This window comes from Oryzias melastigma, linkage group LG13 (genome assembly GCF_002922805.2).
Source record: "Oryzias melastigma strain HK-1 linkage group LG13, ASM292280v2, whole genome shotgun sequence".
Taxonomy (NCBI): Eukaryota; Metazoa; Chordata; class Actinopteri; order Beloniformes; family Adrianichthyidae; genus Oryzias; species Oryzias melastigma.
Genome location: NC_050524.1, coordinates 10,628,642 through 10,699,463, shown reverse-complemented (window position 1 = coordinate 10,699,463; position 70,822 = coordinate 10,628,642). Strand labels below are relative to the sequence as shown.

At 37.7% G+C, this 70,822-nt stretch overlaps 4 protein-coding genes across 6 annotated transcripts; 3 read left to right on the top strand and 1 right to left on the bottom strand.

Moving 5' to 3' along the window:
• The first annotated feature begins 20,280 nt into the window (after positions 1-20,280).
• si:ch211-149e23.4 lies at positions 20,281-38,007 on the top strand. The gene is made up of 14 exons (XM_024277172.2): positions 20,281-20,673; positions 25,655-25,969; positions 26,505-26,813; positions 30,407-30,682; positions 30,760-30,892; positions 33,221-33,390; positions 33,481-33,762; positions 33,833-34,129; positions 34,209-34,487; positions 35,449-35,611; positions 36,259-36,401; positions 36,479-36,554; positions 37,536-37,563; positions 37,658-38,007. The coding sequence occupies exons 1-14, from the start codon at positions 20,607-20,609 to the stop codon at positions 37,802-37,804; spliced, it is 2,685 nt and encodes an 894-aa protein (XP_024132940.1). The 5' UTR covers positions 20,281-20,606; the 3' UTR covers positions 37,805-38,007.
• Positions 38,008-40,168: 2,161 nt separating this feature from the next.
• On the bottom strand, positions 40,169-44,269 carry rrp8 (ribosomal RNA processing 8). Its single transcript, XM_024277173.1, has 8 exons — positions 44,151-44,269; positions 43,861-43,978; positions 43,498-43,756; positions 42,258-43,128; positions 41,232-41,361; positions 41,059-41,165; positions 40,886-40,982; positions 40,169-40,769 (listed from the first exon to the last, which is right to left on the bottom strand). The coding sequence occupies exons 2-8, from the start codon at positions 43,963-43,965 to the stop codon at positions 40,656-40,658; spliced, it is 1,683 nt and encodes a 560-aa protein (XP_024132941.1). The 5' UTR covers positions 43,966-43,978; positions 44,151-44,269; the 3' UTR covers positions 40,169-40,655.
• Positions 44,270-44,614: 345 nt separating this feature from the next.
• Positions 44,615-58,255, top strand: LOC112149471 (integrin-linked protein kinase). 2 transcript variants are annotated; one of them, XM_024277175.2, is made up of 13 exons: positions 44,615-44,781; positions 45,455-45,702; positions 51,977-52,142; positions 52,775-52,870; positions 52,948-53,044; positions 53,119-53,202; positions 53,303-53,388; positions 54,437-54,546; positions 54,709-54,836; positions 54,962-55,083; positions 55,220-55,319; positions 56,766-56,896; positions 56,969-58,255. In XM_024277175.2, exons 2-13 carry the CDS (start codon positions 45,614-45,616, stop codon positions 57,116-57,118), a joined length of 1,359 nt encoding a protein of 452 aa, XP_024132943.1. In that variant the 5' UTR covers positions 44,615-44,781; positions 45,455-45,613; the 3' UTR covers positions 57,119-58,255. The 2 variants fall into 2 exon arrangements, with proteins under 2 accessions (XP_024132943.1, XP_024132942.1); XM_024277174.1 differs by lacking the exon at positions 44,615-44,781 and having other exon boundaries at positions 45,451-45,702; positions 56,969-57,163.
• Positions 58,256-59,890: 1,635 nt separating this feature from the next.
• apbb1 (amyloid beta (A4) precursor protein-binding, family B, member 1 (Fe65)) lies at positions 59,891-70,039 on the top strand. 2 transcript variants are annotated; one of them, XM_024277133.1, is made up of 15 exons: positions 59,891-60,050; positions 61,881-62,536; positions 62,959-63,164; positions 63,256-63,315; positions 63,532-63,611; positions 63,694-63,760; positions 64,249-64,395; positions 64,543-64,670; positions 65,184-65,189; positions 65,343-65,457; positions 65,544-65,628; positions 65,704-65,784; positions 65,869-65,984; positions 66,149-66,325; positions 67,992-70,039. In XM_024277133.1, exons 2-15 carry the CDS (start codon positions 61,903-61,905, stop codon positions 68,145-68,147), a joined length of 2,058 nt encoding a protein of 685 aa, XP_024132901.1. In that variant the 5' UTR covers positions 59,891-60,050; positions 61,881-61,902; the 3' UTR covers positions 68,148-70,039. The 2 variants fall into 2 exon arrangements, with proteins under 2 accessions (XP_024132901.1, XP_024132902.1); XM_024277134.1 differs by lacking the exon at positions 65,184-65,189 and having other exon boundaries at positions 67,992-68,147.
• The last annotated feature ends 783 nt before the right edge of the window (positions 70,040-70,822 follow it).

Below are 70,822 nucleotides of genomic sequence, written 5' to 3'. Positions count from 1 at the left end.
AAAAAAGGGCTGAGGATTTGAAAAAAGATAAGTCCGGAACGTGTCATCAAGAAAGCAGAATTTTGAGGGTGTCGACTAAAAACCAGAGCCTTCCATCACTGTTGTGCTGCCTTTTTATATGTTGGTGGTGCCATTTGTTTTTTAGCTTTAAAGACCCACTCCCATAAAAATAGTGTTTTAAACATGTTCTTGTAGCATTTTTCACATGATGGAGGACATATATACCAATAAGATTCAAGATTTAAACTGTGTTTCTGAGTATTTCTTTATTTATATCGCTATGAATCAGGACCAGATGAAAACATTTGTAGTAAATTAGAATCGGAGGACAACAAGCTCCCTGCTCCACTCCATTCTGATCCATCCACTTGCAGACAAATAGATCCACATACGTCTTTTTTTTGTACTGCTGGGATAGTTCCAAAATTGTTTGAAATTATTGTAAGAGGCTGTTAGCTAGCAGGAGAGCGTAAACAAAGGAAGGATGGGAAATGAGCTCAGGCTTACTTCCAGCCAACGGTCCCGCCCACCTCTAAGAGGTGAATTTCTAATGTTGCTCTGCAGAAATTATTTCCTGTGTTTTTCAACCTTTTTTTAGACAAAGTACACATTTTCTTAGTGAAAAATCACAAGGCATTCCAGCAACCAAACACACAGAAAAGTGAAACTGTGAAGTCTATGTTGAGGAACAGTCCCTCCATGATCACATATGCATTTTCTGTAATAACTGAGTAACAAAACATTTGAATGAAAGCTGCTTTTCCTAACAGCTGTGATAGTTTTCAATAATATTTTTTAATTAAATTAGTTGAAAATTGTTTATAGATCAGTGAACATTAATAATTTCTCACGGCACACTGGTTGAAAAACAGTTTTAGGACATAGTTTCTGCAGAGCAACAGGAGTTGATTAGAATTGTTTTTTTTTGTTTTTACAAAAAACTGCATCATTATAATTAAAAGACCAATGGAAACACTAAAAATAAATCAAAAGATCATAGCAGTGTGATTTTAATAATTGTTAAATATAAATGTCATTTATTTATAATATTGGTGTAATTTAGGAAAGATAATACTGAGTTAAAATTAGTTATTCAAACATTCCCTGGGGGCATTTCACCCGAAAAAAAGTGTCTGTGAGATGTAGCATATGTGAGCTTATGGAAATGTAAACTAACCACATTGGACTGGACAGAGAAATGCAGCTTTTATGGACTTTAAGCAGGGTTCTTTATTTTAAAATGAAATCTAGGCCTTATTTTACTGATTCTTCCTGTCCTCCAATGCTTTAACCCTCGGAGTGGTTTAAATTTACAGCTCCTGATAAAATGATGCCTGTAAACAAAAGGGTTCACCATGAAATGCTCACTGCCATTACAGAGAACTGGGGGATTAAGGTAAAAAAGCAAGAGGGGGAGCTTGGTTTTTGTGTGAACTCATACACTCATTTATGTTGCAACATGATTTAAATCCTTTTAAAAAAAGACATTTCTGATGAGACATAGCTTCGAAAAGACGAAGAGTGTGAGAAAGTAAATCTATTCAGGTGTAAACTCTATTAAAATTAATGTTTGCGTTGTGTATCTTTGCTGCTTTGGCTAAAGAAGTTTACAAAAATTTCAATAGACTCTTTTATTGCTTTTGCCTCTGCCCTGTATGAAATATGGATCTTAACAAGAGCGCAGGAGCACTTTTGCTGGCTACGTTCAGCCATCATTAGGTCATAAATACAAGCCACCAGTGTTTGACCAGCATGTTTAAGTTGCAGCCACTGAAAGGGTTGTGGGTTCTTACTACTTGTGCATCACATTTTCCGTTCAGGAGCAGTCGGATTTCCCATTTCCTCTGCCATTAAAGACGAAAAAAAACAAACTTCTGATCTTTTTTCAGTCTTTAAACGGTTCCTAATGTTTGATTTCTTGAATGATAAGAAAACAATTTGCACATTCATTGAAATGAAACCATGTTAGTAATTTTCGATGGTGAGGTCACAACCGGCGGTCCGGCGGAAGCCAAAATAGCTGAAAATAACCAGTATAATAATATTCAACAGAGTTGTATTTTAAAAGGTTGTTGTTTGTATGACCTTAAAGCAAAATTGCACAAATTAAGAAAAAGCACCATTACATGGTAAAACTGAAAAGTCTGTATGCCCTGGAGTTTCTGTAATTTGCATCTGAACTTACTGATTACTAGTAATTTGGATGATTATTTTATGTTATTGTTTTTAGTAGTAGGTGATCTTTGTTTTAGGGTCTCGAACACCTTGCCTTGTGTGTTTTAATGTCAAGCTGCATTTAAAGTGCTTTGTAGGGGTGGGTGTATCAATCTGAGTATCGATAGTATTGATACCAAGGTGAAGTATTGATAGTTTTGATACTTCCGCTGCCGTTTTTCTTCAATACGTACAGTAAAGAGCTTGGACTTACAGAGTTCATGCAAGCGCAGCATCTGTCTGTCTGCAGTGTTGCCAGATTGGGCAAAAAACAGCCCAATTTGAGTAAAAAAAAAAGAAAAACACCCAAATTGTACGGGAAACTGACCAATCTGGTAACCTTGGCTGTCTGTAGTGCACCTTCTTCTCACCTTGCTTGTCACCTCCCAGCCTCTTTGGAGAGTCAAGAGTCATTAAAGAGCCACATATCTGGACGCAATGGCAGGATTTTTTGTTGTGTTGTATACATTTTTATTCATTATAGTGTTTTTTTTTTTACTAGTGACTAGTGCTTAAAAAAAATTGTATATCATGATATAGATTATTTTATATCACAATAATGATATTTATCACGATATATCACAATAAAGTTGATTTTTCTCGGGAAAAAAAGTGAAAATGTCATTACTTAGTTTTCTTTGACTTTATATTTTAAAATAACATGTAACTGAATAGTTACAAATGAGAAGCACTATTTTAAAGTGCACAACATTAGTAGGAAAACACATTTTCGCACAAAAGTTCATGAATATAAAAAAAACAAATAAAAACTTTAGAAGAGAAATGGCATGATAGACACGATGTGTATCGTCATATCGTCCAATACTATAGTGACTTTGATATTTTATTACAGATTTTAGGTTTGTGGTGTTGTCACTTAAATTTTTGCTACATTTTTGCTGTTTTTATTACTGTTTTCTTTTTATTCTAATGGTAAAATGCCATTATTAATATACTTGTTCTAAGTTTTTTTTAGTGTAACACTCAAAGAAAAAAATATCAGTATCGATATCGGTGATACTAGCCCTGTATTCACTTGGTATCGGATCGATACCCACATTTCCAGCATTGCCCACCTCTACTGCTTTAGCTTCCTGCCCTGCATTTTTACTGCATCACTAAAAAAATACAGATCACATACAATTTTTTTTAATAAACAACTAAAATATCATTTAATAGTTCAGGTTTTTATTTTTAACAATTAAAGGATTTTGCAGTCTCACCTAACTGTATGATAACTTCTGATTTTAACTCAATTCACTCTGTAAAGTCAGGAATCTTCTTCTTCCCAATTAGCTGAATATCTGATGGGTCTCGTCTGTGTTGATATCAGTCCAAATGTGACCAGTCTGTCTTTTTTTTTTTTTTTTCTCCAAGTATGTGTTTGTTCTTGTGTCTTCGGGCTGTTTTACCTTTAGAGGCCATGCGATCAGCAGCCGTGACGATCGGAGGTCTGCTCGCAGTGACGATACACTTTCATTTCAGCCAGCTAGTAATCCCACAATGCAATAAAACTGTCTGGCCTCTGTGTCTGGCTCCAGTCGGTCCAATTTGACTCACAAAAAATGTCCCACCCCCCCTGCCGTACTCTTAAGTGGAATGTAAATCTCCAAAAATGCGGGTTTGGATTCCATTTTTTACTTTCAGAATTTTTTAAAAGGCATTAATCAGCCCTTGCCAAGGGCACGTTTTGTAAATATATACAGAGGGAATCACACTTGTTAGAGTGATGTAGTGCATCTCCAGTGGAAAAGACACCGGTGGGGCCAGAGGTCACTGCAGTGTTGTCGGCTGTGTTTACGTTGGCTCAGCAGCTGCAGCTTCATGCAGAAAGCATCTCTCCGGGTTGAGACGTTCCCCTCACAGCTGCTTTTGTTCAACTTCGCAGGCTTCTGCACCGTCTGTTTGCACATCACCAATTATCAAGAGGAAAGTTTTTAGGAGAATTGAAAAAAATCCAACATATAAGCTCATTAGCTTCTGCATGTCTAAAATAAAAAGAAATACCACATTTCAGTGGTATTATTACCTTTGCAGGTGAAGTTTTAGAGTGGGCTGGGAACCAGACGGTCCTGAGGCCTAAACTGTTGTTTGATCCCACAGAATGCGTCTGGCCGTCCTCCTGTTCAAACAGGTTTCCAACTGGCTTTACTCGAGCTGGGCCAATCATAACTGTTTATACTGTATAATATGTGGCTTATTTGATCCGCTGAGGCTGTGAAGGGAAGGGCCGTCGACACTCAGCTTTACGTCACTAATACATATTGGCTCATTTGTCTGTCTCTCGTTGGACTGATGATTGGTTGATGGTTTGAAGTCCAAAGTAGGTTTCTGTCTCCAAGGACACTTTGGTGGAGCTCTGCATTGTTTAAACACCTTGTGCAATAATTGAAGGTTTCACTAAAACCAAAAGAGGTAACCTAAAATAGGAAAAGATTACTAATCCTAACAGGAAAATCCCTAGAAAGTAGTAAAATTATGTCCATTCAATAAGAAATCCTATATAGAAATGTCAAAATATTGTACAGCCCAATATTCAGTATTTTTTGCCACTTCTTAGCAAATACATTGTGATTTTTGAGTTTGTATGTAACCAAATGTACTTCATTTATATTGCTGTGGAAAAAAAATCTAATAAATAGAAATGACTCATTTAGGAATAAAAATGTGAACAACATGAGAATTCAGTCTTAGTGCAAGTTGGCCCATTTTAATAAATCCTCATGAAATCTAAAACTAGCGATTATTTTTAGATCATGAATCTAAATAAAGACATCATCCTTTATCTGTTGTTGTTGTTTTCCATGAGGTTGAGATCTGGAGACTGGAGATATTTTGGGGGGTCCCAGATGTAGGGAAATTATCCGTGGTTCTATAAATCTTCTATTTCTTAATAATTGCTCCTACAGTTCGTCCGGGTCAGCTCCAAAAGCCACGCCCCCTCAGAGGAGATTTTGCAGACACAGGCTTCAGATCAACATGAAAAATGGCTATTTAAGACATTTAGGTTGTGGGATTTTGGTTAAAAACTTCATTATCATAATTAAAACACTACTGAAAGTGTTTTTTTTATTAAAAAAAAATTGTTATTGGGGGACTTTAAAAAAAGAAAAAAAAGAAAAAGAAAGGGACTGATTGCTCGTAATTTTCTAAATTTATGCGGCCAGTGCAGAACTTTTTTCTTGGTTGCACAAACCAGAGCAGGATTAGGTTACAATGTGTGACCAACAACAACATTTGGCCACTTAAAATACAAGAGGGCAATGCAGCAATGTGTATCTTGGAAAACAAGAATTTCCATTGGTTTTTGGGTTGGTCGCCCTTAAATATGGGAGAATAACAAAACATCAATTTAGATTTCAGATGAAAATTACTTAAATCGACAGTTTGAGGTTTTTTTTTTTTGAGTCTTTACGTTTTTCTAATGAATTTGACTCATTTTAATATTTTTTTTCCTCATTTCTAGATCTTCAACTGTGCAGATTTTGAGAAAAGCTGAAAGAAGGTGTAAGTTAAAACAACATGAAATCAGGTAAAATATTTTTGAATGTCTAAAAACAAAGTTTTAAATCTTTGCAAATATCTAATAGTTTGCAGTATTCTGATTTTTCATAAAATGAGCAGAAAACACAAGAAAATTGTCCACAATTATTCACTTTAATCCGTTTTTGTTGGCTTGATAAGATCAATGAAGTGAAAAAAGATAAGTGACTTAAAAATATTGTATTAATTGCATTATTTGCTTTTGTTTGAAGTGCTATTAAAATTGGACAGGTTGCCTAAATTTTTGCAACTCAGTACAGAAAATGTGAAACCTACAGATGACCTCTTTGTCTTCGTTGCAGATCAATTTCATGCAGTGTCCTGAAACCCAAGCTTGTGACATTAACATTACTTCCTGTGTCTCATACCCTTGTGTACCTGTCCTCAGAATAATCCCTTCATTATACATGAAACACATTTAATTACCTTCCTCAGCTCACACTAGATCTTCAGACACAGCTTGCTCCTCACCAGCTGGATTCAGCACTTACTTACGGTCTACCCAGCCCAAGATTCAGCTCTTTTCACATCCTGATGATAGTTTTTTTTGTCATCATGCAAGACTAATTGACTGTCAAAGTCAGGGACTAATTCAGGAAAAAAGTTTAGAGGAAGAAACGTATAAAAGAAGTCCATTGTTCACTAAGTAATCAGCCAACTGATTTGTGATGTAGGTCTGCGGGAGTGAAGCCATATCTTTTCAAAAGGAACATCCTAAAGCTTTCAGCGTGGTTGGGAGGAAGCTGAAGTGATTTCTCGACAAATGCCGATCACGTCCGGCGGCAACATAATCGCTTAGCATCAAGAAGCAAGTGCTGAGTCATAGAAGGCAGGATGAAGGACGGGCTGGGTGTTACTGGAAGATTCAGAGAGAGTGGCGGACCCTGAGGGACAATCAGGCCGCCCCGTGGATGGGAGTACTTGTTTGTTTGGAACGGTGTGTACTGATGACACAGCAGTATATATAGTTTCAGAGGTTAAACGTGTGGGAACTGAGTCACTGCATTAAACGCTGTGAACGTGGAGCTGCAGGACAGAGGAATGCTGAGCGGTCACTGAGAATTCCTGTGGAACGCTGTTCTTTCACAGATACATGCAGTATATGGATAGAAAATAGACTCACCCCGATTTATATATGTGTGTGTGTGTGTGTGATTGTTGATTTGTGCGTAACTTTGGATTTGTATGTACGTAATTCTTGATTTGCAACTCATACAATACATTTCGTGCATAACTTTGTGTACTTGCAATTATGCATTCACATGTAAAAAAATTACAAAATTAAAAAAAATTCAACTTATACTTGCTAAACTTAAAATTACAACAGCTTGAAACTAACTAGACATACAAATCTTTTAAAATTAGGCTTGAATCGCCTGATACACACACAAAACCACATTTAGGCACAAATCTGATGTGAAACTCTTTTTACGTCTCCAAGATTCGTGTGTAAGTTATGGGTTTAAATGCTGCTAGAATGCTGGGTCATCAGAGTTTTCTCTTGAGCCGCTTTGAACTTAAAATTGTTAATAAAAATTGACATTTTAACACTTTCTTAAACATACGTGCCCTGATAATTAATATTAAAAAAGTCTAAATGTGCGTTTTGTTAAACACTTAACACTAAAGTTTCTCGATTCTCGTCGCTCCCTCTGGGCTGAGCTTTCCCTCCTGCACCTTCGCCACGGGGCTCCTCAGCCGGTGTGAGGTCCTCCTCAACACCCAGAGTGAACAGAGTCGATCAGTCCTACGTCCTTCTCCACACCCTCGATTGCCTGCTTGCCCCAAAGAGCCGGTGTAGATACCGTATGTATTCGGCCTGCAAGATCGGTATGGGGCTTGTGACTTGATCATGTCTAAGATTGTGATCGGTCATGACCGTTGGACCACCATCACGTGATATAGGATGTGACACACACGAGCCATTACTTTGCATTGAGTCTCCTCGAGTGAAGAACTGAGGAGGTACGAACAGGTATGCAAAGAATCACTAAAGGTGACGCAATGTTTTGCAAGATGTGTGTGTAAATGTGGTTTTGTTTGTGCGTAATAAGCAACTTCTACGTAACTTTTGAAGATTTGAGTGTATAGTTAGTTTCAAGCTGTAGTGATTTTAATTTGTCCATGTGTAATTTGTATTTTTTTTGTTTTGTTTTTGTACATCTGAATACACAATTGCAAGTACAAAAAGTTTTGCACAAAGTGTATTGTTTGAGTTACAAATCAAGCACACTCAAATCAAGGTGAGCCTATTTTCTCTCCATAAATGCATGTTTTGTTGATTTGCTCTGAGTTTGACTGATGACCTGCTCAGATCCATGATCAATGCCATGATTGAATCAGCAGGTAACACTAGTTAAAGTCCTTTTAAAAGTACTGCTTGATCATGTTTGTATCCATTCAGATATGGTTTGGCACAATGGTCATGTGTTAAGGTCACATTGAAGCTGCATCACTTTTCTGCCTATAGGTGGCAGTCATGAGTTTTGACCAGCCAGAAGCTCTTCTTCCTGGCAAAAAACTTTTCTTCTGCTGCTGCATCTTCCTTTTTTTTTAATCTTCAACCTGAAACTGCAGGGAGGTGTGGGGCTTTTATCAAGTACAAAATCTGCACTAATGTCATTAAAAAAATATGCCACATTGTCTAAACATCCTCATTTCAATCACAGGAGTGTGAATGTTGCCTCCCTGCTCTCCACAACAGTCATTAGGAGGAGATGAATGGAGGCAGCAGAGCTAAGGAGGAACTTTCAGGCGTGATTCAGGTCTATAAAACCCTATTGATTGGCTGCTTGCCTTCCTGCGCAGTCGCTGCCTGGACGGTGCCAGAGCAATTTGTCCCCCAGGTCTAAGGTTGCATGTGAATTTTCTGTTGCGTCAGCTGAGTTTAAGTGCAGCGCATGGCTGAGCGGAGGTGAACTCTCATTATCCCACGCTGCTTTAATTAAGAGCTTGCTGTCAACAAACTCAACATCTTTAACTCATTTATGACCTCCTGCAGTAGGCATCCCCTGATCTGCAATGAATAATATTTTATTTTCCACATTACAGCGTCTGTCTGTCAGGAACACATCTGAAAGGCATAAATTCAACTCAAAATCAAGGTTTTGTGAAACTAAAAGTTAGCGCTAGAAACGAACAATCAGCATTATTTAAATATAAAATATGGGATGGTATTGTAGCTGTCACTAAGCTGTAATTTGCACTGAGCCAGCAGAACTGAAGTCTTGCGGCAAATCAGAAGTACTTTTCTTCAGTAAAGTATATTTGACTTACTTTTTTACCACTCTGGGGCGGCTGAACAAGCCACAAATTCATTTATCAATTTTTAAACTCTGTTTTCATATTATCAGTGAGGCAAGAGGGGATAGAAATCTTCTGATTAAACCATTAAATTATAAAAATAAAAACAAATCTAGCACAGGTGAGCAAACTTTTTGACTTGTGGGCCACAAAGGGTTCTAGAATTTGACAGACCAGAGTAGATGCATGGCATGTTTTCTAATTAGAGAACGAAATAACATGGAATCTGGGTTAAAATATGCATGCATTTTGATTGAAAATAAATATTAAAACAGTTTTTATTTAAAAATTGTGAGTTTTGTTCTAATTCCCATGCAGATTGCTCCAATGGGGTGGTGTCACTCAGAGAAAGACTCAAAATTAGTACATATTCTGTGCCAGAATTACAGTTAAAATAAAACATTAATAAGGGTCATCAAGTAGCATCTGAGTCACAAAGGAAGGTTGTGAGAAAGCTCGTTTTTTTTTTCTTAACGGCCTCAGGCCTGCTGCCGCCACAGTGAGGAAAGACTCTTGATTCTTGCTTAATCGAGTTCCCACCTAGGAGGAAAATAAAAAAAATAACACTCACACTGAGTTTTTTTTTTTTTTTTCCAAGTTATGAGAAATATACATTGTGTGTGGACAATGTCTTGATCAAAGGGTAGAAAATAAATCCAATATGGCCGCTCCATGCCGGTATTTTTTGTCTCAAACTTCCATCCATTTTCTTAACCCGCTGGGGCCTGAAGACTGTCCCAGTTACTGTTGAACGAAGGCGGGATACACCCTGGACAGGTCGCCAACCTGTCACAGAGCCCATAGAGCTGGAGTGATGGTGCAAGCTATGCTAGCTACCTGGTGGACAGCGTAGCAAGCTAGCAAGCTCCACCAGCGCCTCTGTAGAGCTCTCCAAAACACAGAAACCTCGCTCAATGTCCTCCATGTAATATTGGGGCAACAGATGAAGTCCAGAAAAACTTGACAGGAGTAAACTTGTGTCGGTGTAAAAACAACGTAGAAGGTGCATTGGGTTTGTATTTGAGTTTCAGTCTTTTTTTGTTTTTAATTGTAAAGCTGTGATTTAAACAATTATTCATAGAATAGATTATTCATAGAACAATTTGTTTTTCAAAATATAATCTCACCAAATCCTTCTGATATTAATGGAAGTTAAGATAACCTTTCCATTCCCATTTGTTGTGATTAAGCTACCAATAAAGTCAAACAGGGAGCTCCAAAGACTGGGCCGATTTCACTGCATTTCCTTGATGCAGGCAGCTTAGTCTCCACCAATCAATGCTTTTCTGCTTTGCAAACAGCTGCTAACTTACACATCCAGTTGAGCAATATTTGCATTCATTTGTGGACGGGTTTCCAATATTCCTTCACACTCTCCTCTGTCCTGGCCCCTCCACACTCCCGAGGGAACTATCTGACTCTGTCTCCTAAATTCAGCACTATGTTAACCACCTCCTTGCTAATTGTGCCTGTCTGTGGTTTAGTACTGAGGGGGCTTGAAATTGATTTTTTTTTTTAGAATCCTATGTGCTATGATGTTGTAGATAAGAATTATGTCCAGACATGTGAAATTGTGTAAAAAAAATTAAAAATGTAAATATTGTAAAGATGTGCTTCCAAATGAGAGACCTACTCTCTTGAAAATTTCCAATTTTGGTGTTTTCTCATGATGGAGGACACAGATAATTAAGATAATTAAGCCTAAAATTGCATTTCTGGGTATCTCTTTTTTCAAATAGTTAAAAAAGTATGTTATTTAGGAGTCATCTGTTGTTAAAGGTTTAAGATGCATAAGGTTGTATTCTGGATTGGAAAGTCAGTTGGTCTGAGTCTGCTTTGGTCCAGATCGAGGCCTGAACCTCACATTAGGCGTACAATGATCCAACCAAATTTTATTGAGTTGTTGTTGCATCGCTTTTCCACATTCGTGGAAAATTCCACACTCACACTCTTTGTTTACATCACGTAATAACCAGCTACGGCGGCTATTTTGGTCCAGTTGTTCCACTCCGAGCACAGAGCATATTCAGAATGAGGAAACTCAGAGCAAATCGGAGGTCAGTCTTATTTAAAAAGAACTGAGACCAGCTCAAAAGGTGGGTTAGAGTGCTGTTCCTGGTCCTGGTGTTGTGTCAAGATATTTATCCCTTGCTAGAATTTGTGTCCCCTGTCATGGCACAACTTCTGATGTCATTGATTTGTTTTGTAACACTCATATTTTGTCACAAAATGCGTAAAAACTATGTGGATTATTATGATATCGTTTATTTGGGAGTTTAAGGTCATATTTGAATTTTTCCCCAAATATTCTAAGTAAAACAACAACTTTTTTTGTAAAATAATAATATAATAATAATAAATACATAATAAAAAAAGCAACTTTGGCTAATTTAGGTTGGTTTTGTTAACTTAGGTTTAGGTAGCTTTGTTAGGGGAGCATTTAACAATGGACAATTAATAAATAGTTGTTGCTCCTACTACAAATGACCCAGATTCTGGTGGCCTGACAGAATCTGTGCCTCCTCTAGTTTTTTTTTTCTTTTTTTTTTAATGTAGATGTGGAAAAAAATGCCAACATGACAATAAACTCCCAAAAGCCTCAGAATAACTAAACTGTAAACATCCATCTAATTTTTTACGCTTTTTGGAACAAAATAGGATTTTAGAAATTGTGCCTTGACAGGGGGTTCAGATCCTGGCAGGGGACACTAATCTTTGCAAAACACCAGACCAGGGTCCGTTTGGGTGCATCCAGACTGAAAAGTTGTTCCACATTATCACAGGAAATGAACTCTGGTTCGTTCACTTTAAGCGAACTGAACAGAACCAGGGTGTCTAGTCTGAATACAGCCTAATGTTAATTCAATGTAATAGAAATAGGTGGGATTTCACGTTAGACTTTAAGCAGCAATTTTACCAAATATTGTGGTGGAATTGAAATCAGGCCACTTGAAAACTATGACATTTTAAATAAAAATCCTAGTAATCATTTATAAAAGTTCCAGTGATTGTAGTGATAAGCATCCTGAGTGTCTCCCAGAGGCAACACTCCATTTGCTGGAATGAGAAATCTGCTCCAGTTCCTTTCTCTTTTTTTTTGCAAAGCTGTGACCGTATGGTGTCACTTTATTATCACTTTTATCAAAAACTATCAGCTGATAATTACTTAAAAAGAAGGTTATGCTGTCGTCTGTTCCCATGTCACCTTAAGTGGGAGTGAGCTCAGCTGAAGTAAAATTCCAGATTTAGAACAGGAAAACAAAGGTCAGAAGTCAATCTGGGATAAAAATTACAACAGTTTTACAACAGTTTTGAGGAACCAAAATCACAAATGGAAATCACCTTTTTGTTGACCCAGCCTTCTTTGGTTGAGTGCCCTTAACAGCTTTTTTTCACAAACCACTTGACTTAGAATTTTTAGCCTCAAATGGGATTACAGTCAGTTTATTGGAAAATAAAAAGGAATTAGTTTCACTAGCCTGTAGTTCAAGAACTGTAAGGAACTTCATCTGATATAAATAAAATGTCATTGTTCTTTTGTCTTCATCAACTCATCTGCTACATTTCCCAGCAATCTTACATTTCCCCTGATGATCAAGGAGTGTAACTGCCTAAATTATACTTCATTTTTAGCATTTCTTCCCCAACCAGGCGGGTTTGGAGCTTAGTTTGTGCATTAGAAGTGCTTTTTTCACAGCTGAATCAGCTTCTTCTGCGTGTAAACAACTCCTCCACCGTCATAACTCCTCATCATGACAGATGTTAAATGAGCACTTTTAAAAATCATATAATCCCCGCGTCTGCTGGCAGTGTAGCAACAGCAGCTACATCAAAGCTGAACAAATCAAGCACATTTGGCCTCCGTAAGTCGTGTAATTTTGTGAAGAGGCTCAAATGGATTTTCACTGTTTTCAGGGAGGTGTGAGGATTTCTGAACTCCCACAAGGCCATTAAAACAAAACTCTTTGCTTTGGAGTTTTGTTTGAATTGCAGTTTCTTCAGTTTTTTTTTTTTTGCAAATGGACTTTCATTTTAAAGTTTAAAGTTCTTTGTTCAACCGTGCCCCCCTCCCCCCTCTGACAGACCTTATCCTCTCAGTATGTGGTTAGAGAGGTGTGTCCGTCCTCTGCAACAACACCCACCTTGTGGTTTGACTTTGAAAACAAGTTCACTCTACAGAAATGATGACACTCTTGACCTGCTGTGCATTTTTAGTATTGACCTAAAACGTTCAACTCCCTCTCTGATCCTCTTTGGATTTATTGTAAAAGTTTTCCCAGAAGTCTTGTAATTATGATTATACAGAAGTAGGTACCACATAAGTATGAACCAAATAACACTTAATATGCAGCAAGTACCATGTAAGTACCCAGTAGGTCCCATTAAAAAGTACCATGTAAATACCACTTACTGGTAATTACCCTGTATGCACTGTATTGTAAAAGGAAGCGTTACCAATCTATTTTTCTGCAAGTGGATGTATCAATGTGGAGCGGCGCAGGGGGCTTGTAGCCCGCTAATTGTAACAATTACAAGCTTTTTCCAACAGCATCTTTTTATCCGCTCCTGATTCACACTAATTTGAATAAAGAAACACTCAGAAATGCAAGTTTAAACTTAATTTTCTTTATATATGTCTTCCATCATGATAAAAAGGCTGCAAGAACATGTTAAAAACGCCATTTTCATTGGATTGGGTCTTTAAGTTCCTGGACTTTATTCAAGACTTCATGGAAATTTAAATGGAATCATCATCTTTGCAAAGCATCAATTCACCCCATTCTCTGGTATTTGTGCAGTAGTGCTCTCACATCCTGCGAGATGTCCTGTCATGTGGGGGAAGCTGGGCTGGATGCCAGATCTGGAGAAGTGCACAGACCCTGTTACACTCAGAATGTCCCAAACACACTGCACGAACTAGAAGTTTGCTTTAAACTTTTGGAGTGAGACAGATCCTTCCTTCAAGTGACTGGAGGAGATGTATTTTTTTACAAGTCATTTCTGCAAATCCAGATGTACATGAATGAATTTCAAAGTAGCATCACTTTCCTCCAGTGCACCCTCTCACTCCATCACTACTTACTGTAATGACCAGATATGCTTCCCCATCCTGCTCCAGTGTGTTGAAGTATTTTCCATCAACTAAATAACCATTAAGCACTCACCAGTTGGAACTCCACTGCAGAAGAGTATAAATGTCTGATGACCTGAATACAAGATGCATCATGTCCAGAGCTTCCAGATTACTGTTTGAGCATTTTCCAGCAGCTAAACTGCCACTTAGCGCTCAAGGAGAAGGCCCTTTAACCACTTAAGCACTCAGGGACACCAAAGAAAACATTGATCTAACAAGTTAACGCATAAAAAACAAATAAAACTTACATGGTTTTTGTAATTGGAAAGTTTTGGGTTGTGGGTTTCCTTTTAGAGAACCTTTAAAAGACTCCCTAACTGTTTTTTTAGAAATCCAATGTTTCTAATGAGTCACTCACCAAACGCTTATCGAATTGCTGATCAGAAACTTTGATTCCTTTAGATTTCTATTGTGAAATGTCCATAGTTGTTCAATGCTGAAAGCAGGATCTATAAAGTAATATAGCTCTAAAAGGTTAAAGTCATAAAAATTCATGAGGCCTCTTTGATCCATTATTGATCTTTGTATTTTGCTAGAGCTAATGCATGCTCCTGTAGGTATTATCTTCTTTTGAAGGATTAGTTAGGATCCCTAAAGTTTAAAACCTTCAAATAATTCATTAAAAGTATTTAAATTATATTAAACTTGATGTGATAGGTCCTCATTTTCAAAAATTCACATTTTGTTTGACTGTTTGTGAACAACCTGCAGGGCAAGTAAAATCTGGTCAGTCTTTTTTTTAAGAGAATGACTTAGAAAAAAATTCTTCTTGCATATTGAAACGTCTTTAATTGTAGTAAAATGGTCGACTTAATTTATTCAATGATCACAACATTAAGAACTGTGTACTGATACTAGCACCAGCGTGACACAGAGTTTCAGTTCAGTACCCATCCAAAGTAAAAAAATAAGTAGTACATGTTTCATCAAAGCAAATGCTGTGAGGTTGACTGAATATTTAACACAATAACAGATCTTGTTGTTGTTTTGGTCGTTGTGTAGAGTCACTCAAAAAGGCTCAGCGTGCTCTGCTGCCAACTAGTGGTCAGGAGTTTGGAAAACAAAAGTAAGACGCTGAAAGACACTGATAAATGATTAATTAATCATTGTTGTCAGCTTTTTAAATTGATACAAGTATCGCTAAATGAAATATTGCAACATATTGGCGAATAGATTTTTCACTATATCTCTAGTTTCTATAGTAATTTAATGATATTCACCCGAGCAAAAGTATTCACATTATTTTAAATTTGTTTCATTTTGTGAGTGTTTTGGGTTTCTATATCCTAGGAATAAGTGGACCAAAAGCCAAGTGTACATTATCATTATTTATTTTTTTAGGAATTTTTTCTTCTCAAATTCCTACTTTTTCAGTCATTTTCAAGCATGTTCTTAGGATCTTCCCATGCGTTTGAAATGAAAAAATATGTATGATTTTGTTGTCATATCTTGATCTATTTTTTTTTACTTTTTATTGGGTACTTTATATCGAGTAAAAATTACCTGGCAAAAGTGATGGTGTAACTTTTTATAGTGAAAGTGTTCTAGGGTTATACTCTTATTTTGAAATACAACTTTTACCAAAGTAGAACCTATTTGTCCTAATTTTTGTTTTAAGAGGCCTTCAAATATCCTATTCATGTCATAGGAACCATTCAGAGCTTTTCTAAAAATCAAAACCAATGTGTTTTATGAATGACCACAAGAGCCGTGGTATGGATAAAATACTTCAAGTGCAGCATTCTCTCACAGGCTTATCTTCTGCACTAATGGTTGATATAGTTCTGAGAGCAGAACTGCTTTCGTGGTCGCAGCTTCCTCAACAAGGGGGAGCACATCAAACCACTTCTTCCTCTGCGTGGCCTTTTTTCTCATCCAAACTCAGAAGCTTAGGTGAGTAAAAAAACAATAGAGTGGTCTCTTTCATTATCATTGTCTTCTCTGAAATGACAAGAAATCCTATTATTTCCATGTGTAGTCACACAGATTGTTGAATATTACTGAAGTAAAACCCAGAGAGTAGTGTGGGTTAGCTGACCTAAAATTTGGTTTTATCTTTCAGGAGTGTCACAGGCCAGTGCTGGTATGTGACCACGAGTGATTGTGGTGTATCAATCAGGTTTTGTGTCACTGCGGAATTAGATTTTTTTTTTTTTTTTTAGGTGGGAGAGCTATCTGCAAATGAAAAAAGTCTGATACAAAAGGTGATTTTTTTTTTTTTTGCCCCCCAACAACAAAAAAGCGATAAGATTCCAAGAAGTGGATTAGGTCACGATGAGGTCCTCCACAGGCAGATCTGCTGCTGCTCCGCTGAACCCTCATTTTTTACTGGCTGATCACCAACAGCCAGTTTCCAGCTAAAATTCCAGATGTGCAGCCAAATTTCCTTTTTTTTTTTCAAAAACGGAAACCGGCTGGCCATCTGTAAAAATAATAAATACCTTGTCTGTTGAATGTTAACAATTCATTGTCAGTGAAATGAATTAGATGACTGACAATCTATGACATACCAGAGGCTTTGGAGTCTTTCTCAAAACTCCTCTTCATCCTCACTGACCTATTGGGAATGAGTGTGTCTGTAAATTTAATTAGCAGGAAAGATTACAGCTATATCCATGTTCATCTGATTACAATGTGGATGAAAGAAATGCATTAAGCTAAAGTAAATGGAAGAACCTTTCCCTCAAAATGAGGTGCCGCTTGTCATTTTTATAACAGACTGAACTGTGTTTCACCATTTGGAGAGTCGATCATTAACAGACTAAACGCTGGGCTGTAAGCAGTGGTGGATTTAGTGGTTTGGGGGCTCCAGGTGAACAATAACAGTTATATTAAGGTTATATAATTTTATTATATTATGTTATTACATTTTTTTTTTATCCTTATTGAGGATAGAACATCGAATAAGTTCCTTACTGGTCCACGTTTAGACAGCATCGGTTTCAAGAAGCATTTAAAAGCTGAAATGACATTTAATTGTCAAAGAAATGTGCATTATTTTTATTTGGAAAACATTAAATTTATCGAATGTACTGATTGATTAATAGCTCACTTACTAGCAGAAATTATGCTTTGACTTTAATAGAACTATTTTACAGACAATACTCTCTTCACGTCATTGGACTATTCCATTGCGGCAGAGCGACGGGGGGAGACGAAACACTTTAACGTGATCAGGTGTATGCCCTTTCAGTTCTTTGGGGTATTTTTTTCAGTTAAATATTAATATTAATGTGGACAAAATTTATATTTTTCAGACACTTTGTTCAGCTGGGAGCCCCAGAGTCTTAAGGGGCCCCAGGCGATCGCCCACCCTTGCCTAATGGTTAAAAACAAGTTAGAACATTTGATATATAATAAAATCCTCGAATTATAACCCCCCCCCCACCACCATACGTGGCAGTAGATGTTATATGTACTGTGATATTATTAATTATAGTTACAAATAATTTGGTGTTTTTTAGCTTCTGGAGGCAAAACCAAGGTCAGTCCGAGTCAATAGGATCACAGTGTTTGGCACCATTTTTGTTCAAACTCAGTTTCTACTTTATTTTATTTTATCGACCCAACTCCACAAAGTTTTCTTCCATTATTTAAGTATTTTTGTTTCTTTTGCCTTCTTTAGTAAAACCTGATAAATTGAAGAAAAGACAGAAGACCCTCATTAGAAGGTGAGTTGTAACAAATGAGTCCATTTATCCATCCTCCTTTGGGATCCTGGGGTTGCCAGAACCTGTCCCAGCTACTGTTGGGAAAAGTTGGGATACACCCGGGACAGGTTGTCATGAATTGGTCCCCAGTCTGCCCCTCTGTCAAACAGTGATATCCATTACCTGAGCACTAGCACTTCCTGGGTCTCCACACTACACTTCCCATCAGCCCCAGTAGTCAGAGCAGTGCAAAGTCTTGTTTGTGTCTCTCTGTCTGTATCACTGAGCGTTCTCATCCTGACCTGATCTTCTGTTTCATCTGACACTGCTTTGACTCTGATCGTCTGCCGCCTGCCCCGACCCTCGCCAGGACCCTGACTACACTGGTTGTTCTCCGATGCCCTCATGATCGTGTTTGACCTCTGCCCTCCTGACCCTGATTTAGCTTTGTGGACTTTTAGCTGTGTTTCACTCCTGTTCTCCTGTCTGTGCCAATAAACCTGCTGCACTTGGATCCAGCCATCTGCCTGTTTGTGACACAGGTTTCCAGTCTGTCCCATGACACCCAACCACGCCCACTTACACTCCTATAGGGACACTTTTAGAACAACCAGTTAACCTATGACTGTTGGACTGTGAGAGGAAACCGAAGCACCTGGAGAAAATCCCCGTATGCACAGGAGTTCATGCAAACTCCCCACAGAAAAGTCCCAGCCCGGATTCGAACCAGGGCCTTCTCGAGTGCCAACCACTGCACCGCCCGCACAAATTAATGCATTTGTTAAAATCAGTGCTTTCTTTCCAAGTAGAAAATGTATCAAGTTTATCAAAACTTATCAGAATATTTAGATTCTTGAAGGTGGACCAGTGAAGAAGTTATTATATGGACGTTTTACCTGAAGTAAGGATTTAAATAAAATAAAAAAAGATAAATAATACAACTGCTGCTGGGGCCCCATGTTATTTGTCAACTGTGGTCCCTGCTAAATTCACTACAGAACACTCAGATTTACTTGTTGTTCGGGTCCAGATGTCTTTGGACTTGATAAACCCAAAGAAGTACACCTGGAAAATGATCAAGTGCAGTATTTCAGTTATAGTATACAGTTTCTATAGTTTGTGGTAGTTTGTGTGTACTTTTTCCCATGCAGAAAGTTCATCACTCTTTGATTTGATCTTAGGGGTGTTTTGTGAAATCTCCTCTTTTATGTTTATGTGCATTTAAGGTTTGAATGTGTATTGTGAGATTTTAAACAATTGTGTTTAAAAATATGAATAATAACTCCCCCCAGCTAAATTCCTCCGGAGCCGGATCTGAGAAACTGGGAGACTTTTCACATTTATTCTGGGAATAAACAACTCTTTGAGTTTCAACAAGATTAAGACTGTAATTTAAGAAGCTTTATTAATGTTGATCAAAACCTTCTTGTTATTCAAAAATTCTATTTCTATTGATAATTCAAGAAAACACCAAGAACAAGGCATTGTGTTTTGATTTGATGCTCCATTACAACCCTGGATGAAGAATAATGCATCTGACTTGACTCAGAACAGACAAATTAAATTATGGGGATGCTCAGATTACATATTTCCTCTTTTAGTTCTTGAAAACAATCACAATAAGATTTTGTATGTTGCAGTATTATAATGTTGTTTGGAGTTTTTAGCAAATGAGAGAACTTGATTCTTTATCGCGTTAATATCTAAGCTTCAACAACATTTCGTAGTGGCTCAATCTGCAGGAAATTTCCTTTGCAGTGACAAACATGTGGAGAACGAAACCAGAAGAAATTATTCGTAGTGTGATGAACTTTCTCATGCTGCAGAGGTTCTTGAGGCCTGTGAGTTTCACACGAAACTGTTCAAAAAGCTGTTACAAACCACAACGTAAAAAAATGGGTTGGTTTCCTTTTATCACGACTATTTATTCACTGTCATCTTCTGGTTGCTCTGATTAGTCAATTTTGAAAAAAAAAAAAATACTAAAATTTACTCTCTTTTTTAAAAAAATGCTTAAAAATTCCCAAATTTCTGAGCTCAGTTACTTGTTTTTTTTCAAAGTAATTTAATCTTTCTGTTTTCAAAACAGTTGGTGTTTTCTCAATTGATAAAGAGTTAAAAGATATGAATCTCTAAAATTTTGACTTCCTGTAAATCTATAGTAAACTTGTTTTTGACCAGTTTTCTTGTAAATTTCCTCTTCATGTTGATCTTTTTACTCTTTTTTTTCTTACAGGGAGATAAATTGAGCAAGTATATTTGTCCCGACAAGAAAACACAAATTTGAAAGGGATGCAATAACATGATGCTGTAAACATGACCGGTAGTGGGTCATTTCTAACCAGCAGAGCATGTGGAGGCCTCTTCTGTCAGACTGGCAGTCTCTGAGGACTCCCACTGGGGCTGGATGCAATGAATGATGCATGGCTTTGGCGCTTCACATGGCGCCCGACCATACGAGGTGGCTGAAAAACTGGACAGACACATCCTGTTTAGACGCAAACCGGCGTTCTGGTATGTGGCGAGTGAGAAACACTAAAAAGCATGTAAGGCTAAAACACAAAGCATGCTCCTGGAAACAAAATGTAAGAAGTGTGTGGGCAGGCACACGCTGTGGTTGTTTGAGTGGCAGAAAAAGTGCAAACACGTCAGTGTCAGCTGTACAGGGTGTGAACCTATAACCTTGAACCACAGAAAAATACGCCCTTTAAAGACCAGTTCGCCTTGCTTTCCGTTGGTGCTTCCATCTGTGTGACACCATCATGAGATGCTCCCGGCTTATATCTTTGGCTCTTTTCCTGCATGTTGCTCGATCCTTGGAGATCCAGGGTAAGTCTGCATGGTTACTACCCACCTGTGACTGTCAGCTCTTTATGGGCTTGTTTTACTGGACCTTGAGGTCTTATTTACTTTGCGGTATTTACACTCAACAATGCTGCTTTAGGACTTGATTAGCTGAATTATAAATCCATTTAGGCGATAAAGTGAAATAATTAAGTACATACATCACTGTTTCTACTTCATTTTAGCATTGTCAGTACTGGCAGACAATTTATTGTTATTGATCAGTTGTGTCACCTCAAGCCCTCGTAATTTCTTTACAGGCTTATAAAACTGAAATAGGAGGGTCATTAAGATGCTTTTCCTCTACGTAAAGGTGAAACCCAAACAGTGTGTGTTTTGTAGAAAGAATCTGTTTCTGCAGAGTGGTTTAAACGCCCTGTTGCAGATGGCAGTTTCAGTGTGAGAAGGATCTTACCTTCCTGTAGTGTTGTGGACCACATCCTGAGCCTGCACAGGAAGATTTGCTGCATGTCCCGACTAAAATGCTGCTGTTTGCTGACAGAAAGAACTCTCATGTTATGTTGACACTGGGCATCCATTCAAGGACTTTTCAAGGTTTTATTATTAGATGTATTAGTATTAGTATTTAGTATTAGATGTTCACACTGGACTGTTGCTACCCAATACTCCTGCAGTTCTACCTGCAGTTAGAAAGAAGGGCACCTGGCTGCAGACAAGATCATGGCGCTCATACACCATTTGCTGGAAGCAGAAATTCTACAAAATGTCAGAATTGTAGCACCTTTTATTAAAACTTTTTCATGTGAATAAGCGGTTTTGTGTGCAAGAAGAGCTAAAAATGGGGCAAAAAAAACTGTAATGGTTTTGTTTTTTTAAAAGGGTAAAGCCCTTCTCCCTACCCCTCCATTTAAAGGGACTTTCGAAGTGCAAGTGGTCATATACTTCTTAATATCCTCCACTCCAAGCAGGGGGGTACAGACCCCTCCCTAGAGGGTAAGGCTCAGCACCCTGTGCCACAGAGGACAAGTACTTTTCTTCTCGTGGGTGCGCTCTAAAACATAGCAGTTTATATTTAAATGTAAGTAATGACTCTTTGTTGTAGCATGGCCTTTTTAAAGTTCTAAAACCGATGTTAGTATGTATATTTGAGCGCTTGAAGCTCCGCGCTGATGCTAGCTGACCAACGACTATTGGTGACATCATCGAGCGAAAGTGACAACCAAAATCTGAGACTATTTTTCCACGCTTTGCACTGGTATGCAAGACATTATATTAGTAACGTGTTTCATATCGATGAAAATCCGCTTTAGTATTGCTTACTGGCACCAAATCGCTTTTCTCTGAGGATCAGCTGACTCACTTTGATCCCGTAAGGAGTTACAGTCTGTCAGCTCTTATTCCTGACATAAAGGTTCAAAGCTTAAAGTGGAAAGAAATGTAACTGTTAGGGTAGCGACCTCAAATAGTCTTTTACGACTAAAAAAAAGGGGGGCAGTTCTCTTTATACAGTCATGGGGGAGGGGAGACATCAATTTCCATTTCCTGCTAATGATGTCTGGGTGCCATCTTGCTGTCTGCAGCCAGATTTTCTTGGTTGTAAGAGGCTTGATACGCAATGTCAAACCAGTGCAAATCTCATCAATCTTGCTCCAGGCTTTTTCTTTAACAGCTCCATTCTGATAAATGAAAGACTTGGTGTCACATAATTCCTGCCGGGCACAAACAGCAATTATTAAATTCTTTTTCATTATTAATTTTCTAATGGCTGTACTTCCAATAATTAAAAAGGACGCTACCCATACGTCACTACCAAATCAGAATTCCATGGTTGTTTAGCCACGCGTGAACGCCAGAGTTTTGAATGTGCAAGCCCGAACTGTTCAGATATACTCATTACATAGACTTGTCATTGAAAGTGGTCGCTTGAATGCACGTTTTGGTGTAAACGTAGCATTTGAGTTCAAGTCTTTCCATCTTTCATTAAATATTTGTTACTATCTTTAAGATGTCTCTTTTTTTTTCCTAAATCTTGGCTGGCATTTGTTTAGGCAATAACTTGCAAGGGCAACTGCCATATGGATCCACTAAACATGATTGAAGTGATGCAGCTTATTTATTCCCCCCCTGTTATGTGCATTTGGAAGTCCTCCATGCTGTTTTCATTTGCTTTGATTTATAAGTGGATCAACAGCTTTTTAGCTTCAGCTGTGCTTGATGCAAACAGTCAATCAGCAGCAGGCCGCTTGCCTCAGTTCACCGTAACACTAGCTGCATGTCATCATCGCTGCACTGATGCAAAGCTGAACTAGAGATCTTGGCTGGAGTTGGGTCGTGGAATGAACTGTGTCCTCAAATGCACTCTTATCGAGGCAGAAGTGAAAACAGAGGTGGGGAGGATGAAGACAGAGCTCTATTACATGTCAGCCTCTATTAGATGCACTATCCTCTTAATCTTCCTCTTATCTGTGACTGCTTTCTGTGAGGAAGAGGAGCACTGCATAAAAAAAGCATGCATTTCTTCAGAAGTGCTTTCATTAACATAATGGATTCCTCAAATGAATACACACAGCAGTGTGTTAAGAATTTATATATTTTATTTATTATTATCCTAAATGCTGTTTAAACCTACAAATAAACTCAGTTTGACCTGCACATTCAAATCAGCTGTGCAAGGATTTCCTGCGTGCCATTCGAAGAGAAAAGATTTGCAAGGAGGATCCGGAATTCCGTTGAAGATAAAAACATAACTGCAGCGAATAGAAACAAGAATGAACAAATGCACTGATCATTACTGACTGATCTCATGGTGAATTCACACCGGACGTGATTCGCATGGCAGGGGCATCAAGTTTTAATGTCAAGTTAATGAAAAGACTAGATCTGAAGTCTTGCTGTGGGATTTGGACATCAGGGATCGTGCAGCGAGGTTGACCCGGTGTGTCAAACAATCAGGGATTCAGCTTTGGCCATGTGTTTTTTTTCAGTAGCTTGATCAAAGGGTATAATAAATCCAGTATGGCTGCTCAATGTGAGGATCTTCATCCTGAACCTCCATCCGTTTCCTTAACTCGCTGGGGTTGACTGTCCCGGTTACTGTTGGGTGAAGGCGGTATACACCCAAGCCCGCTACGCTAGCGAGTCGCCCAGAGGACAGCGCAGCGAGCTACGCCGCCCAGAGTCTGGTAGAGTTAGTGAGCACCACCAGAGCTCGCTATGTTGTCCACCTGGCTAGTGTAGTGGGCGCCATCACTCCAGCTCTTTGGGCTTTGTGACAGGCCGGCATACTGTAGGGTGTATCCCACCTTCGCCCAACAATAACCGGTACAGTCTCCGGCCGCGCCGCCCCCAACTCTCAAATTAAGTGTCAAGACCTCAGATCACGTCGGTATCGCGACCAGTGTGAATGCAATCTAGGCCACCTAGTTGTTAATAAAACGAGGAGTGTGAGGAGGCCTTATCTCAGAGCTGCTTGGGCTGCTTCAACAATCTATGAGAAATCGTACTTGGCGTCTGACTGACTTAAACTGTCTCATGTATTCAGGAATAACCCTGACAAAACCATGACAAAAAAAGCTACATTTAACTTAAATGATGAAAAACTGATGACATTGCAGCTCGTCATTTTTTTTTTTATGTTTCTGCAAACTCCCAACCTGTATTCTTTCATTGTTTCAAGGTTTAGATAGATGCCATGCAGTATATCCATTCCTGTTTTTTACTGGAATTTTCTAATAGCAGCAAAAATGTCTTGCAAATGGTTAATGTCCGCCTGCCTTACACAATGGAATAGGTGGTGAATGAAGAAATAATGGGAGATTTGCACAGAAAACTTGGGCTTGAGTCCAGAGCGAAACAATTGCTTACTCTGTTTTGCCCTTTGGTTTTGTTTGGTCACCAAATGTATTTAGTTAGAAAACATGGAGGCAGTTCGGACTCTTTGGGATAGAAGTCAATGAGTCTCCAGAAACATGAAAGTCTTGTTTTTGGAACTTTATATTTCTATTTGCCACTTTATACCAACATTTTTTGAATACCATAAGAATTTGAACTTCATCTTTGTAAAGTGTATGAAATAATTTACTATTGGTTATCAATTTTCAAATGTGATACAGGCCTACGACTTTGGATTATGTTTTACAAAATATTGTTTACTAATTTAAGTTTTTCTTTTCACTTTCTGTGGATAAATGGTGCTCATTTTGTATTTTGTTTAAAACCAAAGTTTCACTGTCCTCAGTGGAACTAATATGCTAATATTAGCATGTTTGTCTGTTAATATTAGCATGTTTATCAACTAATATAAGAAGATGCTAATATGAGAATATTAGCATGCTTGTCTGATCAGCTAGTTTTGCAGAGAAAATGATTGTGTTAGCCTGGGGCGGTTCTCAACTTGTGATGTAAGCATGTGATGATCCGGTCGTTTTCGTGGGTATGGGAGGGGCTGCTGTTGAGAGCGCAGGTTTTTAGAGGAGTACTCAGAAATGCCATGAATGGATCAAAATACCGCTTTGGGTTCTTTTTAGTGAGGAATAAACAATATAAAACATTTTAAAAGCTCAAAAAGTTGCTTTTTCATGCTATGTCCCCTTTAATATTAGCATGTTTCTCTATTGAGACAATAATGTGCTAATATGCTAATATTGGCATGTTTCTGTACTAAAATAAGAACAAAAATGTATCTATGTAACAGTTAGCTCATGTCTCCATGGATTTTTTATTTTTGCAATGATCACTTAATTTTCAAGCACTAACCAGCCTGGAGGCCTTACAGCCACAGTGTGTCTTCCTCATTTGTCACAGTGTCACTGCTGTCAGACAGACAAAGAGACGCTTGAGTCTTCGTTTTATCTGCAACAATAACCATCTGTCGCTCATGAGTCAGTCTGGTCTTTGGTTTTCTCTGGAAGGAGACAGCTCCGCTGCTGTTGTTTGTAATTACAACGGTGTTCAGATGAACTCCTGACCTCTAAGTGTCACTGAACTTTTTGTGTCTCTGGTTCAGGCGAAGAGCCCTCTCTCCAGATCTCTGAAAACGTGACGGTGGTCCTGGGGGAGGACGTGTACCTGAGCTGTGAGTATCTGGGCAAGAGTCAGATCCAGAGCGCTGCATGGAAACGGCAGACCAACGAGAGCAATTTTGAGGGACTGGTGGGATTTTCGAACAGGAGTCTGTTCAACAACTTCTCCAACCCTGACTCAATCACCAACTTGACGGTTCAGGTGAAGGTTTCCAGTGTGGAAGCAGAGGGGGAGTACATCTGCGAGTTCAAATCAGAAGAGGAGTTTTTCTTTAAGAGTGTTTTTATCACTGTATTAGGTGAGTCTCATATATAAAAGTTCTTTATAAACTGTCTTCAATGAAGAAAAGATGAATTGAATGCGTTGATTAACTAGATGCCGACCACGTGTAGGAGAAGCTTCTGTCAAGATTTTAACTACATTGCTGGATGCATTGACTGTTTAACTCATTTAGGATACTTTGAAGACACTGATAATGTGAGAGATCAGCTTTATTTATTTTATCTATGTCTGGGTTCATGAGATCATTCAGTCTTTTAAATTAAAACAAGAAAAACATGACAAAGTCCGAAAGGAAAACAATAAGATTCTCCTCCAAGTTTACTTTGGATGGCGCTTCTTCTTCTTTTACTGTCAGTAGCAAGTAATACACAGCCTACAGTGCCCTCTAGTGCTTGTCAGTGGGAAAATAATGAATATATGAGGCCAGTCATGTATTTAAAAAATTATAAATAAGTTGCTCATGAGTATGAGTTGCACCCCTGGCCAAACTATGCAAAATAACCCAACTCATTTTTTGAGAAGTAATGCACATTTTGCTTATTTGCTTCCAGGTCGGCCTGATGTTCAAATCCTGGTGAGCGAGGAGCTCATAAACAACACATCCTACCAGTCTGTGACGTGCTTTGCAGATGGAGGAAGGCCCCCACCTCAGATCAGCTGGTTGGTTGGCAGCCTTCCTCCCTCTGGGTACCCCTTCACTGTCAATGTGAGCCAATCTCTTTCCTCAAACGGCCTCTATAACCTGAGCAGCGTCCTCCGCTTCCCCACCCACCTTCAGAACGAAGACAACGTCACATGTGTGATCCAACACCCGGCCCTCCCTCACCCAAAACTCGCCACAGTGAGGGTCGAAACCTACGGTGAGTGCACTTTTGGGGGGAGCATGTTTCAGGCTCGCTGAGGAGGCCGTTAGCGGGTGTTGCTTCAGCGGCGAGAGGTTTGCAATGAAGCATCATGACTCAGCAGCTTGTGACGCTATAACTTTCTTCTGCATTTCCTTCTCACTCTGCTCCACATGCACTCTGACAGAACATAAATCACACTGCACAATGCTGCGCATTCATGTGGGAATGCAGTCTTTCTGCAAAGCCCAGTAAAAAGAGCGAGAAAAAGCAACAATGACCCAGTGACTGCAAAGAAGATGCAGTTTACACGTCTGGTGCTGATGTTCAACAATGTAGTGATATTTAAATGTAAAAAATCTACCCAAGTACATCCAGTAACCTGTCAGCAATCACTATTTTTTCAATCTCAGCATAAAGTGCAACTAAACACTAAACACTGTGAACTGACAGAGTAGGTCAAATCAAACATAAATTTTGGGGATGAGTTATAAACAAAAGTTAACTTTGAGAGATTTCGTTCTGAACAGTTAAACATCCTTCAGAGTCAGTTTTTGTTAATTACATATTTGCAGAATTTATAAACAAAATATGATAAAATAAGTGGCTTTTATGAAGAAGAGATCAAAACTTAATTAATAAACTAAACCTTTGATAACACGAAGATATGTAATAAAAAAAAAAAAATCTAAACAGGCATTTAAAAGTCTATATTTCTCATTCCATGCAGTATGAACCTGAAACAAACAAACAAACAAAAAAAAAAAATCACAGAAATACAAAGATGGCTCACACAGACGGATGGGAAGAATCTCAGGACTGATAAGGAAATTATCTGAATTTCCTTATTGCATTACATAGAAATCCTGCTTTTCTAATTACTTTTACTATTATAAAGTAGGTCTGCAAATTAAATTTCAAATTTATTGTCATCACCTGTGCAAAGGATGGTGTATATTGCAATAAATGGTTACCTTAAATGTTTGCACACATGTTAAAACAACCATACGGCATCTTCAAGTATTTAACAAATTGAATTGAGCCCTTTACGTATTTTACCAATCAGATGGTACCATCCTCATATACAGAGGATCATTTTAAGTATAATTTTAATTTATGTTGATTTTTATTTAAATAAAACTGCTCCAGTGGACTGGAAATAATGTATTAGTTGTTTTCTTTTTATTCATGCTAGTTATATGGTCATATTGTGAGTTTTCCTCATATCGTGCAGATGATCAAAAATGTGAAATGTGTAAAAAGAAACTACTAAAGCTTTTAAAAGAGCATCATTTTGAACACAGTCTTCAGAATATCTCGCTGGATTCAAGCCACCTGAACCTTACCAGCCTATTTAATGTTTTGTGACTTATAAAGGTTCAGAAGGTGCAAAAAACTATTTTAAAGAGACGCAATGCAGTCCTACTTTTCCAGCTGGGGCTTTCAAGATCAGTTTTTTTTTTTTTTTTGATATATTTTATTTCCAACATTTGTAAAAACAACAAAAGTAGTCATAAAAGTTACAGCTAAAAGCTGTGGCTTGTAAACTTTATTACCTGTGATCAGTGGTTGGCTAAGCTAAACATCAGCCTGTAGAACAACCTGATGTGTGTTCGTTCGTGGATAGCATAAAAGACAATTATTGCTTTAAAATGGAAAAGGAGACAATTGATAAATGAATCACTTTGTTTAATAACATGCTGTTGAACACAAAGTGCTTGACATGAAAGACATACACTATGTTACCAAAAGTATTGGCTCATCTGCCTTGACCCATACGGTATGAACTTCAATGCCATCCCATTCCTAACCCATAAAGTTCAATATGATGTCGGTCCATCTTTTGCAGCTATTACAGGTTCAAATCTTCTGGGAAGGCTGTCCACAAGGTTGAGGAGTGTGTTTAGGAATTTTGGACCATTTTTTCTAAAAGTGCATTGGTCTGGTCACACATTGATGTTAGTGGAGAAGGCCTGGCTTGTCTTCACTGTAAATCATCCCAAAAGTGTTCTGTGGGGTTCAGATCAGGACTCTGTGCAGGTCAATCCAGTTCCTCCACACTCTGTCCTCCATGTCTTTATGGACCTTGCTTTGTTCTCTGGTGTACAGTCATGTTGGAAGAGGAGGGGTCCGCTCCAAACTGTTCCCACATGATTGGGTGAATCTAATTGGACAGAATCTTTTGGTATCCTGCAGCATTCAATGTTTCTTTCACTGGAACTAAGGGGACTGACAAACAAGCCCACACCATCATTCTTCCTCCACCAAATGTCACACTCGGCACAATGCAGTCTGAAATGTCCCGTTCTCCAGCAACCTCCAAACTTAGACTGTTCCATCAGATTTCCAGAGGGAAAAGCGTGATTCTCCACTCCAAAGAAGGCGTCTCCACTGCTCTCGAGTCCAGTGACGGCGTGCTTTACATCACTGCATCTTTGCATTGCACTTGGTGATGTGTGGTTTGGATGCAGCTGCTCCGCCATGGAAATCCATTCCATGAAGTTCTCTGCATACTGTACTCGGGCTAATCTCAAGGTCACATGATGGTTGGAGCTCTGTAGCAATTGACTGTGCAGAAAGCCAGCAACCTCTTTGCACTATGTGCTTCAGCATCTGCTGACTCCTCTCCGTCAGTTTACGTGGCCCAACACTTGGTGGCCGAGTTGCTGTTGCTCCCAAACTCATCCATCTTATTATGATAGAGCTGACAGTGGACTGTGGAATATTTAGGACATTCCAGGACTGGATTTGTTGCACAGGTTGCATCCTATGACGGTTAAACACTGGAATTTACTGAGCTCCTGAGAGCGAAACATTCTTTCAAAAATGTTTGCAAAAACAGTCTGCATGCCTGAGTGATTGATTTTACTCACTTGTGGCCAGGACAACTGATTAGGACACCTGATTCTGATCATGTGGATGGGTGAGCCAATACTTTTGGTAAAGAAGTGTGTAAACATACCATAGATTAAAACAATAAAAGTTATAAAACACAATAGATTAAAAGCATCAACAGTAAAAGAAGAACATAGAATGGAAGGGAGATAGGAAGGGTTGAAGATATACAAATGATAAACCACAAAAGACATGAAATGCTTAAAAGCCATGTAAGCAAATACATGGCTTTCAATATACACAGTCTTCACAAACTGGAGGTGTTAACATGACATTTTAAACAATTAAATGATTAAATCTTAAATAATATTAAGGGTTTTTGCTCATTTGGTCTCTTCTGCTATTGCAGGTTTCTGTATCTTTGATGTGTTTCATGGCAGACTCTGATCTCTACTGGGTTCCGGTGTTGGAGCTTGAGGTTCTCCCGGCTTTGGTCGGGTAGCAGCTGGGCCAGACATCTGCTCCCAGCTGCAGCTCAGCCAACAGATGGGACAGGTGATAAGCCTGAGCCTTCAGTCTTCAAAAACCCAGCAGACGTCACTTTTGCTTTGGGTTTCACTAACATGAAACTCATCTGGAGGAGGCTTCCTTTGTGAAAAAAAAAGAAAAAAAATCCCCCTGAACACTTCCTTGCTATCTGACTTTTTAATTTGCTGGAAAAAACATTTGGGGCTTGTGAAAGTATGACTCGTCTTGCATTTCTTCCTGCTTCTCAGAGAGGCCAAATGTGACTATTAAAGCAGAGATGGTGCAGGAAAGAGGAAGGGATTTCTGGGTGGTCTCCTGCATTTCATCCGGAGGGAGACCCGACACTGATATCTCTTTGGCTCTGAACATAACCGAGGGCTTACAAGCAAAAAAGGACTCGGATGTGCAAAGTCTCTCGGTCCATCTCCCTGCAGCTGAGTATGACGGTCGCAGCCTCACCTGCATGTTCACTCACCCCAAATTCACACACATGGAGGAAAGAAGCATCACACTACCCGCTTTTTGTGAGTGTTTCTCATGAAAAATGTTGGCCATCCAGAAGTGAAACAGAAGCAAAAAAAAGGTTTTGCTTTATCTACAGATTTGCACAAAGTGGGAACCGCCGGCAGTAACTTTCAAGATGCTGAGTGTTTGGAGCTGCAGGAAGGAGAGACTGATGCTATCAGCCTGCGAATCACGAGCAATGTGCCACGTTACAGCCTAATCTGCACAAAGTAAGAAACATTTGGTGATAGAGCAACTCGGCAGCAATTCTAAATGTTGTGAGGATCAAACTCTTCAAGTTATGACTCACACTCGCAATTTGGCTTGCTGGGCAGAAATCCATGAAAAGCAAAAAGAGGGGGACTGAAAATAGGAAAAAAAATGTAATTTTAAGAGAAAACTCACTAGAAAATAGTAGAATTATCCATGCAGCAAGTCATTTTTACCTCTTATAGTAATATATCAAAATCTAGACACAATGAGTTTGACACAAACATTCAAAATGGGAAAAATAATCAAAAAAAAATATCACTTTTAGATCAAATTTCTTAACCCATAAGAACCCAGTATTTTTCCTTGAAAATCAAATTATATGAAATATAAGTGGACCTTTTCTGAGGTTTTTCTGTGACACCGATGTCACCATGGGTTCTTATTCATTAAAATCGATACAGCCTTAATTGATCACATTACATACCTCTAGATTATCTAACCTGTACAGTACATTCTACACCTGATAACTTAGCTAAAATGTGAAAACTGTTTTTGGACCATGTCAGTGTTTATGTTTTTGCTATTCTTTATAGAGGCTTCTTATAAAATGTAATAGTCAATTGCGAATTAAAAAAGACCTTATTGTTATTCGATGATTAATAAATTAACTAATAGAGGGTTTTTTTCTTTTATGTTTTTTGTTTGTTTAATTTAGTTTAGTTTGTTTCATTGCTCTGTTTGTTTATGTGCATATGTATGTTTTGTTGTCTTTTTATACAAAAAAATATTCATTATGTTAAGCTTTTTATTTGCTAAGTCGTAGCAAATGGTTTGTGTTTTTTGAGTTTTTATGTATTTAATTGTAGTTTATTTTGATTACAGCGACAAAAACTAGTGTAATATGTAGAAATGACTCAATTAATGTGAACAACACAAGAATACCATCTGATGGCCAATTTCAATAAGTCCTCATAAAATCTAAAACTACCACTTATTTTTAGAACATAAATCTATTTTTTTCTAAAACGATGACAAGAAATGCCACTATAATTTGTCAACATGTGTTTCACTTTCAAGCAATATCATTAAATTAGAAACAAAAATTACAATAAAGTTTGAGGGCCTGATTTTTAAACCTTAAATCAGCTTTATCTATTGTCAGCATTATAGACTTAGTGTCTATCATTTACGTAAGAGCAATCTTTTTAGATCCTAGCTCTTAGGAAGACTAAAAAGTCTTAATTGTGCTGATTTTGAGAAAAGCTTGGAAAGATTTTGGACAGAGGTTTCCAAATCCAGGCCTCGAGGGCCAGTTTCCTACATGTTTTCCACCAACTCGCCATTGAAGCTCCTTATCGGCCAAACACACCTGATCCAGGTAATCAGCTGCGGATGAGTCATGGGCTATGTCCAAATTCCCTCCCTACCAACTACATAGTGCACTATATAGTGCATTTTGTGGTGCTGTCTGAATGTACAATTCCAAAATCGAATGTCCTAGATATTTCCCAGAAGTCTTTGCAAAAAACTAGCGTGAATCGATGCTCACTATATTAGCAAATATAGACTACAATTCGAACAATTTTTGCAAAAAAAAAAGGGTGTTTAAATCAATTTTTTTAATAAACTATGAATGTTTTATCATCAGAACACAGAGGAGTCACAGATAGATGCCGTGAAATGTTCGTATTGATTTGATTTTTTACTTTGTGAAATTGGTGACATCATATCCGTCATTTGGAAAAAGAAAAGAAAAGTCTTGAACAAAGTTTTCCAATTGCTTTTAAAATCCAGGGTACTATATAGCTCTGCACTATATAGTTTTTTAGTAGTTTGGGATTAGGATGGGAATTCAGACAGTCTGGAAAACCATAATTTTTCCCCAGTAGTGTTATCTATAGTATTAACAAGTTTATGCCACACCTTATTCTTCCCAACTACCTTTTTGTGCACATTTTTATTCCTTTTTTGTATATGAATTTCAGAGCATTACTTTGGCAGAAAAAGTGTCTTGTGCTTTTGTGCAAAAAGCTGCACATCCTGTATAGGATGTGGTGGTAAGTTTGGTGGCACATAGCCACCAAAGAGACAGACAGAAGGAGCCAGATATACATCTTTATTCAATTTTTTTTTCATCTTTTTATGACAAAATCTGAAAAAAAAAATCAGATCTTCAACTGCATTGCTACAGCGTGAATATTTTTTTTATTTTTGGTGTTAAAGTGCAGAAGAGAAAAAAAATCAAGAATGAATACTTAAAGACGTATGTTTGTATTGTGATGTTTTTAGTTTGGATAACCATCAAAAAAGAGACATAATTCATCTTTTGTGCATTTGCCTTGCAGAGATGATGGACCCCTCCCTGACAACGTGGAGCTCATTGGCCAAAACCTCACATTCTTGTCTGGAGTGAAGCATCAGCACGCCGGTCTGTATGAGTGTCGCTTCTCTTATCACCATCTCAACGCAGCTCTGAGGTTTAATGTCACAGTCAAGCCTCGGCCTCTGCAGCCTGGTAGGAGAATTTATCACAGGGGGGGGATTTTTATTTTGAAATGGTTTCATTGTAGAACGTTAATGTGGAACCTTCTCTCATTCTTCTCAGTTCCACCCACAATCTCGGTTGGTTTGCACCGTGAAGATGGATGCTGGGTGATTGAGTGTGTGGCGGCGGAAGCTGTTCCGGCGGCCAGCGTCTCCTGGCTTGTATCACAAAGTGTTTCTGAGGAGTTCTGGGTCAATTCCACCTCTTATAATGGAAGCCGCACTGTTAGAGGAGTTTTCCTCGTCCCTGTCTGCTCGCCGTGGGAGCTCACTGCAAAGTGTGTGATTCATCATCCGGCGTTTGAGCGCCCGGAGAACAGGAGCGTAACACTCCCTCTTTGTGGTATGGATTACAAATCGCTTCAATTTGTTGATCGTTTTTCTGCAGTTCAACTTCTGTTTTCACATCACAGCTCGCCCAAACGTCACCGTCAATACCAGCATGGAGTGGAAAGACGGTCGCAAGTACACCAAGGTGTGCTGCTCTGTGATCAGTGTCTCCTCTGCTGCTGAAATCCTCTGGCTCTCAGAAGACGGCAGCAACATCACTGATGTCGTGCAGACTGAGCTCCTGGCTGAGGGTCTGGTATCGGCCTGGAGTTCTGTGGACCTCCCTTCTTCTCAGTTTTCTGGTCAGAACCTGACTTGTGTAGTGAAACACGCAAGCCTGGAGACACCTGCAGAAAGAACGATCCACATTCCTGAGCACAGTACGTTTGCTCTATCGCAGAAACGTTTGACATAAACCACATCGCACAGATGTTCACATCCTTCCCTCTCCCATTCCAGAACCCCCTCTGTTGAGTGTAACTGTAGTGAGAGACCCTCATCTCTGGCAGGCAGTGTGTGTCTGTGAAGGGGAGTGCATCAGGACAAACCTTCATTGGGTTCTCCCCAAAAGGGCAAGGACTGAACCCCCCCCACTGGCTGAATTTGAAGATAATGTAATGAAAGCCACGCTGACTTATCAGTTTCCTCTGGCCCTGTTGGAGGGGCAGAACCTGACCTGTGTGTACCAGTTTGACCACAGGGTGACGGAGAACCGGACCGTCCAGATCCCCAAATACTGTAAGTTCTGTTGAGATTCTGGAGGTCAAAACTGAACTTCCCCATTGATTCTTGAGAATGTTTCTCATTCAAATGGAGGACTTAAACTTTTAATATCAAGTAGGGGTGAGCGATACTGGGAATTTGTGTATTGATGTGATACCAAGTAACCGGCTAGTATTGCTTATATTGATACAGATACTTTTTTCTTGAAATGTTTGATTAAAGACAAATTTTGGAAATAAATGTGTTTTTATGTTGATTAAGTGTAAAACACAGTGTTTATTAGCTAAATACAGATATCTGTACTGAGCATACATCAAACATATGTGTGCTGATAATGAATTATACCATTATAGAAAGAAGAAAACAGTAAATAGTGCAAAATTTAAAAAAATGTAAGTATAAAAGTACCACAAACAAAGATTTAAATTAAAGAAATGCAGTAATAAATATCAAAGTCACTAGAGAAAAAAGTAAACAAGAGCAACACTGCTAAATATAAAAAATATAAACACAATAACAAAAAAATCCTGTTTTTGTATGGAAATATGTGAATAATTAATCAAGCTGCTCTCAAATGAAGCAAGAAAAAGAGGGTCATGGTGTGCTTTGTTTACACAAACAATGTTGCCAGATTGGGCAGTTTCCTGCACAAATTGGGCAAGTTTTTACTCAAATTGGGCTTCTTTTTGCCCAATCTTGCAACACTACAGACAGATACACGCTGCGCTTGCATGAACTCGCTAAGTAAAGCTATCTACCGTACATATTAAAGAAACACTGCAACAAAAGTATCAAAAGTGTCAATCTCATCATGCTAGTATCAATACTTCACCTTGGTATCAATACTATCAATACTCAGATCGATACGCCCACTCTTATGGTATCCAGTTGTTTTCAGAAATTAAAAAAACTATTTGTTTAAATCTGCACTAACTACTGCAGATATCTTTAAGACTTTTGTATGATTTTCCTGCAGATATCACCTCTGTGAGGATCCTGAACCGTTCATCTCTCCTGCGCGGCCACCATAATGATCACAGTGTTGTATACGGCCTGACAGTCCAAAAGAATCATCTCCGCCAGAGAATACTGCTGGATGTGGAAGGCAACGTGCCAGAATACAACCTTCACTGTCAAAGGTTGTGTAACTTTATTAACAACAACAAAGGCTTCAGTAGAAAAAAAGTTCTGATCAGTCTTTTTTGCTCCAAATGTAATCTCTTTGAGATTTGGCCTTTAGAAGTCTCTTAACTTGTTTAGTAAAATTGAAAAATAAATAATGTTCCCTCAATATTTTGTCTATTTTTCTTTTTGTCACGCTAAGCTAATCAGTTGACCCATTTAGTTAAAGTCCCACTCCAACTGATTTTTTTTATCTGTATTTTTTTCATTGTGAAATCTTCCACTGGTCTTTTAGTTGTGTTATTGCAGGTTTTGGCTAAAATTGTGTCATTTTTTTAGAACTTTTGCAGCACAGTAGTAGTTCATTCGAAATCCCCCCTCTGGATTGTGGGCGGGACTGTTGCACAAAAGTAACCCTATGCTGATATCCCACCATACCTTTGTTTACATGCTCTCCCGCTAGTTTATGAACACTCACAACCTCAAGAATAAAGAATTGCTCAGAAAAAAAGCTGAATGTTCCTTATATATGTGAGAAGAATGCTAAAAACTTATATTAAAAACAAAAAAAAGCAAAACATTTTTGGGAGAGGGTCCTTAACTTATTTTTACTAAACTGAAGGAAGTCTCTGTTGAACCTAAAACTGAATCCATTGCGCTTCAGGAGTGACGGCTCAGCAGTTGACGTGGACGAGTCTGCGATGATCCTCCAGGATGAAGGTCTGTACACCTGCTGGGCGTCTTTCTACCACCACAAAGCCTCAGTGACCTTTCAAGTGGAAATCATGGATGAAGGCGAACAGTTCAGTGAGTGACACGTTAAAAAGTTCTGATGGATTTGTTGTGTTTGACTGAAACCTCTGACTTCCCCGTCTGTGTTTCAGTGCAGATAATAGTTATCTGCATCTCTTCAGTCACAGCCGTCCTCCTCATCAGCGGCGTCGTTCTCCTGGTGTTCTGGTGAGTTCTACAGGTGTGAGTTCAGCAGGTGATGTGCTGACGGATGCTCTGCCAATGCAACACGATAGCAGACAAACAGGAAGTGTGGATCGTTAAACCCACTCGCCAGCCAACCTCTGTCACCCCGGTGTCTATTCACAAACAGGAAGTAGTCAGGTGCCTCTGCCACCGCAGCACTGTCGGTTCTCAGGTGGATCCTCTCTGCTGACAACAGATTTATTTTCCACCTTTCAAGTCTGGCTTTGAGCAGCTTTTCAACAGCATTATCGTCAACGCCACCTCCAAAGATCTGTGGTCGAAAAGTTCAGATTGACTCTGAAGATGTTTGGACAATGAAACCTGAGCTGCCGTTCATCAGTTGCTCTTGGAAAACATTCAGTCTATTACATTTTTGCAGCCACTAGAGGACATTTATGAAGTCACGCAGCAAAACTTTCGACATTTTAACCCTAAATCTAACTGCAGATTAGTTCTCAGCTTATTGTTGGTCATTTATATTGGTAAATGTGAACAAATAATGCCTGACCTGAAGCCCTTTGCTTACTCAGCTGGTTGCTTTCTCTGACGTGTGCCATTGAAAAGAGATAATGGTTTGCTGAATCACAGCAGTGAAAAGGCCCCATCAGGCTACTTTTGGAAGGTCGCTGTAAATAACTAGAAAACACGATTCCCTTGGAGGAAATCTATTTTGGGATGAACCGCCTTGCAGTTCTGCAAATATGTGACAGCAGTAGGTCAGCACTGAGTTTGTTACTGAAGTCATAACATACAAGCAAGATACTATTCAAAGATCAATTCTGGGAAGTCAGATCACCACTGCTGTTTTTTATTTTTATTTTTGTAACATGCTGTTTTTCCTTAATATAGTGTTCAAATAAGTGCAAGTAAATGATTGTGTCACACTGCCCTCTAGTGGAAATAAATCAAATGTGCAATTTCAATATTCTGACCAGAATATTTTTTTTTTTAATTTTATTTCAGCAAAAAAGACAAGAGGACAAAATACAAGGTATATTTAATCTGTTGACTTACACATTTAAAATATAATATTAAAAACTTTGTTTCCTTGATGTTTTATTTTGTGTTTTTCTCTGTAATTTCAGGAGCAGGAGTCAGTTTCAGCGCTGTCTTCTCTGATGCAGGAGTCTGGCTCTCCTGAGGTGAAGAAGCCAGCAGAAGCAGCAGAGAACAAGGGGATTGCTCAGCTGGACAATTACGCCATAGTTTTAGATGTCAAGAGCGCACTGTAAAGGATAACTTGACATCATGTAAAAACTAGATATAAACTTTTACTGTGACTGTGGTACAGTTTATATTTTGGGATTTTTATGCGAATGTAGGAGCTGAAGAAAACTATGCACTGAACTTTTGAAGATTGTAATGACTGGAATTGTATTGTTTTTACTTTTTATGCATATATTTTGTACATAAATCATTAAACTTCACATTTCTATTTTATTTTATTTTTTTTTTAGGTGTAACACTATTCTGTATTTAAGAACCACAACACTATTACTACCATCATATTTAAGTACATGCAGCTGCACTGTACTGCAGTATTTCCGAACTTCCCTGACTGTCCACGAGATGGCAGCATTGTGCCAACATCCTTCTAAAGTCCAGGAAAAGTGGATCATCTTTCACATCCATGGATCCTTGTATCTCTATGAATATAATATAAACATATGGAAAGACAGAGTAAAATAAAATTTATGGTCCACCCACCTGTCAATCAAAAAATATTCCTTATAATGCAGAAACTTGAGCTCTAATAGAATAAATCAGAAGAGTTGCATGCAGAATAATATTACTAATTAAACCGGTTCAGTTCTTTATTACGGTTTGGATGAGCTGCACCAAATTATATTTGTAAATGTTGCTGCGTGTAGCTTATTGTTGTGGGTATGTTGAATAGAGATAAAACTGTTCAACTTCTGACTTCATGGATCGTTCGAATAAGAAGTTTTCCTCAGTTTACTTTTTTTAATCTTTTGATGGTAAATATTTTGTCTCCTTTGGGCATAGTTTCCTTTTTTCAGTTTTTTAATGAGATATGTGTCCATTCTTATCTCTGAGAGGCTTGAATTGTTTTCAGAGACTTGATTACAGGAGGAGTATGGACTTTGTTCCACTGAAATATATCACATTAATAAGAGCACCTCTTCTATTCTGAGGCATTATTGAGCTCAGCATGGCAGTGAAGAATATGCAGATTCTCATACGAGTACCCGAGGTATGATGTCATTCTCACAAAAATGTTCAAATCTCTGCAACTCAGTAACTGTAATACTATTAGTAAAAATGATAGATTCTGACAAGCTTAAAATCAAATATTTCAGCATCTTGATGTGGCACACCTGTGAGGTGGAATGGATTATGCAGCATGAAAAGTGCTCACTGTCTGTTTTAGACAGATTTCCAGAATTTGAGAAAAAAAATATTATTTTATGTATGTAATTAATGTTTCAGATTTTTGAGTTAATCTCATAACAAATGGGAGCAAAAATAATTGTTGCCTTTCTATCCTTGTTCAGTTTTTATGTCCCACTATCGTTGTTTGTCCATAAGAAGACACCATTGTGACATTAGTTTGGAAGCCTAAGAGGAGTGGATCATCTTTAACACTGGGTTCTTGTTTCATCTGTAATGTTGAATAGAGTTTTCTCCACCAAACCCAACAATATTTAGAAAATAGTAAAGCTAATGGACAGAGTAAAGAGAAATGTATGGTCCAGCTTCCTACAAATCAGAGAAACACGCTCTTTGTGTATGAATTTGAGCTTTGTGAGAAGAAAACAAATTAAAAGAAATAAATTGTCTTCTCATTAATAGAAAATACAAAAATGGCAAAAAAACGAATGAATTCATCTTCAGATTAAATTTATGTCAAGTCCAGATTCACACGGAAACATCAGGAAGAAAGTAAGAAAAAAAGAGAAGTACCACTCTTACAAGAGCAAACTCATTAATATTACCAATGTGTACACATTTTGTGCTCAGAAAAAGATGAACAAATACATGTTTAAATATATTAATCTATTTCAAGATTGAAATCTGGAATTTTTTTCATCTTTTCCACTTATATTTTTGTTCGCTATAAAGGATTTTACAAATATTGATTTCAACTTTTGTACGTCTGGAAATCTCTACAGTGACTGAATAGTCAGTACGATGTCTTTTTCTGTCATCCAGGGCAAAAGTTAAAATCCACCATCACCCTGTTTAACATTTTAAGAGCAGTTTCAGAATTTAATGTTAATCAGAAATCTTCTCAATGTATTGAACAGAAACTACAATAGCCTGGTAATGATTTTATTGCTAATTAGCTCTAAAAAGTATAATTTTACTTTTCCTCCTGGAAAACATCTGCAGCATTGTCCTGTTGAGAAACAGAGACACTCCCAGACAACTCAGTCACTGTGTCTGCCAGCTTTAACATCTGCAAAAAGCTGATGCAGATCAACAACCTGAACACTCTCCCACCTTTTTTACTTCCAATCAATTTGAAGCTTTGCCAAAAATCAAATTTTGAACTGGTCAAAATGATCAGGGGTGAATCTCTAAAGATGAAGAAAAACTACAGTAAATTCAGAATAAGAACCAATGACCACGAGGACATTCCTGTTGAATTTTATTTTCTCAAAATGACTATTTAATTTGTCATATACATCTTTAACACATTAAATCAACACAGATGCAAATCCCTGACTGGAGGAAAGTATCTGTACATTAAAAATATTGTATTAAATGAAATTGAAACATTTGCTGCAAATGTAAACAGCATTAAAACATTCATGACATTATCTAAAAAACATTACATAATGTTCTAAAATGTATTGTGTATTTGTAATGGAGTATTTCAATTGGTTCACAAAGTACATGGACTTCTGTAAAAGATGATACGGACCAAATGTGTAACGTTTTGATTGTAATGACTGAAGTAAGAACAAATGCCTGCTTTTATTTGGTTTCAGGCATTTTTTGCAGGGAAAATACCAAAATGAGGTGTGTCTTTCTTACCATTTTGTTCTGAATTTTTTTCTTTACAATCTGAACACCAATGCTAATTGAAAAAAACAAAACACACAACATCTTGTGATCTCATCTTTTCTTATAGACACAAGGCTTCAGCTGTATTCCAAACTTCTTGACGTTCTTTGGAGCATTTCCGGTTTTTATGAACTCAAATGAGTGGAAATGAGTGTTTTCAACATCCTAAAGAAAAGGGAAGAAAGAGTAGTCAGAGGTTTCCTGCACATGGTACAGATTTTAAAAAGGGAAAACAGCAATGTGAGCCAAACAATTCATTTACATCATTATATTTGCCTCACCTTGGACACCATCTTGAATCCCAGACTTGAGAGCGCAGTGATGAAGTTCCTCACATTTTCAAACCTACTTGCCACCTCTGCGACTTTAAGGACCCCCCTGCAGCAAATACACAAACCCACGTATAAATACACACTCTCATGCAACTCCAACATGAATAAACTACACACTTTACCCATTTTTTAGGACTCTATTGGCCTCTGCTAAGAAGTCCGCCAAGTTGGTTCCCATGAGAGACAGACAAAACACGGCGATGTCCACAGAGGCGTCTCTAAGAGGAACCTGCACAGGTCGACTGTTTTTAGAGAAGCCATGAACGGTACAGACAGGACAGGCAGAGACACTCACCTTAGACATGTCACAAACTGTCACCAGCTCACAGGTAGCTGCCAGGTCGAAGCTGTGCACTTTGTTCTTCACGCTGCGGGCTATTTTACAGTCGCCACATCCAAAGTCTGCAACCACCAGAGAGGGGGGTCTGCGGGAACGAGGAGGAAAGCCTGACTAAACTGAATCAATAATAAGCTTTAAACAACAAAATGTTGGGATTGTTATATTTAAAAACAAACAAACAAAAGAAGAGCTCAGCAGGCTTAATTTGTGAATGGGAATCCCCAACCACCATCACACCACCTCTGTGTATAAAAAAAATAAAAGAATACTATGAAGTTACATTTGTTGCTAAAGTTTTGTGAGACGGCAAGAAGATTTTGTTCATGTAGTAAAAAAATTGTCTGTAACATGACATTTAACACACAAACAAAGCATTTTTACGGATGGGTAATTTTTTTCTACAGTTACAAAACCTTTTTACAGATGCACAAATTTATTATTGCAAGTACAAAATATTTTACGGACGCACAAAACTTTAGCAACAATTCTAACTTCATACCATACATAAGAAAGGTGACAAAATTAAAGAAGAGGACAAAACAAATTTGAACTTGAATGAAAATCCATGAAAGCATTCAGGTGACCTTTCTGTATTAGTGTCCAAATACTATCAAGATATGGATTTGTGCTCATTTTAGGAACTTTTCTACCTTTTTTACACATTTTATACATCAGGCATGAAATATAGACACTGTTCAGTTGAAATATAAACTTTTTTTGGTTGGCAAAAATAAAAAAGATTGTTTTTTTCTTTTCAGATGGATCATTTACAGATATTAAAAAAGAATTTTAAAGTGCCCCGGTGACCTCTTTAGAGTGTACCCTGCCATCGCCCAACAGTACTTGGGTTGGCTCCACCACTCCACAGGATTCATGGGGTTGAGAAAATTGATGAATTTTAAGGAACAATAAAAAAATTGATTCTATAAACTGCAATTTACAAGACAAACATCTAAAAATGTGAATGACAAACAGTCTTACTTTTTCTGAATGTATGAGATGATTTGGTCCACTGGATTGACGGGCCACCTCTGAACCTGTGAGGTGTAGCCTTTGTGGTACACCCAGAAGGCCTCTGGGTCCTGCTGAAACATACGCTTCGCGTCGCCGCTGGACGAGCTGTACAGAAGTTCATTGATGTAGCGAAAACGAGCCGATTCCAAGCGCTGCTCCATGCGGGACCGCAGGATATCAGAGCGGCTTAGTTTGGCCTCCTCTGGCTTCTCCTCCTCCTCCGGCCCTGAAGCTGCTGAGCCTTTCTGCTCCGCTGGACTCTCCTTTTCGGGGACGTGGCGGCTCAGCATATCCCGCAGCTTCTGCTTTTTCAGACTCTGTTCTTTGCTCAGCTCCACTTTCTTTCGTTTTGAGGGAGATAGCTCATCATTTGCGGTTTTTGTATGAAGTTCCTGTATGTCCTGGTGTATTCTATCATCAGAAGCTTCAAGTGTACTGTTTTTACTCTGAGCTTTATCCCCTGCTTTTTGCTTCTTTAGCCCTCCTGTAGAAAACACATTAGTGTCTCTGTCTGTGTTTCTCCTTTTCAGCTGTTTATTTTCTCTGTCCTTTTTCTTTTTTTGGCCAGTTGTCTGAGTCAAGTTGTCATTGTTGTTACTGCTGCTGTGTGAATCAAGTTCTTTCTTTGTATCCTCTTTATTTGCATTCTTGCCTTTATTGACATCCTCCTCCAAAGTTTTGGAGCGGTATTTGTTTGTACATTTTCTCTTGTTCTTCATTTTGTTTTTCCACTGTTGTCTGCTCAGTCTCTCTGAACTCTGTGGTTCGTTTTTTGTTGTTTCCGTGATTTCTTCATCCTTCGTCTCTCCAGCAGATGTGGACTTTTTCTTTAGATTTTCTTTAGAAAGGAAATAAGTCGGTTAAGGAAAAAACATGGTGGAAAGATGAAAATCTACAACATTTACACAAAATTTGATTAAATACAACACTTAAAAAAGAAACTGGAATAACGTTTCTTATACCTTAATAATAATAATTGGCTTCACTCACAGAAAATTTAGAAAAATGCATTCATAAATCTTATGAGTCTTCTAGGTTTTTTTGTTTATTTTTATGTAAAATTGTAGAAAATTATTCAACCGTTTGAAAAGTGAGTATCACATAAATGCAAAAAATGTGCTCTAAATTCAAAAGCCCTTTTATCACTAATTTTAAACAGTATAAACATGGCTGAATTTAAGTCTCTGTAAAACCGCATTTGACTGACCAGTTTTGCTTCCTTTCTTCTTCTTCTTTGTTAATGCAGGTTTGTCTTCATCAGGTTGATCGGCATCCCTATTGTTTTGCTGCTCCTCTGATTTTTCTACAGGTTTTCTCTTCTTTCTTTTCTTTTTCCTTTTCTTTGGAGATGGAGCTTCTTCAGCCTCGCTGTCACTCCCCTGCACATCATTGCTGCTCTTCCACTCTGGAACAGATCCTAACGTCTGCAGAGTCCGCAGAAGGCTCTTCTTACCTACAGTTTTGGGCTAATCAGTGAACAAAAGTGTAATTATTTATTCAAGAAATGGCGTACATCTGATGCCAATACAGAAGAAAATAGTTAGTTTAGTTAACAATTAATCATACATACTGTCAAATTTGAGCTGCTGGTTCTTTTCTGACCGTCACCAAATACACTTTTACTCAACACTAAAGCGTCTTCTTCATCGTTCCATTCTGCATCTTCATTAAACATCTTTCCTACAGCCCTGTAAATATAAACAGTAGAAAAAAGTGCAAGCATGTAACATTATTTGCCCTCAAATCACACTTTTATTATAAATAACTCGCTACAAAAGCCAAACTCATGAAACAACACGTTAATTTATCTTTAAATTTTTCAAAACGATTGTTAATAAACATGTTATTTCGTATACTTACAAGAAAAACACGAACGTTTTCTGAAAAAAAAGTAAAAGCCACGTTTTTTTCTGTCATGTGCGCCCAGCCAGCAAAACAGAAACGATCGCGCATACTGATTACGTCATTCGCGCAAGATTTATGGGAAATGAAGTTACAGTTCAACAAAATGCTTTAAAATAGCTTTAGTTTCCTTTTGTTAAGTTATAATCGCATTTATAAATGATGAACGAAACACAGTTTATAATAGTTCATCTTTAGTCGTAATTTAAATGCGCTACTTCGGATGTAAATTCAAATTTGGCTGTTTCCATCCATCGCACTATATCCTTTTCACTTTTTTTTAATCTTTGAAATTTATTAGATTTTTTTTTCAATCCAAAAAACTATAATAATTGTTTTTATTTCCTGCTTTTGTCCAAATAAAAACGGAAAAATAAAACATAACCCGAGGCCATGAATATTTTCACAATTAACGCAGTTCTCTGTGTCGCCTGTAGAGGGCGCAAGCTTCTTTCTCGATCCAGTCAACGTATGCACGTACTGGGGTGAGGGTGTGGACGTACAGTACTAAATTCGTCGGAGACAAGCTGAATAAGTAGAGTAATAACTTCATTTATCTTAGTTTTGTGGCCCTTAACCGAAATATCAGGTATGTTTTAAGCTTTAATGATAAACTCGTTTTCTTAACCACTTTTCTTAAGCAACAAAATGGAGATTTTTGATTGAAATGACCACTCTTTGGTCAAAACAGAGAAACGGATGTAGCATTTGGGATGATGATTAGCTTGTTAGCATAAGTGGCTCCTTGTGCTTATGCCAACCACATCATGTTGGTTATTTGCAGAGTTAATTAGATCGTTTCTTTTCAGTTCAATGTGATGCAAGACGTCGCCGGATTTGTCTGAAACTGAGGTTTACGATCTAGCTTTAGCTTCTGTGCTAGCTCGGATGTGCAGCTTGTAAAGTAGTGCTTCGGTTACAAATGTAGCTTTTTTACACACAAATTAAGCTGAATTGTTTTGACTATTGCTGTGCAACCTTTCCACAATCAAGCTTCCCCTTTCAACAAAAGCAAACTCTTGTGTTCTTTGTTATAACTATCTTTGATAACATGCTAGATTTAAGTTACAAGTGTTTTATTAATCTCTGAAACTTTATTAATAAAGGGAAAATAGTCTGATCCTTGCTAACTTTGTGAATCACAAACTATGTTGATAATCTGGATACATTTAACATAATTTAGTTGTATATTCTGTCTTTTAATCTTGTATTATGGGGTAAAAAGATGGTGGAATAAACTTTTCTTTTTTTCTGTTTTTCAGCGCAGAAAAGCCTCCTGAGAGCGTCTCGGTCCATGTCAGGGGGCAGGGCTGATGCTGGCCAGGAGTCCTCTCATTCCTTCTGATCACCTTCCTGGCCATTCTCACCTTGAGCTGGCTCTCACAGCTGAATCTTCAGAGTAGAAGAACACAGCAGAAGATATGGATGACATCTTTACTCAGTGCCGGGAAGGCAACGCGGTAGCAGTCCGCTTATGGCTGGACAATACAGAGAATGACCTCAACCAAGGGTGAGTGGATGTTGTTGATAATTCTAAAATAATTTAATTGTTACATGAAAAGAGACATTTTGCAATTTATATAACATCAATTTTTAAAACAAAATGTACTTTTTTCTGATATGAAGTCAATATTTTTGCCTTTAATGATTCCAAAGGGCATTTTTTAAATATATATTCTGGTTCCCATCCCGCCTTTTCATCTCCATTATGACTTTGGCCTCAATCTGAACCTACTTCCTGCTGGATGTGCTTGTTTATCTCTAGAATTCCAATGGAATACTCCAAATACATGATGTTAGATATGTGCTGTGATAGGACAGTTAATCACGCTTGCAGTAGCTGCTATAATTCTCTTGGGACATTAAAGAACAAAAAACAGAAAACGTGAACTTGGCTATCGGTACAGCTTTGATGGCCACCCACAATTACTCTCTTTTGGATTTGTCAATGGTTGATGGATATTTGTTTTTTGAGAAAACAAGAACACAATTAGTGATCTACTGTTGGAGCAGCTTCCCTTTTCCTTATTTTCTGTCTTTTAATGCTCTCTAAAATAGAAAGGTTGAGGAAATTGACTTTGGTTTTATTGCTACAATATAAACTTAGCAGTTAGATTTCAAAAAGTAAATAGGTATAGTAACAAATTTAAATGTTTTTGTTTAAGCCTAAAGTATTTTTTGTTAAGTTTTAGACAAATATATTTAGCTAATAATAGTTTATTTTTTTTATTAATTTATTTGAGAAAGATATTTGTAATTGTTTAGGTACCAGAAGTTCTATTTTAACCTTCATTCTTGTTTCAGTTCTTTTCAAATTCATTCAAATATGAAAAATGCATATTTTTTTTCTAGCTATGTAGTAGTAGCATTTGCATAGGTGATAAGATTTTATAAAGTTAGGGATAAGTACAAATTGCAGCAGATGTAGTTTTTGGATTCATTGTCATTTTTGTGCTCTACATCCTGTTTATTTTCTTCTTCTTTTGTTGTTGTTGTTTGTTATCCAGTAGATTGACTAAATTAAGGCACTTTGAACCTACATTCCCAAATGTGATGGGCCATTTGCTGATTGCATGTCAAGTTCCCGTTTCCGGTTGATAAATCCTCAGCCATTCATGAAACGCGTGCCGGTAGATTCTTTCTTTTACCTCTGTGTGTTTTTTTTTTTTAAAAAGAGGCTTTTCTCCCATTTTCCTCTATTTGCTTTGGCAGGCCGATTGTACTCAGATCAGTTCAATCTTCTCAATGATGTGACTGTGTGATTGTGAGTGGCACTGTGTTGACTCCCCAAACAGGGAGTAGCTGTGGAATGCTGGATCTCCTTACAAGGAGGAAAACTCCAGCCTTAAGGGAATCTTTCACCACCTCCTGACTAGGAGACGAAGGGAGGAGATTATTATTAGTGTGGGCCGGGTCAGAATAGAGTAATTGCATGTGTGTAATGAATTAAAAAAAAAAAAATGGAATGTACAGTTAGGATATAGCAGTAGACATTACTTCCTCTCCCTTTTTAACGAGTTTCCGGTTTCTTCTCTCAGTGATGGGTCGTGGCTTCAGTCATTTTCTGCTGATGTTGGTTCAACATCAGTTTCTACACATTTGTTGTGTAGTTTTGAGTTTAGTTGCTGTCTGTGCGTTTATCTTGGTCTTTGTTGCCAAATGTTTTGAAAATACAGTATCAAAACAGTCTGCATTTTTGTTCTCCTCAGATGACTGACAATAGAAAGAGCTTGTTTAGAAAACAGCATGTTTATCGCTCTGTCTCCGTGGTGACGGGCTCAGCTTCCCTGTTTTGTTGAAGTGTCAAAACCCTAAACCTTTGTCACCAATCTACTCTGGAATCAAAATGATTTTAGGTTATTTGATGTGGATGGCATAGTTAGAAAGACATCAATTTAATTTATTATTTGAACTTAAAACCCACTTCAGTATAAACAGTGTTTTTGCTGTTTTTAACATGTTCTTGTAGAACGTTTTTTGTGATGGAGGACATATACAAAATAATTTCAGATTAAAACTTAATTTCTCAAACTGTGATGGATCAGATGTAAACCAGCAGTTTGAAAAAGCTCAGGTCTGTCTATGACATAGAAACTGAAAGAAGTCAAGTGTGTCTTGGTTACAATTCTGAAGCATCCACTTGCAGACGAATAGATCCATTAACGTCTTCGTTCTCCTCGTCTGAAAACTGTACGGGTGGATAGCTCCTATATTACTTGCTGTTTTTTTGCTACACTATTGTTAGCTTGGGCTAGTGGGGTGCTATAAGCTAGCAGGAGAGTGTAAACAAAGGGCTGATGGGAATTTAGTCTGCACCAACAGTCATAACACTGAAGTGAATCTGTAAATCAAATCAAAATTTATTTTATAAATTGTAACGACTTCCTGCTACTCTATAGAAAATATGTCTTAAAAAACAAGAGTTTTTGATTTTTTTTGCTAAAAAAAACATAATCATAATGAAAATATGACAGAACAATTAAACAAAAAAAAATAGATGGAGAGGGACTTTAAGTTAAAATCCAGGTTTTTGACTTGTTTGTGCTAATATATTGAGTATTTGATAGCTTGATAACCTAATAATTATAGAGAAGTATTTCTGCAATACAAGTACATGTGGAACACAGTTGTTTAACTTCACATTTCTTATGAAGTCACGCCGACATGTTATCGTGAGAACAGGAAGCAGTATGTTTCCCTGCAGCTGTTTACTCATTTATAAAGCTAAGTTTAATCGCTATGTGATTCAAATGTAGCACAACTTTGTGCACTGAGGTCATCTGTGTGAGCTCTGCCTTTAGACTTCACAATATACCAAGCTTCATTATGCTCATTTCTATGGCCATCGCTTATTGTTCATATTTTTGATCGTTTTAAGAATCTTTTCCACCTCTATGTGACGGTGCTTATTGTTTGTTTCTTGTGGAAATCTTGGTTTTGTTGGTCAGAGGAAACACAGTCACCACTTCTGTTGATCCTCTTTCTCAACTGCAGGGCTTTAGGTTCGTTTAGATTTTTCAAAATGAGTTGCACAATATTTAGACATAGTAGTTACGAATGAAATGTTACATTTTTATGAATTAACTTGAATATTATGTACATTTTAAATTTTAACCTGGTATATTTCTGTGGTTTTTGCACAATAACTTTAGTTTCTATTTAACAATATTTTTTTTACTCTGTATTTTTAATGAGAATTTAAAAGATGAATGTTTTTGTTCCTCGTTGCAATGATTTTAGGGTTTTATATTTTATAATGTGTTTGTCTCTGATTCTTTTCTGATTTTATTCTATATTATTTCTTGTATCTCGTAAGTTCTTTTCTTTCTCAAAAGGTCTTGCCTTTTGCCTGGCCACAGTTGTAAATAAGGATGCCTGTTTTAATCTGTCCTGCCTGGATAAATAAAGATTAAATAAAATAAATAAAACAATTGAGTTAGTTTTCATGTAGAAAAAAAAATGTTCAGCCTCATCTTCTGTTTACTTTTAATTTTAAATGTTACCATCTTGAATGGAAACAGAGAAACAGCAGCTTTTACAAGTTGCTATGCAGTTTTTTTTTTCTTGAGGTCAAATAATTGTAGAAAAAATCAGCTGATTTTAAACGATTAGATGCAGCAGTTTCAGATTAGTCTATTTTTCTCACTCGTTACGTTTCTGTTTGTGAACCCGTGTGGATGACAGCCCGGAAACACACAGGGTGGAGACGGGGCCGCTTCCTCCGGCTCTTCAGTCTGCCAAAGCTGAGCTCTGCTGGCAGCTGGAAGTTCTTGAAATAAATGCTCAGTGGCTTCTGGAAAGGGGAACCAGCAGACAGGCCGGGCACTCCAGTGCCTCTGCGTTTGACAGACAAAGCTAGCTTAGAGAGGAAATCCCTTCTATATAAAAAGCCCTGAAATATGCATGCTTATAGAAGTCACTCACATGTGTTGATAGAACAGCTGTATTTTTTTAGCAGCTTAAATTGAATCATTTTTGTTTTATTTCTTTCTCCGTTTTTGTCCTTCACATTTTACTTTGACATGTTGCGATGCTCTTCATTTGTTCATTCTCACATTTGAAGAACAAAGCAATTACCCATAATTCTACTCACTCGCTCCTTGCAGACTTGTGTAGTTGAAAGCTAATAAAGCCACAGAAGTCCGTCTGTGGGGAGTTTTCGCTCCAGCAAGAAGTAATTAGTTTTTAGGATCTGCTGTTTTTAGTCTGACAGGAAATTGCCTCGTGAGTAGATCTCTGAGTAGATCTGGTTTAATGCCAGAAGGCTATTTAAACGCGTGTCTGTCTGAGGTCTCGTGGGGCGTTTCCAGTATTAGTTTGACGCTGGTGCTCTACTTTTAACAACTTTCTTTTGGCTACAAAAGCTGGTGCTTTAGTGGTATTGACTATTTTTCAAGATCCAGAACAAACTGGCAAAAATCAATACAGAAAAAAAAACTACAATATTTCCTTTTTTTCATCACAGTTGGTGCACTATTTTCAGTTTTTGGTTGTAAATGTATTTATGTTTTCCTCCTCCGAACAGAATCGGAGAATGTCCTTTACTGGGATTTGTTTTTGCGATGTGGCGCAGCAGCACCTGGTAAAAAGGCTGCGGAGGCTTTTAACACAAAACAGAGCCGATCTCTGCTGAATGCTCGTCTTTGAGCCGCCGTTCGGCGTGGAGAGCAGAAATTCCAGCAGATTTATAATACCCCCTCAGTTCTGAGACTCCTTTATTATGCAGTCTGTTCGCTCATAATTGTTGAACAAGTGTTGTGCTGTTGTCAGGGAGGCTGCCTTTTTTTATAGTGAATGATGAAATCAGACTCGGTTCTTTAGAGGAAGCCGAGTTTGCTGGAAGATGTCACTGTGAGATTAGAACCACGCACCGCAGTCAACTGACATGGAGACGTGCAGTCGGATCGCTGGCTTTTCTTTAATGGCTGTCACTTTAGCCCTGAGGCTTCTTAATCTTCCTGTCGTTTCTCTTCTTTGTTGATGTCATTTAGTCGGTCTCTCTGACAGATGATGCAGCAGTGTGGCTGAGGCACACTGTGAAAAGTGTCAAGGAAGGTGGTTACATCTTCTCTTAGGAGCAGAAAAAGTCAATCTTCTCCAAGTTTTTGATCAATTTATGCATAAAAGATGTTTATTTACACAAGTCCCACTCCATCATCTATTGAGCTTTTGTAAAAGTGTTCCTAATGGTCTTTTAATTATGTTTTTAGCCAAAAAAAAAGCTATTGTTTTCAAGGAGATGATTTCTGCAGAGCGGCGGTAGTTTAATAGAAATTCCAATCTGAGTTGTGGACAGGACTATTGGCGGGTAGTAAGCCTGTCCTCATTTCCCATCATCCCTTCGTTTGCACACTCTCTCGCTAGCTTACAGCTCCTTATACGACCCCAAACCCAGGAACTTCATGGCCTGTTGATTGTAATTTGTACGTTGAAACTATAAACTTTTTCAAACAGCTTTTTTTGTTTTCTTCTGATTCAGTTAGAAAAAAATACTCTAAATACTAAATGCCATATTAATGTTACTTTTCCTTTAGTATAGACATCCTAGATCTTTAAGATTAATGTCATTAATCCCTGTGGGGAAATTCAGTTGTTGCAGGACAAAAAATGCAGCATAGAAGGAATAAAAACTCTTTTACAGTCATGAAAAAATTAGGAGACCCTATGAAAGCCAGTATATTTTCTGACATGTTTAGATAGTTATACATTTAATAACTATTTGAACATCACTGAGTAATTCCAAACATTTTCAAGCCTATTTAAAACTTTCTATGAAATTTAATTTCAAAGGAATATTTAGACACTTTGCACTTAAGACACATTTAAGGGACTGATAGAAGCCACAAAAGTTTCTGAATGACACAATTTCACTCAAAAGAGCAGAAATACTGTAGCTAAAAGAGGCAGGAGGTCCAAACTTTTACCTCCATCAAAATTGGAATTTTTGTTTATTTTTTTCCTATGAGTAGAATAATAGTAATGTTTTTTTAGCTTGAGGTTGTTTTTGTAAATCACTTTCTTTTTATTTCAAAATAAGACTGGATATTGATATATGAACAATTTTTAAGACAGAGCTGATTATTTAATGAGGGTGTCCTCCAAAAAAAGACAAATGAACATAAAATAAAATGAGAAAAATGCTACAAGAACACCAAAAACACAATTTCTATTGGAGTGGGTCTTAAAGCTGTTTTCAAATGTGTCTGATTTATTGTATGAAAAACCTTTTTTCCAAAAATTATTTATTTATTTTTTACTTATGTGTTCTTCTCCTATCGCTCCAGAGATGACCACGGCTTCAGTCCCCTCCACTGGGCGTGCAGGGAGGGTCGCTCCAACGTTGTGGACATGCTCATCATGAGGGGAGCGCGCATTAACGTCATGAACCGGGGGGACGACACGCCTCTTCACCTGGCTGCCAGCCACGGCCATCGCGACATCGTGGCAAAGGTGAGGCGATGTTTCCCCCTTCCCCTTTCACATCAGAGATGAACGGAAACAGTATTTTCATGGTGTGTTAGACTTGGTCTTTTATTTATTTATAGAGACAAAAAAATCGAAGCTTTTTGAAGAAGTGTAGGAGCGATTCCACTCAGACACAGCTGTACAAAAACTGTCTCAGCAGGTTTGCTTCATTAATGCAGGATCTTGCGAAATCTGACGTGACATCATCTGAACTGCAAGAACAAAACTCGTCTGTTCTTGCAGCACCATCATCAGCAACTAATGTAAAAATTGGCGCATTTTCCCTTTTAGGTATGACCATAAAGTTGAAATATTTCTGTTAAAAATTAAAAAACAAGTTTGCTGAAAACCTGTTTTGACAGCGATTTGTTTTTCAGACATTGTTTGAGAGTTGCGGGGACAACTGCAGCTTCTGCTGCTCAGTGTCTGATTTTAGAGCGACTGCTGGGCAGCTATTTGGTTTAACGTTAGCCATGCATCTATATATGTTCTATGAGTTCACCAGCAACTCAATCTTGTGGATGGGTTTTCTTGGCATCTCTAAAGTTGTGTGTGTGAAGCCTAAACAAGATCTGACAAGCCTGCCTGCCTCTTAATCCTCTTTCTCCTTCTTTTAGCTGATCCAGTGCAAAGCAGACACAAATTCAGCCAATGAGCATGGAAACACACCACTGCATTATGCCTGCTTCTGGGGCCACGATGAACTATCTGAGGTTAGCTCTCCCTCTGGTGGTGAATCTGTGCAATAGCAGTGAAGTGTTTCTCACAGCACTTTTTTTCTTTCACTAAGGATCTTGTGAACAGTGGGGCTCAGGTGAGCATCTGCAACAAATATGGAGAAACTCCCCTGGACAAAGCCAAACCTCACTTGCGGACACTCCTTAAAGGTATGTTTGCTGTCTACCACTTGGTACTAAACATCTACCTTGATAATCTATTTTTTTTTTAATCTTTTAATCAGACAAAGCTGAGAAAATGGGACAGAACTTGGCAAAAATTCCCTTTAAGGACACATTCTGGAAAGGCACGACGAGAACTCGACCCCGTGAGTCCCCAGAAGTCACAAGTTTCTGTGGGGTGTGGGGGGGGGGTCATATTTTGCTTTTGTTTAGACTTTTAACTTTTTGCTTCTCCATTGTTTTTAGGGAATGGCACTTTGAACAAACACGCCGGCATCGACCACCAACAGCTTAAGCTACTTGCTAAAATTAATGAAAACCAGTCTGGAGAGGTAATCATGATAGACCCTTTTCATGTGAAGTCAGACAAAATGCTGACAGTGTTTAAAGGGACTTCCAGTTTACGGGTTTAAACTGGCAAAGCAGACAGCTGAATGCTGTTTAACATAATTTTACGTAAATAATAAAAGATAACCGTACCAATTGTAATGGGAAATTGTACAACATTTATTTTATAAATACACCTTTTAATTTAATTTAATTACCTTTTAATATCGGCTTTCAAAATAAGAGCGACAAAGAAAAAAGTTCAGGATTGACCATATGTATTGAAAAAAATGCGTACAAATGATCACTTTCCTATTTGTAGCATCAGTTTCAAATGAATTTGATCCTTTTATACATTTATTTTCTCGCAGATCAGACATGTTTATGATCAAAAGCAAAGGGGAGCAACATTAGAAACAGCTTAGCCAACAGCGGCTCACTTACCGCAGCTGAAAACATTGTAACAGTAATTCGTTTTATTTTAATGTCAGACACACTGAAATAGTCTGACTTTTGCTCTCTTTACAATGATTTTGTGAGCTATTTAGGCAACTTTTAACTAGGCAATTAAGATCTTTTGCCAGCTCTATGTCTCATTCCGAAAAATATTGCTAACATTAACAAAAATTAGAATAAATTTGTAATTATTTTTATAAAGTAGAATTCAATGACGTACTTGTAACCTTTGTCTAACTTTGATCGGGTTGTCAGAGAGAAATAATCCACAACTCGTTTGATATCGTTCATAGGAGTTTGGGGAACCAGCTGTGCAGGCAGAATTACTGACATTTGATTTTGTATTTGTAAACAATCTCAGAGAGGAAATAAAAATACAGTTAAGTAGAACATTTATAAAAATAATTTTTTTTTGATTTTCTGTCACAACTGGTTAAGTTAGCTTTTATTCTTTACCTAAAGTTGTGTTAAACAGCGTTGAGTTCTCCACGTTTCCAGTCTAATAACTTTACACACTGACGGCAACTGTTCTTGTGTTTGTGCATATTGTTGTGGATCATTTTATTTTATTTCATACCAATTTTTGTTTTCTCTTAGTTGTGGCAAGGGCACTGGCAATCAAATGAAATTGTGATTAAAGTGCTAAAGGTTCGCGACTGGACCATGAGGAAGAGCAGAGATTTTAACGAGGAGTGTCCTAAACTCAGGTTATTATTACTCTCACACCCTCACCACCTGTTTGTTCTTCTATTTATGTCTGTCGTAGTTTGAACCGAACACTGTTTTATGTTTTGTCACACAAAGTGATTGTGTTTATGTGCGTATTTGTCTCTTGTCTGTCTGTTTTCCCGCCTTTGGCTTCATCCCAGGATATTTTCCCACCCGAATGTCCTACCCATGTTAGGAGCATGTCAGTGTCCTCCCGCCCCTCACCCCATCATCATCACACACTGGATGCCTTATGGCTCACTCTACAACGTGCTGCATGAAGGCACTAGTGAGTACTTCCATCCCGTCTTCTTCATTTTGCAGGAAGTTGCGTTTTGTTGCTCTTCCATCCTTCTTTTTCTACAGAAACGTTCCTTGTCCGATCCATCTGTTTGTCCATTCTTGTCCTCTTAGACTTCGTGGTGGATCAGACACAAGCAGTGAAGTTTGCTCTGGACATTGCCTCTGGAATGGCTTTTTTACACACACTTGAACCCATGATCCCTCGCCACTATCTTAACAGCAGGAGTGTGATGGTAAAAACCTGTTTCCTAGCTCCTACCATCCTAAAAATGTATTTCATAATTTGAATTTAATATTTAAAACTACATTTGTGAGCCAAAACTGCATAAATGATCATTTAAAGGTTTCGCTGATCTCTGGTCTCTACAGATAGATGAAGACATGACAGCCAGGATCAGCATGGCAGACGTCAAGTTCTCCTTCCAGTGTCCTGGCAGGATGTACTGTCCTGCATGGGTAGCTCCTGAGGGTAAGCATCACTTACTGACTCCAGATTCGTTCTGACGGCCGACACCACCAGGCTGAGCCAGAATGATGGATCCAGGAAACTCTGCACTGTCTCAGCATCAAATGTAATTTAGAACCGATTTCCCCTGGAGATACAGAGAAATCGAAGCGAGTCAGAAGCATAAACTTATTACATGAAGGGAAAACAAACAGACAGCGTCTGCACCGATAAAAACGCTCTTTAAAAAGGTACATTTTTCACCAAGTCTTGCTCTGATACCTGATATTTATTTCCACTCAACTAAAAAGCAAGATTTTTTTTTCATTTGTGAGCAGTTAAAGACAGAAAGAAAACCTTCAGAAATGTTTCTGGTGCCTTAAAACCATTTTCTGTTACTTTATTGTTAAATATTTGTCACAATTTCAAACCTTGTTGAAGGAGCAGCATTTTTGTAACCCAATGCATCAAATGTTTTTATTGTTAGGGTTTCAATATTCCTTAATTCAGAGTTATGTATGGACTGCAAAAATGCTAAATTGATTGGATTTTTGGTTTACAAGTTCATGATTTGATTTGCTTCACAATGCAATTTCATTACATAACATTTTGATTTTATCTTAAGTTCTAGAGTAAGCCCATTTTGTTAAGTTTTAAAAAACACTCTTCATATTACTCAAACTATATTTTATTAAGATATATAAAACAAATATTTGAAAACTGTTTTTGCCTTAAAAAAGCAGCTTTAAAGGAAAATTGATTCAAAGTTTTTAAACTAATACGGTTTTCTTATAAATATACATTTTATATTGATTAATTGACTTCACAAACCAATCAATTGATGGTAGTAGTTGATCTTTTACAGAAAATGTAAACCATTTGGTTGTTCTTAGACACTTTTAATTTATGAATTTGACAATGATACCCTAAAACAAAAGCCTTAAAAAAATGTATTGAATTATTATATCTGAGCCTTAAAAGTTGTGCTATTCTATTTCACATTTCACGTCAAAAATTAAGTTTTTCGACCACAATTATTTTAAACAGATGAAGTAAATAAACATCGGGAGAACCAGTTATGGACCTAAACGCTGAATGCTGGTTTGAAAAACAAAAAGAAGAGCTCTGTAGCATCACGTCACAGACTACAAATAAGACAAGAAGCTACAGTTTTAATCATAAATTGGGAATAAATCAATAAAATTGGAGCAAATTTAAAAAAATGGAAAGTAGATTGAGAAATTGACCTCAATTTTTCACATGCATGGACTTAAAAAGATCTTAAAATGGTAAAATTAGATTAATTTGGACATTTTCTCTGACTAGGAATTAAAATAAGTTATCGACTTCATCCTCATCGGATAACTGCTTTCAAAAGCATCGGTTATGTTTAAGTGCTCCACAGTTGTGCAGATATTTTTAAAGCATCCCAGCTGTTACTGCATTGTGTGACCTCCTCGTGGTTTCCAGCTTTGCAGAAGAAGCCTGAAGAGATCAACCGCCGCTCAGCGGACATGTGGAGCTTTGCTGTCCTCTTGTGGGAGCTGGTGACCAGAGAAGTACCTTTTGCTGACCTGTCCAACATGGAGATCGGCATGAAGGTAAATCACATTTTTACCTAATGTCTCTCACTTGAGGACATTTATTTGTAAGTTTATCTTTTTCCGTTTCAGGTTGCCCTGGAGGGTTTGAGGCCCACTATCCCCCCGGGCATCTCTCCTCACATCTGCAAACTGATGAAGATATGCATGAACGAGGATCCAGCTAAAAGGCCGAAGTTTGATATGATTGTGCCCATTTTGGAGAAAATGCAGGACAAGTAAAGAAAAAATAAAACATAGCTCTAATTAGCCCGGTTGTGACTTTTATATGGTGGTGTGGTGCTTACCAGTATTGCCTTACACTCCCTTTCTACCACTGCATTCAACGCCACTGTAGCTGCTGTTCCTGACACCAGATCAGCTGCAGTCACTTCTTTTTTAATTGTTTTTCCCCTTCTTTATGAATGATATTTGTAATACTACCTTTGCAGCTGATTTGTTTGTACTGTCGCCGCTAACCTTAATTCGAGATGGAATAAAATCTTTTTCCTTGTGACTGAATGAACAAAAGCATGATGGTCCGCTGTTTCTAACATGATTTAGAAATCTTTGTTTTTTTTTATTTTTATTTCCAAGATGGAATTAAATCTACTATCAATCCAAAGATTGGTTAGTGGGGAAATGGTTTGGAGCATGTTGGAATGTAGTACTGGAATCTTATTTGAAAGAGTGATGTGCTTGTTTGCTCGGAAAGCAGCAGTGTTTGTGCCTTGCAGCGTACATGTGCAACAATGACAAACTTTGCCCGTCTTACGCATGGTTAAGCTTCCAGTTTAGCTCGCAGGCAGTTCAAATCTGCAGTTTTTTTTTTCTTCTTTTGATGTTCAAAAACTGTTGAAATTGTATTTTTAGGGCAAAACAAATCTGCAAATTTCGTTTTGTATTGTTGCAATGTGATTTAGTGAGATGGTTACATTTGTTTTAACTTCTTTTTTGGGGTTCTAAGCATGGTGATCCTCTGTCAAAATCCAGTTCATTAGTGCTTAAAATTTTAAACTGGGAATCTCTTTTCTGTCAGGTAATCAGAATCAATGCAGTGTTTCTTAATCATGGTCAGAGGTACAAATAAATGTTTTTTTTTTTTTTGTAGAGAGAATATGGCAAATTAAGGGTTTAGTTTTTTTTGTTTCTAAAGTACCCATACTACTGCTATGTTTTTTACGTGTCCACAGACTGTTTTTCTTTGTATTTTATTATATATTTTTTAATAATCTTTTCCTCTGTTACTCTCTGTGCCTCCACCAGCTTGCTTTGTTTGTGCCGACTCACATGGCTAAAGCCAAATTCAAGAATGACTTATGAAAATGTATGTATTTATATATATGAGTATATTAAAATGAGACATATGGAGAAATGAAATGTGTTGTTTGTTGAGGGAAAAAAGAAGTACATTACCGGTACATCTGTTAAGAAATAGTGTCGTTTATTCTATATGATCATTCACAATAAGTGGTAGATGCAATAATAGATGAGAATGGATATGATCAGATACAATATAACAGATACGATGCAATAAGTACAATAATAGATGAGAAACAGTAATAAATACAATATGATAAAAGATAAGATACAATATGATAATAGATATGATACAATAATAGATACGATCAGATAAGGTGGGATAATTGAAATGATTTGATAATAGATACGATAACATACGATGATTGATGAGATATGATAATAAATATGATACGATGATAGATAAGATACAACGCAATAATAGAGACGATACAATAGGAGATAAGATATGATTAGATAGATACAGTAGATAGATGGATGGATAGAACTTTCGCTGATTCCCCAATGGGGAATTTATCTTGTTACCTCAGCCCAAAAACAACACATTATAATTATACAACATAATAAATACATTAGGTAATAAAAATAGTAATAGTAACATAAAAATACAATACATAACACAATTAGCCCATATTAAATAGATATTTAAAATAGTGTCTTATTAAATGACTAGACTTGTCTGTAAGCACTTTGTTTTGATTACTTTAACAGGTATCTGGCTGAAACATTTCATGTCTTTATCAATATTCTATTAAGTTTACTGATATTGAAGTTGTTAAATGTTTAGAGGGTAGGTAAATATTCGGCTTTCTTAATTTGATTCCTCTTTTTTGCAGCTTTTTTATTATTTGAAAGAGTTCTGACAAAAATAATGAGAAAAATAGATGCAGGGATCTTGTAATTTATTAATTTTCGATGAAGAGCTATTTTTAAACTGTCTATATTTAGATTTATGTGTTTTCAAGTCTTAATTTTAAAAATGTGAATTATGAAACTAGAATCCACGTTTTTTTCTTTTTTTGCATAGTATCATGCAACTGCAAGAGTTAAAATATTTGTCAAAAGCAACAGTTTATCAACATTTTCAAAGAAATGTGTTGTATATTGGATTAAAAAGGTGTGGTAAAAAGGTTTTCTGATCTTACAACTATATTGTATCTAAAGTTTGTCCTTTTCTTTCGTGATTTAATTAAAAATAAATATGTATTTACTAATTCTTTGTCGAACCAAATGAGTTAAAATATATTACAGTTTAAAGGCTGTAAAAATCAAGAAAATGCCAATTTTTTGTTGCTTTTTTAAAATTTGTATTTGTAAGTAGACTAATTGTTTAGTGCAATGCATGAAAAATTATTTAAACTGACTTTTATCTAACTTTCTGTTTCAAAAAGAGGTCAAAGATTAAATTTGTGGGAAAAGCAGTGTAGAAGGATCACAGTGAAATGGAGTTCTATATGTTTATATATTTTATTGAGTTTTTGTTGGGAAAGTCAGTCTTACTTTATCAAAACTCAATGAATAAAGTGGGAATTCATATTTTCCTCTCATGTTTATTTGGCTGCACTGTAAATAGACATGTAATTATTTTATTATTAAATATTTGATATGTTTATGTAATGGGGTTTGTAATGAAGAGAGAACTTCCTCGCGGGAGCTTTTTTCTCCAAAAACGGTGTTCATGTAGCCCACCCTTCCTGCTCCGTGGGCTCCGGGCGTGACGTAAATCCGTGACGCAGTCAGTCCTCCATCACTGCCTGAAAACACCCAGAACCGAGCAGCCCTCACGACGCGTGGAAATATGTAGTTAACTCGTCCTCCAGAGCAAATATCGATCGCAGTGGCTTTGTTGGAGCCGGTAAGTTATCATTTGAACAGCTAACGTGATTATTCTGCGAAGCCGCAACCGTATAAATCCTCGTTTCGGAAGCCGCGGCTGGCTAGCTGGGCGAAGCTAACATTAGCCGAGCAGAGAAGACGGTGATGATGGCGGATGAGGGCCGTTATTTCCAGCTGCGGCGATAGCATCCACCGCTGAATTGTAACTTGTATTATCTATATTTTGTATCATTTTTTCATGAATACATAATATTTGTCAAGGTAGGCATTTTGTTGTATCTTAAGCGTATCATTTAAAATGTAAAAAAGGCCGTCCTAGCAAATGGAAACGACTGAAGTACGGTTCTTATTTGTCGAGGGATCAGCACTGAATCCCCGGCGACCATCTACAGACGAATAACACACTTGCTTCTTTTAAATGTTCTCTATGCACAAATGCATTAATGTTACGTTTTAAAACAAAAATGCACATTTTAGATGTTGCTAACATGATAATACACGATTTAAAATTACTGAAATTCTTTATTATTATGTACAGTTTCTATTTTTGCAGTACATATTAAGATGTATGAATTTCTAATTACACCAATTACAGCATCAGACCTTTGATGGTAACGAACGACAGTCTTAAAGATTTGCATGTCCACCTCTTGTTTTAATTATATGATTTAAGCGTTATTATGATAACCAAACTGTTGGTTCCTAAAGAAGGTTTAATCCTGCATACATTTTGCAGCACAGCTTCTTGAAAAGCTGCATTTCCACTGACCAAGTGGGATGTAATTTTCTAAGTTGGGAAAAAAAAAAAGTCTCCCAGCTGTCAAACTGTCTTTAAACGCCTCCACCGAATGACTGTGCTGTTCTGGTTTCCCTCCTCCAGTTGAAGTGTAAGAATCAGTGTCTTTAGACTGAATAGTCCACATTCTTAATAAGGGTTTGATGCCTCTGTTGCAGCCCACTATAACCATAATGGCTGTTTGTTGTCGGAAACATCCCAGCCTACGTAAAGTATCTTGAACAAAGTTGTTATGCTGCTATATTGGTCCAGTCAGAGCTGCTTCTGTAGGAGAGTCATTGGTTGACTTTTAACAGCTACTCTTTTATATTTGTTAAAGTCTGTTACAAAACTGGATCTATGCATGAACATCCCAACTTTGAGTTTTATTTAACCGTTTTACTTGAACATTGCACAATGTTAATATTTTTGACATTAAATTTCAGGTCTAACTTTTATTCATATTCAAACTTTTTTTCTTTTTTGGTGGTTCCAGCTGATTTACAACCAGTTTGAGGATTTAACTATCAAAATTTAGTGCTAAACAAGCAATGGTGTCACTGAAAAAAAATAGTAGGTTTTATATTAGCCACTAACCTGGTTTTTACCTGATTCTTTAAAAAATAGAATTTTCATTACAGGCTTAAGTCACTCTGTTAAAATTCAGGTTAAAAAAAGAATAACTGGAAGAAAAAAAAAACTTCCTTCCTTTGGGAGGGGATCCTTGTGGTTGTTTTCGCAGACATTTTAGGAAAAAAATTATGGGTTTCTTGAAAAAGGATCCTTCTCTGAAATTGTCAGTTGAGGATTTAGGTGCTTGTTTTCATCCTGGGCTTATTTTTTGTTAGGAATATTCCATCTGTCAAAAAATTATTTAGTAATAAAAAAAGCACAACTGTCCTCCTTCTACCTTTATGTTTAGGCCTGTGCTTAAACACAATTACAGATCACATAAATGCTATATTTTAAAACCACATGAAATGAAATAAAACAAAAATCCAACTATAACCTGCCTACAAAGTGCATGCTCTTTGGAGTGCTAATTCTAAGCGTCTAACATTTTTTCTCCATCAGATATCTTGCATGGAAAGCTACCATGGGTGGTCATGATGATGAAGATATGACGTATGTTGTAAACAAACAAAGGCAAGATGAAGAGCTGAAAAACAAGCTGAATGACGGCAGCCACTGGTGCGACCAGGAGTCTACGAGCAACAATGCCAAGTGGGTCAAAGAAGGCCAGAACCAGCTCCGGAAAGTAGCCGAGAATCATCAGGATCAAGATCACAACTGCAATATCAGCCAGAATGGAAACAAGGACGACTTTCCTCACCAGAACACCACTCAGGAAGAACAGCAGGGAAACGAGGAGCAGACCAAGGCCCCCAAGCTAGCAGTGACCCCCAGTCTCTGTCAGGAAGAGTCCAAGAACATCCTCAATGAGCCGCTGCTCATCAACGCTTTGGAGTCAACGGCTGAGAAAGATAAAGAGAGAGAGGAGGATGAAAAGGAAAACAAAGAGGATGAGGATAAGGAAGCATCAGATGCTAGCGAAGGAGAAAAGGTGTCCAGACAGGGGAGCGTGGAGTCTCACAGAGAGGGCAGCGTCATGGGGAGAAACCCTTGCCTCCTCTTCTCCAACATGAATGGGACACCAAGCGATGAAGAGCCCAGCTGGCCCGCACTGTCTCAAGACAACACTGCCGACACTTCTCCAAATGGCAACAGGGGTACGCAGATTTTAGACGATTTAGAAGCAATTTTCACCCAGTTTTTGTCCCTGTGTTGGTAAAGATTACAAAATACATCTTAAAGAAAACGAATAAGCTTGCTGGACTGATGTATATTTTATTTAGGTTTGTTACAGTGCAGAAAATTATTGTAAATCACACATAGTACAGCCAACTATATCTTATGCTTTTAAAGTTACATATAAAATGCACTTTATTCCTTTATTAAGGTATTATCTTATGTTAAAATATTATAAGGTCTTTAAACACGCTAGAACAGTTAAAACCTTGCAAAGAACTCATTTTTTACTTTTTTTTCCTGTAGGCATGTGTCATAAGGACTCATTTTTGCAAACTAAGGCTTTTTCCTTGTGTATTAATATTTCTCTGTCACGCCGTTCCTCTTCCACGCTGCCGTTCAGAGTCCTTCTGGGACTCCAGTGCTTTTGAGACGGACACAGACCTGCCCTCCGGATGGATGAGAGTGCGAGATACATCAGGCACGTACTACTGGCACATTCCCACCGGCACCACCCAGTGGGAGCCTCCTTCACCCCTGGACAAAGTCGGGGACTCCATGATGTCCTCCAGTATGTCTCTGGAGACTACACCCTGCGAGGAACCTGAGGTAAGGTCTCCTGCGTTTTTTTTTTTTTTGCCTAACCAGCGATGCTTAAATTAGAATTTCTGGTTAAATTATGTTTTGTCAAATTATACAGGAATCTTGGGCTCAACTTTGCAGCGGAGATGATGGTGCAGGCGAAGCAGAGATGTGGAGGGTAAGGTCGTACCAGATTTACATTTAACTGTTTTTTTTTTTTTTTTACCTCCTGAAAATGTTCTCCAATGTTCCAGACAAATATTATACTACCTTGACCTATAGAAGCTGCAATGAATAGAATTCTATACACATTTACTTGCCTCACTGCTGCAAAATCTTCAATCTATACCTGCATTTTTAAAGTCTTTTTTGATATAACTGATTTTATTCGCAGGAGGAGGGAGAGGCTTCTTCTGATCAAAGCCTGAAGGAGTTTGAAGGAGCAACTCTACGCTATGCATCAATCAATCTCAAGTATGACCACCGTTTGCTTACTTGTTTCTAACACCTATTCCATTCTGTTGTTGTTTTTCTCTAAACCGCTTCTCTTTTATAGTTACAATTGCTCCCAGTCTGAGGAAGAAGAGAAGCTTGCTCCTCTGTGCACAGATTTAGAAACTAAGGTTAGTGAAGGGAAAATAACCCTTTTTTTAATTTACTCTCCATTGAACTCTCCAACAACCAGCTCTGTGGCTTTGTGGTAGAGTGTCTGGTCTGACATTTTAAGGTTGAGAGTTCAGAATCACGGCAGACTATAAATGGAACCCAATGCCTCCCTGCTTGACACTCAACAATAAGATGTTGGGTTGGGAGTTAAATCATCAATAAATTTCACACAACTAGGTTGTGGCAGCTAATGGAACTTTGACTGTAATCTGATGGTGAATGGATGAGCCGTTTTACTGTCAAAATGAGTGAACTGAATCCATAAATATGTAACAGAAAATGTGGAAGAAGTGAAGAGCTGTGAATTGTACAAGTTTAGAGTTTGATGGGGAGTAAAAGTAACAGCTTTGCAAGCCAAAAGTTTTCTTAATTATCTTCAATTTGACAGATTCTCAGTTAGGTTTATTTTTTTTAAGAAAATAACACGTTCTTTTCTTTCTCTCAGTGTTTTGCAGTGCGCTCTTTGGGTTGGGTGGAGATGTCTGAGGAAGACCTGGCATCTGGGAAGAGCAGTGTTGCAGTCAACAACTGCATCAGACAGCTCTCTTATCACAAACACAACCTTCATGACACGGCTGGTATCTGGGGAGAGGTGAGGGGAGACTGACTCAACTCAACCATCTTGTCTGTTTTTTTTTGTACCACATTAAAGTAGACTTTTTCTATTTAAATCGTTTTTTGAAAGCTTCAGAGTCAATAAAAGGCCATCCTTCTGCTAACTCTATGTTTGTCACGGCAGGGTAAAGACATGCTAATGGTTCTTGAAAATGACACCATGAACTTGATCGACCCGCTGGGTCAGACTCTGCTCCATACTCAGCCGATCGGCAGCATCCGCGTTTGGGGTGTTGGGAGAGACAACGGAAGGTCAGTTTCCTCAGTAACAAGACACAAGCAGCAGAACTTCCTCTACTTTTTAGAGGGCTTCAAATATTTGTGCAGCATTTTACCGTCTGTACTTTTGAAAATTGATCATCTGTCTTCAAATGACTAATAATTACACATGTACATTACAGTTTGCTTCGCATGAGACTTAAAATTGAATTGGACACAAATATTTTCAATTTTGCACTTACCTTAAACTGAATTATTGGTTTTTACACTGAAAATGCAGATGTGTTTTGTTTTTTTCCTTGAGTGAATGTGTAAATATTAGTTTAGACTTGTGATTAGACAAGAAAAATGTTGAATTCTTCACTATGTTCCAATTTGTTTTTAGTTTTTAATCTGCAAAAAATGAAAATGTTATAGCAAATGTTTTAAGATGGATTTTTTTTGCGTGTTGCTGCCATCTGCTGGATAGATGACAGTACTACAGACGCATTTGAACAATGACAGATCCTCTGCTTTTTTCCATGCTGCATTTTCCATCATAAACAGGGAAAGGTATACTTTCTTCTATTCTGTATTTGTGCGGTGGTTGTTTGCGTCTTTTGTGTGTATTTGTCATTTATAAACCTTTATGTGTTTAATATTAGCTCACACGTAAAACTGTACAACTTTGCTTACATGACCGATATCTCTGGATTTCTCCTGCAGGGATTTTGCCTATGTGGCCCGAGACAACCTGACCCAAGTTCTGAAGTGTCACGTGTTCCGCTGTGACTCGCCTGCTAAGAACATCGCCACCAGCTTACATGAGATGTGTTCAAAGGTCAGTATGGCTGCAATCCTTTACATTTAACTAGAATGTCACTGCCGGTGTGGGTTTTCTTTCATCACTTTTGTGTGCTTTCTTAGATTATGATGGAGAGAAAGGCAATGAAGCCAGGGCTGAGCAGACTTTGCTCTGACTCAGGGAAATCATTGGCCATCCCCGTTGAAGGTAAACACGATTTAAGACACTATATATAGTTAAAGCAGTTCATTTAGTGACTTTTTTTTTTTTTATTAATAACAGAGTTTCCTGCCCCTAAAAACGAACTGTTCCAGTGCTTCCATGTTTATTACCTGGGATGTGAGTCTGTGGCTCGACCAGTTGGTAAGAAAACTACTTGTATAGTGAATATAGTTTATGGGAGCGAAAAACATAGTTAATAATCCTGCGATTGTGTGTGTTTAACAGGAATGGAAGTTATCAACGACGCACTAGAGGCAGCGATGCTGGGCAAAGACAAAAACGACTGGACTCCCGTGTTTGTGAATGTTGCACCGGCCACTCTCACAGTGCTTTCAAAGCAGGTTAGACGGAAGATGCCATGGACAAAAAGTCCAGAGAATGTTTTATTTGACTGTTTGTAAATGAAAATAAGGGAAAAATGATCTGTCACTACTTTTACTGTTTTTGTTTTGTTTATTTGTGTTCCTTTTTAAGTGTTTTCAGGATTTGATCTTTGTGCCTGCAGGATGAAGAGGTGCTGTCAGAGTGTCGGGTGCGTTTCCTGTCATTCATGGGCGTGGGGAAGGATGTCCACACGTTCGCCTTCATCATGGCGGAGGGTCCCCGCGAGTTCACCTGTCACATGTTCTGGTGTGAACCCAATGCTGCCAGCCTGAGTGAGGCTGTACAGGCTGCCTGCATGGTGAGTGATGTTACAGCTGGTATTGTGTTAGTACATTACAGTAATATCACATGGGTTCTAAACTTAAAAAAAAAAAAAAAAAAGTCACTGAAACCTGTTGTTGGTGATGTGGTCACCAGTAGACAGCTCCAAGATATTCAGATGCTGACATGCATTTAAAGGCAGATGACAGAGACTTGCTGTGTTTGCACATAATGGAGCAAAAAAACAAACATCAGAAAGTCTGTGGATGCTTCTGTCAAATCACAGCATGATTACGGCTGTAACGAATATCTAAAAATTCAGATATTTGCGATTTGTTACTAAAGTATGAGTGCAAAAAATTGGCAACGTCTGAGATTATTGATTCTTGATCTTTATAAGTCTAAAGGACTAAAGTAAAAATACACTTCAGGTAATGTTATTATCACTTTAACATGGAGAAAGATGTTGGATTTTAGGTGCATAAACTAAACAAACCGTATGCACTACTGTCAGTGGAAGTAAATAAATCTTTAAAGTAAAGTGTCAGTAAAGCTTGTCACTTTCAAAGTTAAAATATATAGTTATTTTTTTTAGATGAAAAAAAACAGACTGAAGTTTAGTTTACTGAATAAGTTCTAGAAAAAAATAATTTGTTTTAAATAAATATAAAAAGTAGTTTTGAAAAAAAAAATAGTTAAATAGAATTAGAAAATATTGAAAAAATGAAATCTGCATGCCCGTCATGGGTCAATTGCGTAACTTTGCGTCGTCGTAGTACGTCTACGGCAACAGTGAAGCTAACAACAACAATGGAGGTTATCTAGCAGATTTTTTTTTTTTTTCCGCTTTGCTTTTTGTACTTTGTATATACAAAAAGTTTTACGTTTTTTGAGAGAAGATTACAGATAGTTAAGAGGAATACAGCCGCTTTCTTGGCACTTTCTTTTGTCATGATGACCTTCCGCAAATTAACAGGGTTCAACAGTAGATCCATGTTCCATTTTATTTTCCATTTTTCTATGAACCTACAACTGACAGGGGCCCCAAAATGGTACAGCTTAATGGGTCCATTTTATAATGATTATGCTCAAAATACTGGACTGCTCAGCAGAAACGAGTCTCTAGTGTTTTATAGTTTTTTTTTTTAACTGTCTTCATTTACCATAATCTTGTCATCTATCTACTGGAAGTGCAGTCAGCAAAACTTTGAGGATGGTAAAACAGTGCAGAATATTTTCAGGATATGAAATGATCCAAAGCAACAGTGATGTTTATTTTTTTGTTTACTCCAAAAGTTTGACATCGTAGAAAGTGCAAATATTATAACTTTCTTTCAAAATCTTTGTTTTTTAAACAGTTTTTATTCTGATCCCCTGTTCTAATTAAAGGCAGATTTAATGAGATTAAATATATTATCTCAATTTTCATTCATCCAGTTAAAAGGCTTTCATATTGCAACCATTTAGACATATTTAGATTAAATAGTAAGAATCTCGGTTCAATCTGTGAATCATTGAACTGTTTGTTGGAATTATTCCATCTATATCTACATCTATAATTAGCTTTGTGTGTCTGAGTTAGTAAAGTGGTCTGAGTGTGTTTTAGCACTCAGGGCTAGATGTAGAGTACAGTAAAGCACTTTTTTTTTATTATTTTATTCTTTACTTTATTTAAACCGTTTGTGTTTGTGTGCCTTTGTCAGCTCCGTTACCAGAAATGTTTGGACGCTCGCCCTCCCAGTCTGGCATCCTGTCTGCCCACTCCTCCTGCTGACTCAGTCGCCCGGCGGGTGAAGAAGGGCGTTCAGAGCCTGCTGGGCAGCTTCAAGAGCTACAGGTCTGGTTCTCAGTCTCCTTAAGTCGAGGCGCTGACGACCCTCTTCTGTCATGGAGCTCCCCCCCCCCCACACCCCCTCACAAATACTCACATTCTGCCACAGTTTCGCCTTACAACCGTTTCTCACGTCTGGTCTCTAGTCTGCTGTGTGGAGTAGTTTGTAGGGAAAACGTGTCTCAAGAAAACAATTTTTTTTTACGGCTTTTACTTTATACAAGAGTTTTAAAAATGCATTAGTAACCATGGCAACAGATGGTTTTGTCACTGGTTGGTGTGTCTGTACTATTTTTGTGTTTTTAACAGAAACAAAACAATGAATGTTGGTATTCGATGTAATATTTTTGACACTAAAATCAGCTCGAAGAAAAGAATGATCTATTCCTCCTCAGAAATGCTCTCATCAGCTCGTCCATCTCAGTGCAATTATCACCTCTAACATCATCATCATCATCGCTGAAGAACGTACTGTATCGCAGTTGTCGGACGATTTCACCTCTTTTGACTACTTTAGATTGTAATACATGCACTGGAAGCATCACAGTTGTGTGCAATGTAATTCTGTCCCTCCTTCTCCCAAATAATGTAATTATAGTCTTCCAAAGAATTGTACGATCATCTGTCCCGTAGTCAGCGAGCACCCTAGTCTGTTCTCATCCATTCTGCATGAACATTTGCAAGTTCAGTGCTAATGTGCAATAATTCAATTTTTTCGTAGTATGTAGAGGCGACAAGGGGGCAGTTCTTTGATCACTTTTAGTCCGACTAGATCAAGTTTGAGGCTAAAGGAACAACAGAGCCATGTTTGAAATCATTGTCTTATAACAAGTAATGTTCATAAAAAAAAAAGAATAAACTCTGGGTTTTCTGGCAGTTGTTTACCAACAACTACTCTATAGTACTGTAGAAACTCACCACAAGCTGCATGTTTGGATGGAGCGCTTAGCCTGCAGCAGTGTAGAGCCATTGCGATATATCCTGTAAATTGTTTCTGTGTGGAAAGAGTCTGAGCTGATTGGCGTTTTTTGTGTTACTTAGGCATGCCACTCTAGTTGGTGTTTTGATCACAAGCTAGCAGTAGAAAGTGAGACTTCCTGTCGCTTCTTTTACGGGTGAGTCAGTGTCCGTATCCACAGTTTGAATGAGCGGTTTATGTTTCTTTCCTCGTCCACATGTTGAAATGTGCTGACCTCTCCACTTCTTTTTTTAATTTTAACACTACAATGTATACAACTAAAACAAATTTCACTTTAACTATTTAGATGTAGTTTTTATTAAAAAAATAAAACACTAATAGCCAAGTTGTACTTTATCATCGTGTCTGTTGTGAGCGATCAATACAGTATGTAGCACAATAGCGATGGTCCTTTTGAATATTATTAATGCGGTTTGTAAGCTGTTTTGGTGTTTTCTGATCTTTACAGGTCATTTATCACATCAGCTGAGCTTTTACCAAGTAGTTAGCAGCTGAGAAGGGAAGCTGTTTTAACACTTTAGCACATAACAGTCCATATACCCTAACAAATACAGTCCAGGTGACTCTACATGTCTTTTAATCAACCAGAACACAGATATCATTTATATGAAAAAAAAAGAGTGCCAAATTATTGTTTTAATTGAGAAGTCAAATAGTCATTTCACATTATGAAATGGGGTAAAAATGAATGATTTTTAATTTGGTTTGCTAAAAGTTCTTACCAGCTGGTCCTGTGTATTTAAAATGCCACAAAAGATGAGCTACGTTGATCATGTGACTGCCTTTTCCCTCACGTTTCACCTGGAATTATTGTGCTTCTGTGTTGCCACTGACTGAGAAAAAAAAGCAGATTAAATTATTTCTTTTATGTAAATTGGGTGTAAAAAATGTGTATATATGACAAAAAAATCATTGCACAATAAATGTGAACATATCATGTCTGTTTACCTCGTGGTCTTTTAATATTGCTTATAATGGTGGGGGGGCTGCACAGGAGATGGTTTGTAAAGGGCGGGTCGGGACCTTACACCCTGAAAACACCTTCCTCTCTGGTTCAGGAAGAGCTGGATTATTAATGTTTGTTCAGCAGCAAAAATTTTCCCATTTAAAATAATAGAAACTGAATCCTCTAATAATTCTGTTGTTGTTCATGTAAGGAAATTTAAAAAAATCGTCCTGTGAGTTCAAAGGAAAGGCTGGTTTTTTGTCTCCCTGTGAGATGAAAGATGCACATCAGCTGTTGGACTCAGCAGACGACTAATAATAGGCTCTGCCACTTTCAAATGGTATCTGCTCGCCACTGACAGTGGGACACCGGCGCCGTCGGACAGATCAAGGCACGAAGGCAATCGCTTCTGCTCTGAAAGGGAAGATTGGGATCCTGGTGACGGGGGACTGATTGACTCCTGTTTGTACAGAGTTAAAGGATCAGAGTCTGCAGACGTGAATCCTATAGAGATGAAAAAAACATCTTGTTGGAAATACTGTAGTTCTCACATCACTTGCTAAGATTCAGGGAGTCAGCTAAGGTGAAGAATTTTCCCATTTAAACTCAGCGGACTGTTTTTAGAAACAAAAGGATTTTGAAAAAAACTTACATTTATTCTTATGGATGGAATTTTTTACTATTTAAATTCATCTAAAAATACAGGAATAGTTCAAATCTGTGTCCTGTAATCCTCATTTTCATAGCCTATTTAATAAAGCGATTCCTGTAGTGAGTC

Excerpts from the sequence above, each read along its gene's own strand:
- apbb1 (XM_024277133.1), top strand. The coding sequence starts at position 61,903 with ATGGGTGGTCATGATGATGAAGATATGACGTATGTTGTAAACAAACAA. Across the intron at positions 65,629-65,703 it reads ATTGGCCATCCCCGTTGAAG|AGTTTCCTGCCCCTAAAAAC; the intron begins GTAAACACGATT and ends TATTAATAACAG. Across the intron at positions 65,785-65,868 it reads GTCTGTGGCTCGACCAGTTG|GAATGGAAGTTATCAACGAC; the intron begins GTAAGAAAACTA and ends TGTGTTTAACAG.
- si:ch211-149e23.4 (XM_024277172.2), top strand. The coding sequence starts at position 20,607 with ATGAGATGCTCCCGGCTTATATCTTTGGCTCTTTTCCTGCATGTTGCT. Across the intron at positions 30,893-33,220 it reads TACAGCCTAATCTGCACAAA|AGATGATGGACCCCTCCCTG; the intron begins GTAAGAAACATT and ends TTTGCCTTGCAG. Across the intron at positions 35,612-36,258 it reads TACAACCTTCACTGTCAAAG|GAGTGACGGCTCAGCAGTTG; the intron begins GTTGTGTAACTT and ends ATTGCGCTTCAG.
- LOC112149471 (XM_024277175.2), top strand. The coding sequence starts at position 45,614 with ATGGATGACATCTTTACTCAGTGCCGGGAAGGCAACGCGGTAGCAGTC. Across the intron at positions 45,703-51,976 it reads GAGAATGACCTCAACCAAGG|AGATGACCACGGCTTCAGTC; the intron begins GTGAGTGGATGT and ends CTATCGCTCCAG. Across the intron at positions 54,837-54,961 it reads CGTGCTGCATGAAGGCACTA|ACTTCGTGGTGGATCAGACA; the intron begins GTGAGTACTTCC and ends TTGTCCTCTTAG.
- rrp8 (XM_024277173.1), bottom strand. The coding sequence starts at position 43,965 with ATGTTTAATGAAGATGCAGAATGGAACGATGAAGAAGACGCTTTAGTG. Across the intron at positions 43,129-43,497 it reads GAAGAAAGGAAGCAAAACTG|AAAATCTAAAGAAAAAGTCC; the intron begins GTCAGTCAAATG and ends TCCTTTCTAAAG. Across the intron at positions 41,362-42,257 it reads ATCTCATACATTCAGAAAAA|ACCCCCCTCTCTGGTGGTTG; the intron begins GTAAGACTGTTT and ends TCGTTCCCGCAG.